Raw genomic sequence first — 72,089 nt, forward strand, 5'->3', positions numbered from 1 at the left:
TTGTATCTCTCATTTATCGTGTCACCTTCTACCTTGCAATGTATACCCTCATATGTATAGGTGCTTATTTGAGCTAATATGAGTATGTACTGTGGATATATAATGTTTCCCTTTGTGACCTCCAAGTTTCTTGAGACCAGGGGTCTTGCTGATTTGTAACTTTATATCTCCAGTACACTGCCTTGTATGTAATGGATATTACATAACTATTGGATGAATCGAATATTGAAACACTATTTTCCCCTTACAGTTTTCATTTCAGTTGTTCCATGTTTCAGGTAAATTGTGGGTTAAGTGAGTTTATGTGGGCTAGCCTGGGAACCTAAGCATAATTTATAACATTGTTTCCATGGGAAAATGTGTTCTGCACTCTGAACAACCAACTTACAAAAGAACTTTTGGAACATGGCCCTCTTGTAAGTTGGGGACTTCCTGTATTAATGTTTCTTGGCCCTTGTGTCGCCCCGTGGCCAAACATGCATAATCCTGACATGTGGTTTAAGGTTCATATAACAGCCGGTTCATTTAAATAATGTTAACTGGAGCTCGGTTTTCAGGTTCTCAGATTTCTGGCTAATTTGAAATAGTGAAGACAACAGACTAGAAGCAGTGATTCAGTCAATAACAGGGACAGAGCACCCAATATTCTGTCAAGTTACGTCCAGAAAAAAAAGGGGGGGGGGAAAGACCCAATTCTTGCCTTCAGAGAATTTATAACCCAGGTTTTTTGGAAGTTAGCACCTCTGAGGGCCATACCTTTTAGTCCTGTTGAACAATTCATTTTAGAAAAGAAAAAAACCCTTTTAGAACCAACTTTAGTTTCTAGTCTCAGGCTTCAGTTTAGGTTATTTTTATTTACTGAGAATAAGGATTCTCTCTACAATAGGAGAAATCAAATCTAAATTCTTAGTGAGATCCTTGTGTTCTCATGTCTTTCTTCCTTATTCCTTCCGCCAACAGCGGCCTAAATTTTATATCAAGTTGTCCAGACATCTTGAACAAGCCCTGGCACTCCCAAATCCCAGTGCTGTTCCTGAATCAACAAATTTGTCCCATTTTGAGATTTTTGATCACTTGAAGTTGGTCCTTAGGCATATGAGGAGACCCCGTAGGTCAATTGAGGATACTGTTGGAAAACTGGGCTTGGAGATCATACGTTAGATTAAGACAGTTAAGTGGTATAATGGATCAAGAATTCAACTGGGAGACAGGAAAACCTGAGTTCACATCCTGCTTCCGTCCCTCATTAGCATGGATACCATAGGCAAATCATTCAAGTTCTCTTAGGATCAGTTTCTTCCTCTATAAAAAAGGATAATAATATTTGCACAGATATCTCATAGAGGTGTCATGAGGAGCAAAAGAGATTTTGTTGTTGCTGATCAGTCATTTTCTCCAAGGGCTTGATACATTGTTAGTTACAGAAGTGTGGAAACAGAACTTGGTAGGATGGTCAAATCATTGTGCCCCTCTTGGCTTTATTTAATAGGGAGAACTCTGGAGACAGACTCAGAATCCCAGAATTCCAGAATCTCAGAGGTGGAAGGGACCTTAGTATCTTTTGAGTCCACCCCACAACTTCTTGAAAATACCTTTGCTGATAGCCATCTAATTTCTGCTGGAAGATCTCTAGAGAGGGAGACCTATGACATCCCCAGGAAGCTCTTTTCAATTTCAGACAGCTGTAATTGTTGAGTTATTACTTGGGACGGCATGGTAGAGTGATGATTGTGGAGTGAGAAAAACCTGAGTTTAAATCTAGCCTTACTAACTGTGTGACCTTGGGCAAGTCACTTAACCCTGTTTGCCTCAGTTTCCTCATCTGTAAAATGAGCTCGAGAAGAAGCTGGCAAATAATTACATAGCTTTGCCAAGAAAACCCCAGATGAGCTGATGAAGAGCTGGAGATGACTGAGCAATAACAACAACAATTATTGGATGGCTTACATTTTTTATTCTTTGCCACTTCTCCAAAACTCTCTAAATTTGCTCTTTGGGGCCAAGAAGAACAATACCATTTCTTTCTCCATGCAAGAATCCTGGCCTTGAGGCAGTTAGATGATACCATGTTATTGATAAAGCACCAAACCTGGAGGCGGGTCTTGATTTCAAATCCTGACTCAGATATGTACTGACTGGCAAGTTACCCAACCTTTGTATATCTCACTTATTTCATCAATAAAATGATGATGATGATGATGATGATGATAGCACCTATCCCTCAAGTTTATTATGACAAATATTTGTATTTTCCAAACCCTACAATGCTATTTAGATGCTAGCTATATTATTACTATTACTATTGCTATTATATTATTACTATTATAGTTGCTTAGTTCTTTAGAGATGGCTATTACATCCCCCTCAAAATCTTTTCTTTCTTAGCTTAAATATCTTTGGCTCTTTCAATCTAACCTCATATAATATGGTTTCAAGGCTCCCCAGTTTTACCATCTTGGGTGCTCTCCTCTGGACACCTTTCAACTTGCTAATATCTCTTCTAAACTGTCCAGAATTGAAAATAACATTCTGTATATAGTATGACCGAAGCAGAAGAAAGTGACTCTGTAGCCTCCCTAGTTTGGCATACTGCTTTTAAAGCAGACCTTTTGATCCGTAGATCACATATTTTAAAAAGAATCTTGTCTTAACTTGAAATGATCAGTCCCTAGGGGATCCATCAAATCACACAGTGACCAGAAGATATAATCTTCACACTCTGCAGAAAGACAGTGAAAAGGCTTATGCTGAATATGGAGTATTATAATGGGATTATTGTGATATTCTAGGGATCTATCTGGGTTTCTTTCTACCTGTGAGACAAGTCACTTTATCTCCCCAGGCCACAGTTTTAATGAGGGAGGTTAGACTAGATAATCTCTAAGTTTGTTTCTGGGGTCTGCGGGGTGCTCAGGAGGGCTAATATTAATGGTGTAAGGGCTACTCATCCACCTTTGGTATCCACTTGACACTCATCTTTCATTGTGGCTCCAAGAAACTTAGGCGTGCATGATGGCCATGCCCTCGGCAGATGGACTAAACCAGGATTCCAATAACCGATAGACCTCAAACCTCGGGGTGAGTTGGGGGCATGTATACCCTAAGCATATGAAAACTTTCCCTGGCAGAATGAGTAGATGAGAACAATTTGTTCCACTGGGCCATAAAGGCGGCTGAAGTAGGTTCCATGGAACACTGAGTTTAGTCAGACACGGAAGATGCCAAAGTCATCCACTGAATCCTGAGCCATAGCCAGTTGTCTTGACTATTGTCCTCCCCCTGGTCTTGGATGACTCAGGAAGAGAGAGAGAGATTCTGACAACTTCATGTAACTAATTTTGCCTCTCTTAAATCCAATTCTTCAGCAAATCAAGACATCTGTTATGATATCCACCCTCCTTGAAAATGAAGGACAAACAACAAGAAGGCCCCTTTTAACTTCAAAGCCCACAATTTTGTGATCTCAAACATAGAAGTTATGCCCTTTTGCTTTCAACTCAGAGAACTATGGAAACTATTTACCTGGCCCTTGTTTGCAAAAAAGACAGAATTTGCATTTATCGAATCAAATTCAGACCTGAATAAATATGATCTTAGGGACATTGAATTGTGTGTAATGAGACCCATAGTAACAGATGAGAACAGGTGTGTGTGTGTGTGTGTGAAGTATCTACCTTATAGATATAATAAAGCTAGATTACTGACGAGTAAAAGAATAGATTCTGAGTGGAATTCAGTTCTGTGGAAGTCTAGCACAAACCTTTATCAAAACAGTGGGAAAATCTGCCTTTAGCCACATAACATTCAAATGAAAAAAATGCACGACAAATGAGTATTGGAGATACAACTGCCTTTCCAGTTTATTCTATTAATGCAACAATCCTAGCACGTCACATAATAGCTTAGAATAGGGCACACATGTTGTTCGTTTTTGTAATAAAACACATGCTTGCAGTATTTTGGAATACATGAGAAATGGAATACTGACTTCTTGGTTGTTTGTTGCTTATTTCACCTCTTCACTGGGAGGGATTTAAATTATTCCAAGCAACTCAATAGTTATAAATGGAAATTTTGTGCAGGGCGTGTTGTTCAATTAGGATTGTTCTTTAAATTTAATATCTCGGTATAAAATTACTTATGCATGCTTAATTTTTACAGTAAACAAAGTCTTGCTGTGTCTATGGAAGAGGAAAATTTTCATTGGCATTGTTAATGGGGTGGGGGCCTGGCTTCCTAACTTAGTATCAAAAGGCCTAGAAAAATAAACTGGATATTGAATGATTGGATTAGTCTTTTAGTTGAAAAAGCTGACCTGAAGATCTTACAGGAATTCCTTCAAGGTGCCATGTCTTTTGGAAATGACTTTACAGCACAATGAAGTTTTCTTTGAAGTTATCTATTTGTACATTTCTTTTCAATTGGACAATCACTTATTAAACTCCTAGTGTACACAGCACTGTGTTACTCCTTGAAAAGGAGAAAAATATTAGACACAGCCTCTCTTAGAATAACCCAAACAAAGATAAGTAGGAGATAGTTTGGTGGAGTGGAAAAGGACATTGGAGTAAAATGACCTACCCTTAAATCTTGCTTCTGCCCATTACTAGTTGGGGGCAAGCCACTTAAATCCCTTGAATCTCAATGTCTAAATCTTTAAATGAAAGATTTGGATTTAATAACCTCTACGATTCCTTTGTGTTCCAAAGCTGTAATAAAAATTATTTAAGGCACTATAATTCATATTATTGAATAAAAAGTTGACACCAAATGCTATGTAAGACCCGGGGAAGGGGGGAATCTATTATTTGTAGAGGAATCAGAAAAGATTTGTTTCATGGAGTAGGTGGCAGAGGAATGGAAGTTCACCCAGAAAAGAAGATTAGGGAGAACATTCCAATACATGGAATTCTCTAAGCAAAGGCTTGGAGATGGGAAAACTTAGAGTATGTTGAAAGGAAAAAGAAAAGTTGTGATCTAGTTGGAACTTAGAATTGGTTAAAGGGAACTGTTATATTAAATGATAAGGAATGATGGAGCCAGACTGCAGAAAGCTTTGAATGCCAGGTAAAGGAGTCTAAACATTGTTTTGTTGATAATAAAAGGTCACTGAAGACTTTTGAGCAGAAGTGCCATCACCAGGTCCATGGTGATAGATTTTATGGATCCATAATGCATATGAAGTCTTGGATAGCTATTTCTCCCATTCTTTCTCAACTAACCAATAAGTTTCCCTTCAATTTATCCAACAAATAATCCACTCAAAAATCAAGTTCTATTTGGAATCTTGCCATCTATCCTGACACTTCAATACTCTACAGAAAACAGTAACCATAGACTTGACCCTTAGAGTCCACGTTGTTGAGTTGCTTCATTTGTGTCCAACTCTGTCAGGACTGCAGCAGATACTGTGGAGCACTTAAGAGCTTGGTCAGACATCAAAGGTATCAATGGCATCCACTACATCTGGACCATCACCAATCATCTTGACTTCTACGTTATCAAAACAGTGGGAATAGACTTCAATAACTCTGGAAGAGAGTAATGCTGATGATTTTGTGCAATTCTATCTCACTTCAATTCAATTTAGGAATGAGTCAAGATGTCATCCCATGATGTCTTTGGTCTTCTTCCAGCACAAAGGACAAACATTTGAAATGAGTCTTAAAGTTGGAGGTTGGAAGGATGGGCATTCTAGATAGAGGGAAAGGCACAAAGGAGATTGAGATTTGTGTTCAAGGAACTTTAAGCAGGACTTTTTGGCAGGACCTGAAGGAGGGTCAAATGTAGGAAGACTAGAAAGGTAGGGAGGGAACAGGTTGTAAAGATCTTTAAACATCATGAAAAGGACTTTATATTTCATATTGGAGCATATAGGGGACCAGTGCTATTTATTGAGGGCAGTGTGATGGTGGTAGTTTTGTAGTATGTTTTAGAAATATATTTTGGCAGCAGAATGGAGGATGGATTAAACTAAGTCCCTTAGCCTTTTTGGGTCTCAGCCTCCTCATCTGTGTACGGAGGGGAATGTACTAGATGATCCCTGATGTCCATTTTAACCCTAAATTTTGAATTTTTAAGACCATATTTTTGTTGTCCTGGACACATCAGAGAAGGCTATAGAACCTTTCTCAGAAAAACACTTAAATGTACTAAATACAATGCATAGGATTGCAAAGGCAATCAATTTTATTGGAACACAGGTAATCAAAATATAAAAAAATTGCAGATCCTAGATTTGTTAAGGTTATTCTAAATCTATGGTTCTACAGATTGCATTAAGGCACCTATAGACTCATGACTATTTGCTATTCCTTCTAGCCTTCTATCTGAGGATAGGCACCTTAAGGACAATCCCACCCTAAAATGTGCAAAGTATGTGACCTAACATATCGACAGTGGAACAATAAGAGAGACAGATATTTTTAAACAACTGACAGGTTGGATAGTTAAACTCTACTCTGCTCTCTCTCTCCAGTCCCTCCTAATAAAAGACATATCAGGACAAAGAAGAAGACAATCACTGGATAAAACATGGTATAAAGTTTATATACAAGAATATAGTGTTTATCTGAAATATTTACAGTATTGGTTAAAGCAATATTTTACAACTCTTTTAGGTAAACCACTACGTATATTACAGGCAGGCTACAAATGGTTTAATTATAAAATTAAGTAAAATTATTTTTTAAAAAAGTTTAACATTGTATTCAGATCAGTTATAATATTGTTAATCTGTTTTGCCTTTTATTGGAAAGAAACATGCTAAGAACATGGGTTAATGTGCTTTTTATCAATCCAAGTCCTGTACCTGGAAACGAAATGCCACATATAAGAGCCATAATTTCTCAACTATGATGGAATAATAACAGATGAATGTTGAAAAGCTCAGACCTTGCAAGTGCCAGGCCAGAGCAAAGAAGAGTAAGGGTTGAGATAACAGCCAGCTCTATCTCAACCTATTTTGTTATACACAATAGAGACTGGTTATATAGAACTGTGAAGCATCAGGCAAATTACTGCATGGTAAGTGACAAATAAAAACTCGATGTTCCAAGTAAGGAAGGGAAAAAATGAGACCCAAGTCACATTATTTTTCAACCCAGAGACCGGGTTTCTCTATCTTGCCCAGGTTGAAAGTACAGTGGACACTTACTGGGCTGATCCCATTACTGATCAACACAAAAACTCTGAGCTGCTGTGTTTCCATCCTGGGCTGGTTCACTTTCTCAGACCTCTTGGTGGTTCCTTGATAGACTTTGTTTGGGACACTGGATACAGCTTTGGTCCTATTCTGTCTCAGAACTCCTGAGCTCAAGTGACCCACCAGCCTCAGACTCCCTGGTAGCAGAGATTATAAAACGTGCGCCATCTTGCCTGATCCACATATCCCCCTATCCAAGACAAGCCTAAAGCAAGCTATTTTAACATTTCATAAAAATATTCATGATTTTATTACAATTTTAATATATATACACATAAGATTTGGGTGATTTTTCTATCTTTCTTTTTCTTATAAGTGAAAAATAGCTCTCTATTCCCCAGGCTTCCTAAGAATTAAAAAAACTCAGGAAATTCTGAGATGAGAAGGTGCAAAAGGCAGTGGGAAGTATAGGGCTGGGTGTGGAGACTGCTTAGGTGAGAAGAAGGAGTCCTGGCTGGACATGCTCAGCCTGGCCGGGGAGCAGAGCCACCAGGATGCACCAGGCAGACAGGAAGGGATTAGCACTGCAGCTTGCGGATACTACGGGAGATTCGTTTAAACTCTCGCTGCCCTTTCTGCCACCGCTTCACGGAGGTGATCACCAGCTCCCCACCCTGCTTCTGTCCCATAACCAGATAGGGAGCATTGATATCATTCATCTCCTCGCAGGTACACTGCAGGCTGTCTTTGAGCCACAACACGGATTTCTTCAGATCCCGTTCGGACACTCCGTTCAGCTTGTAAATCGTTTTGCTTTTCGTTTCCAAGATGATCTTGGTGTCTCGATTGATGTAAGTTATCTCTTTCACTTTTATCTTCAGGGCTAAGGGGGAAAGAGTGGCAGATTTGAGTAAGATAGAGTGTGTGAGAGAAAGAGAGATCCTCTCCCCCTTCCATTAGTACGCAGAAACACAATCTGAGCAAGGAGGGCCCACAGGCTTCCATGGAAGCTAATGAAACTGTCAGAGAACAACAGGACGGGGGGCAGGCAGCAAGTGGCTTCTTTCTATAAACTCAAAGAGCTTGCCAAGCTCAAATAAACCATCCCTTCCTCTCCACTCCCCCACTTATTTTTTTCTTTCTCTCTGGGACTTAATTAACCTCTCTCTCAGTTTTCTAGCACCTCCAAAAGAAAGCCCCCAGAGTGCATGTGTTTGTATGTAGATTGTATGTGGTATATGCCCAACAATTGACTTCCCCTATTGGAAACTTAAGTATGAAAAGAAATGTCTGATTCTTAGGTGTAATGTGATCCTTACTGTGGCTGTAAAGTTTAAACTCAATTTATTACGTTGGAGAGGTTTTTGGACAAACCTGTAAGGAAATTGTATTACACAATCATTGTTTTCTAAAGGACAGATTACAGGGAAGGGGAATTGATCTCACAGCTGCATTTGATTTGGTAAAGTAACTAGGAGGGGGAAAAACCCATGCAAGGCTCTTTTTAAGAGTACAACATGTTTAACTGTAAAAGGGTTTCTCTGAATACCTCATCGTCATATGCTATCACTGGCTTAGCCAAGGCACTTACAGATCATATATGTACCATTTCCAAAAATGGATAAGTAAACTCATTAGACTGCTAAGACAAAAAGTAAGTGGTTTGCTATAAAAGACACATTTTACAGTCATGAGCAGGATTCCTAGGGACCAAAAAAATCTCCAACTACAAACGCATCTGCTGTAATTATAGTTCAAGACCCCATGAAAGCAGGGAAAGTAAGGAATGTTAGAGCTGAAAGAGGTCTTAGAGATACTCTAGCCTGGCTCAGCCATTTTCTTCTTTACAGATGTGGAAACTGAGGATTATATGGGTTCAGTCTTGGTACTAGTTAACAGCAGAGCCAGTATTAGACTACAGGTTTTCTGATGTCCAGTCCGGGTCTCAGTCCATGATGCTATATTGCCTCTTGAGAAAGAGTTAAATTTCTCAATTTTACTCTCTGTATTAAGTAGCTCAAACTATTTATTGTGCATTTGTTACTACTCTTAGAACCGATGGAGGTGAATCTGTGTGTCAGGGTATAGGAAGATTCTCAGACAACCAGAAATTTCATTTTGGAGTATCGAACTATATGGTTTGCCATGAACAACAATAGAGGTTTTTATCTTTTTAATTACTGCAGGATTTTTTTTAACTTCAAAAAAATTTGTATAAACTCTGAATATTGAAAGAGTTTAATGGAGAAGTATTGAATTTAGGGGCAAGGACTCCAATCCTAGTTCCTGCCTGTGAAAAATTACTTTTTTTTTTCTCTCTGAGCTTCTATGATCACTTAGCTTCTCTCTATCACTAAGACATGGAAAGTATTCCACTGACTAGCACTGGGACTGTGTAGCTTCTGCCTGGGGTTTTTGCCTGTACTCAGACTACGAAGACTGGGTCTTCATCACTTATGAGGCTTAAGTCGTGGAAAAAGCTAAACAATCTAAACAAAGTGGAGATGTTATACTATTTAAAGGGAATGGAAGAAGCATTGGTCAACTCTTCCTACTGTTTCCTGTATCTCCCTGTTCTTTGCTTTGGGGTTGGTAATAGAGGGAAGATGTGCACTTGTCGAAAGCTTGAACTAATTCAGGAATGGGGAAGAAAAAAAATAAGAATTGACATTGAAAGAGGTGACATTGCTAGAAGAACAATCACTCCACAGATTTGGGTCTTAGATATTACCTCTTAACTCTTAGATATTAAAATTTGCCCAGATTTCCAGGCAACTCTTTGACCTTGGAATTAAGAACAATCTAGAAAATTTTAAATAAGAAAGGATGTTATTTTCTTCCCTTGAAATATTCCAATATGGATGAAGGATGTGATAAGAAGACAGAATCATTCCCTGTTGTACATATCCAAAAATGGAGTTGAGGGGATGAAATACATAGGAGGGAAAGCCTCAAGTTAATCTCTGGTTCCAAAGTGGGAGGCCTTTAAAATATTTATGTCTTACAACTATATTAGAGAAGGAGCCCATGCTTTCTAGGGTAAATTAAAAGGAAGCAAATTTACCATTTCCATTTCTTTCTCTTTTAGGCCCATTATTATTGTTCTCCCCCCCTCAAATCTGTGTTATAAATCATAGCTAGAGGAAAATCTCCCCTGGCTCAAATGGGAAAAAAGGAACATTCTGATGCTGCTGAGTCCATCCTCCTCATCTACTTGAATGGGTGCACCAGAAAGATGACTGTGGAGGAGTAAAATAATCAAAAAGCTATTTATAAATATAAAGAACCATGTAAAATGCAAAATAAAATGGGCAACACAGATATATTTCATCTTAATGTTATGCTTTCTACTGAGAAAAGAGCAAATAGGTCTACATTCCTATTATAGGTAGATGAATATGGAAACTTATTCCTGCCACACTATACTATACTATCATTATTTCTTGCATTTATGTAGTATTTTAAGTAAATTATCTCCCTCCAAAGTCCCAACAATCCTGTAAATTTGGCTGGCAAGTATCACAATCTCCATTTTGCAGATGAGGAAAATTTTGATTCAGAGTGTTTAGTTGATTTGTTTGTATTCATACATGATTAATTGTCAAAGCACTAACTAAAAAATATTTTTATTTCAAATCAGAATTTATCCAGGATTATGACAAATATAATGGTATAAGGAGATGGGTGGATGTGTTTTTTTTTCTCCTTCTACATTCAGGCATCTATATTATTTGTATCTTTTTGAATGTAAAGGGAAAGAATAGGATACAACATCTTATATTTTCTTTTAAAAAATTTCTTCTGTAATACCACTTAAAGAGGGGGAGGGGAATCTCTTCTCTAGATCATTAACTTGCTCACGACAGCTATTTTATGTTTATTATATATTTAACTGTCAATCTGCTTTGTGGCTTAGCCATAGCGACTTGAAAGCTCTTCCCTTTTAGCTCTATCCCACCGTTCTGGAACAAAAAGGGGGTAAGAATATATGGTACTGTGTGGCTGCATTCCAAAATGAAATATATTGGAGACTACCTATAGAAGGCAACCTCCTATAGGGTAAAATTCCATGCTCAAAGTATGCTTTGGATGTTGTCCAAAGGGAGATTAGTTCCTGGAAGAAACTCATTATAGTGCCCTAATCCCTTATAATGAGGTATCAGGGCATGTAACCTGAGATAGCATTTTAATGAACTTCCAGTAAGTTTTGGATCATCCATTTTTCAGTATTAATCATGACTGTTTAGGAGTTTAGATGACTGGGAATTTATTGTTTTCACCAAATCACATCTTTTAGAGTAGAAGGTCCCCTAAGACCCAAATAGCGGTATTTTCTAAAACTGCCTCCCAAAATGTGATGCAGGCTTTAGTTGAAAGTTTCCAATGATGGAAAGACAGCTCATTCTGCTTTTAGAAGCTTGACTGTTAAGTTTTTACACACCTCAACACAAGGGAGTGAGGACTATGATTAGATTTTTAAGCATAGAAAATCAACTATCTGATATATTAACATGCAGTAACACAATAATTTCAGGAGCATAACTCAGGTAAGACATGACTGCCTCTTCCTCTTGTTATCCTTCCCTATCAACTGGGATACCAATGCAGACCCAAATCTGTGGAGTGATTGTTCTTCTAGCAAGTAGAATAGTTGATCATCTACCTTTTCACCTAGATTGGTACTACTGAGATTAAAGGTGATGGTAGTGATGTCAGGTGAATGTCTGTGTTTCTTGCCAGCCCACTTTAATTTAGGGACTTAGTCTTGGAGAAGATTCACTCAGCATGAGGCTTTGGAAAGAACATTTGGCTTAGAAGCTCACATTTCTATACAGCTTTTTACTGGAATTTTCCTGGATGGGAAATCAGATTTCTGGGGTGGCTGGTGACCATTGGTCCCAAAGTGGGAAGTGAAGACAGAGGGGGAAGAGTGAGAAGCAAGGTTTTCTTCAATCAATATAGGATACTTTTTAAGTAGTAGGAATTATAAATCTTGGATGTGTCCAACATGGTTTATTTATTTCAAGGAGCCTCAGGAACAGGAAGGGAGTACTGTTAGATGGCAAAGAGCAGAAACCATTTCTGTTTAACTTGCTTTATTCCCAATATTGTATTAATGCTTGATAAACTTTTTAAAAAATTATGTTGGAGAAATCTTGGATGATCTGAAGCCATATGGTTAACTGGCCTTGGAATGGAACAGTAGAAAGCTGAACTCATAGGAAGCAAAATTAAGTTTTCAATCCATTCAGAGGTCCATCCATGCATCTATCCATAAGTAATGATTGAATATACTATCCAATCTCTTCCAGTTATACCTTCTCACCTAGAGGGCAATGTTAAATGAGTGGATATATCCTACCAGTAGGAGTTGGAGCACCACATTGAATCTTCTTAGGTCTCACTTTTTTTCATCTGTAAAATGAGGAAAGCTGGACCAGATGGTTTTTAATTCTAGATCCTGTTTGCTTCTAGTTCTGGGTGCTATGATCTTATGTGAATTTAAGAGCAACTTTGCAAATCTCTTTCTCTTATAGTAACACTAACCAAAACACAAGAGGGAAGCTATTGCTTGTTTCCCAAGACCTTGATATAGCGGTACCTCTATTGAATGTTCCTAGACTAAACTTTTAAACTTTATATTTAAAAAAAACATTTATTACTTCAGATTGCACTAATATAATCTATATAAGAGAGTTTCTCATAGATAAATTATATGGATTTTAAGGTATGTTTGTGTTCCTCTACAAGAATTTATAATAACCCTTGTGATATGACTCATTCTGACAATTAAACACAGAATTTAGTTATTTTAAAAAGAGATTTACCATCCATATAATTCTTACTTCTCTCAACATGGTAGGAGATGGGAGAAGGTGGGGGCCCTAGTAGAGAATCCAAAATAAATTATTTGGCTTTGGAGTGAATGATAGTTCTTTTTTGGGTAGCAGATTTACTGAGGGTCATAGTGTTTTAGAACTGGAAGGGATCTTAGTGACAATCTAGCTCCCCCTCCCAACTCTTCATTTTACAGATGAGGAAACTGAGGCTGGGAAAGATGAAAAAACTTGCCTAAAGTTGCAAAGGTAATAGTAGTGAGTGGCAGAACTTTGATTTAAACTTCAAATCACTTTCCAATCCATTATCAGATCCGGTTTTATCTGGGCTAATAATGATATTAATTTGCATTACCTTGATATTAATTGGCATTACAAGCCAGAGAAGAATATATCCCTGGTAAGTGCTTGCGAACAAAAAAAAATACTAGTTAATTAGTGTGGGAATCAAAACCAAAAAGCAAAATGGATAATCTATACAGAGGTAATAAAAGATCTGACTATTTTCATGGAAAATGTACCACACTTGCACAGATAAAATATAATACAATATTCTTTAAATGATAGGAATGAAATAGGGGGTAATTGTTAAATGACTGATGAAAACTTATTTTTGACTATATCTTTCATAGCTAGTTCTAGTAACTTCAAAACTAAAGTACTATTCTTTGATAAAACTTTCAAAGTGTGAAATAATGGGTGGGAACTCCCGGTTCCACTTACCAAAGTCATTTTTGCAAAGGGTTTCCATAATGTCATTGTCATCATCATTTCTGTTTTTGCAGGCTTCACACACCTTTGGAGCTACAAAAGAGAAAAATAGAGTTTAGTAGGTTTGGTTAAAAGGGAACAGCAGGTGGCGTTGGGTAACTTTAAAAGGAGTAACTTCTCCAGCCAATGATTTGTAGCAAAGTATGATTCCTTCAGTACCTCAGCTCACACCTTCCTTAAAGGTTGCCAAGGTTCACTGGGTAAATATTGTCTTTTTATAGGGGGAGGGGAACCATTTGTTTCTAGGGGACTAAAAAACCCCTTTCTAGTCCATTACATTCCTACAGCAGTAATAGGTTGTTCCAATGAATGCTTAATGAATAGGAAGTAAAAGTTGTCTCTCTAGAGGGCAAGATTTAGGCATCTGTGCACAGGCACCCATAGTTCTAACTATAACATAGACCAGAGGAGATTCTGGTTCTTTTAATATGAAAAGTCCCTGAGACCATCTCTTGATGAATCCCTACTTTTAAAACCTTTATCTTGAAAGTCCATAACCCAAAGAACCAGGGTTTTCTCCTCCACAGCTCAGTGGAAGCAACAATGAAACAAAGAATCTTTGGGCTTTATTTCCTGACCACAAATTTGTCAAAAGCCAAGACTCCCTCTGCAATCATCTCTTCCCTTCTGCTGGAGAGAGAGAGGAAAGACACTAGTGGAGCTAGATTTTTCCTCCTAGATCAGCAGAGTTCTGAGTTTCAAGTGAAAAATTCCAATATATTTTGAAGACTGAAATATAGGGTCAATATTTGAACAATTTCTGCATGGAAGTACTATTTCCGTTATGGAGATTATACTTGATTCATGAATACCTAGGATTTTGTGGAAGGATTGTACTTAATTACATTAGCATACTGGAACCCATTCTGTATTACTTTGCAAATGTAGTCAGCCGGGTTCCCATCTTTAGCTTGGATTTATTTCCTATGTATCTAAGAGTGATCTGGAATAGACTTCTTTTTTCTTCCCATTAACTTTAACTCAAAAAGCTACTAATTAGACTCCATCCAAAGATAAGCCAGGTGTGCTTTGTAGTCAATCTCTTGTGTATAGGACACTTTTGTGGGGGTGTCAAGATCATATCCACTGTCTTATCTGTTCTAGGAGAGGAACTGGAACTTTCTATCCTAAGAATAGCATTTAGGGCAACTAAGCTACTGATTTCTTTCTTTCTTTCTTTTTTTTTTTTAAACAAAGGCTCCAGCCACTACCATTTAAAATTGTATTTATTTAGTGACTCTAAAATGTAAATTGAATTGGATGACTGTCATACTGGAACTTTCTTTAGGAAGCTTTTTGTGGGTCCTAGGAGGCAGAAATTGCTTATGATTCTTTATTATGTTAGCTATATACATGGCAAAAAGAAAATATCTAAGCATGTAAACTTCATTTTTGGAAAGCAAAAAATGAGCAGTGGAGTTCTGTGGAGCAATGGACAGCTAGAACACGGAGGGGAGAGAGTGCAAGTAATACGAACCAAAAGCAACAGAAGGAACCACAACATTTCCATTAAAGCTTTAGGAATGTATATAAAATGTTACTAACCTGCATTGGTTGGTCTATGGTATATGTTGGACAAATGCTTGAAAAATGCCAAACATTTGCAGTAAATTAGAAATCTAACCAATAAGATGATTGCAAACTCCCAATGCATGCCAGGAAAGACTGCTAAGCAACTTTGCATTTTCTTTAACTAATGATGGCTGGAGAAAGCAATTAGAGATTGAAAAGGAGATCCTGCTGAATGCCCTGAAAAGGATTAGGGAGTCCCCTTGCCATCCCAAGAGGAACCCAAATCAGTTTAGGCACATTGTATAGTTTTTCCTTTTGGGAAAAATATCAAGAGCCCATGAGGTTTTCATTGCTTTGATGGTTTCTGTACAGGAACTTTCCTCTCCCCCCCCCCCCCCCCCCCCTGTTTTTAAAAACTTGGGAAACTCTCTTTTGCATGATTTTCCCCAGTTAATTAAAACCAGCCCTCAGATAAAAGCAGATAGTGGGAGAAAGATTATTCCCTGGAGACTCCTTTGTACCCTCTTCACATATTTCTTCTTTAACCACCCTGTACCCAGGCATTTTCTTCTCCTTCTTCCAACTGCTCTTTTGTACAAAAATTAACTTGGATGCAATGGCCGTCTAATATGCCCTTTTTTTTGAGCTTCCTCCAGAGAGTAATTTCTGACTTGATTTCCATGATATAAATTTGAAATGGACAAAAAACAAAAACCAAAGCAAAACCAAAATAACCTCCCGTTAAGGTTAAATCTAGTTGAATACTTCTACAGATTTTGAAATGGGGACTGGCATTATAAGCAATAGCAATATTGCACTGACAGCAAACACCTGTGGATTCCTTCCTTCTTTCCTCTCCTTCCTCCCTGTCCTTCCTTCCTCACTTTCCTCCCTGTCCTCCCTGTCCTTCCTTCCTCACTTTCCTCCCTGTCCTTCCTTCCTTCCTTCCTTCCTTCCTTCCTTCCTTCCTTCCTTCCTTCCTTCCTTCCTTCCTTCCTTCCTTCCTTCCTTCCTTCCTTCCTTCCTTCCTTCCCTCCCTCCCTCCTTCCTCTTTTCCATTCTTAAAAGTGGGGGTAAGGGAATAACACCATAGATCCCTTACTTTACGCTGCACGGCTAGGGAAAAACCACAGGGTCATCTCTAATCAGAGATGGGAGAACCAGAGCGTCTCAGCCTGATCTGGTACCCAACTGGGTTACGTGGTGGTGGGAAGCGTTGGCCCGGGTCCAGCAGAGCAGCCTGACTCCTCTTCCGAGCCGACTCCGCAGGAGGAGAAGGTGAGGAAGGCGCCGAGGTCTAGGAGCTTGCGGCGTGACTTGTGCCGCCTTCGCAACCGAAGGGGGACAATTGCGGGGGGCGGGGCTCTTACCTTCCTCAGTGGCCAGCAAGAGGTGGTCGCTGCTGGCCAGGGGAATGCAGAGGTCGTTGTCCTGGGGGAAGCGGTCGCATTCCAGCATGTCGGGCCAGGGAAAGCCGAAGGCGGACATGACCGGGGCGCAGCGGTCTTTCACCTGCACGCACAGCGAATGGCACGGTTGAATGGTCTCGTCCAGGTCGTCGAGGCAGACCGGGGCGAAGAGCGAGCAAAGGAACTTTTTGGTGTCCGGATGACACTGCTTCATGACGAGCGGAATCCAGGCTCCCGCCTGTTCCAGCACCTCCTTCATGGTCTCGTGGCCCAGGAGGTTGGGCAGCCGCATGTTCTGGTACTCGATGCCGTGGCACAGCTGCAGGTTGGCGGGGATGGGCTTGCAATTGCTCCTCTTGTAGGAGAAATCGGGCTGCCCGAAGAGGAAAAGCCCACGCGCGGAGCCCAGGCAGCAGTGGGAGGCGAGGAAGAGCAGGAGTAGAGAGCCGGGCCCCTGAGGCATCTTGGGCAACTCGACCTCAGAAAGGGATCTAGCAAGGGGGGATAAAGCAACCGCGACCTCCAAGGCAAGCCCACTCTTCCCCCGCCCCCTCGACCGGAGCTCTCCGCGCCGCTGGTCAGAGTCAAGAAACTAAGCAGTGGCGGGGGGGAGGAGGAGCACGAGGATGGGAAGGGGCGCCGAGGAAGAGACAGCGAGGGGCGCTCTGGGGGCCTCCCTAGACCTCATTCAGCGAGGGGATCCACTCGGGGCTCGAAACCGGGGGCGGCAGCCGGATCGGGTGCTAGGGGCAAAACAAGCTTTCCTGGCTTTTTTATGCAAATCGAGGTGGGGAGGGGAGAAAGGGAGGAGCCTTTCGATGGTAATCCGAGGAGGATTGGTCACTACTTCTCGGGCTGCTTTTCTTGGGAGTGGGGAGGGTGATGATGGGGGCTTTCTTTACCCCCTCTTCCCCTGGCTGGAAATTTTTAACGCCCCTCACCCCACCCCACCCACCTCTTCGCCCCAATCTTACAAAGTACTTCCCAGCGCTAGTTCCATAATTGTTTCAAACAAACCCCACTTTGAGAGCAAGCCCCCCGAACAAAGAGCCGGGAGATTGAGAGCGCGCGCTGCGGACCTCGGTGTTCCCAGGCGGCGGATAGAGGGCGCGGAGGCCGCCGGCCTCCCCGGGAGCTTTTTACTAGGTTAGTGGCCCCGCCACCGCTGGGGTCACCGAGGCTCAATCAGTTTCTGCCCTCCCCCCTCCCTTCTAGCAAAGGGCGAACGTCTGTCTCCCGTCAAACTTGAGTGACAAGAAGGGATTTTTTTTTCAGGGAATCGCGCATTGGTTTGGGAGGATCTAAGCAGCTCCCATCACCCTCAGACGGAGAGGGGCTGGAGGCGAGGAGAGGTGCCGCTTTGTCCAGTTTTGCTCAGACTCCTGACTCCCGGGCACGGCTTAGTCTAGCGCGACCCAGCCAACCCGGGAGGATGCTGCAGTTCTTTGTATGGTTCTCTAAAGTCTAGAGCTCTGCAGGCAGATCCAGGCAAAGTGTTAATCTGCCCTTTACCCTCCCATCTCCTAACTGGAGGAAGCGTAAGAAAAACCTTTGCCGTTATCTTGATTAGGATATATGGTCACAGATTGAGTTCGGAAAGATATCTGGGACATCATCTGGTCCAACTCCTAAATTTTAGAGATTTGACTTGCCGGCAGTCACACAGGAAGTGGCAAAGCAAGGATTTGAACGCAGATCCTTTGAGATGAAGTTCAGAAGCTGACTATCTGGGCGAACGGAATGCCCATTGTTATCATCATTATGATTTTGTGCCAAGAACATTAGATTGATTCCACCTACTCCACAAGATAACTCTACAGGTCTGGACAAAATCTCCACAGACCAACCGAAAGGGAGATCATTTTCTGGATAGCCTAGGTATTCCTTTCCACTCCCAACGACACAATTGCACTACCTCTTTAAAAGTGATTTCTTGCTCAAGATTTCCCCTCCTCTAATTAACTGGATAACCAAAGAAAGAGGTCACTGAGCGTCAGATGTATACTCATTCTTAAAATTGAGATGCCCTCGGAAGTTGGGAGAGCCAGTGAGATCAGGTGTGACACTGAGTATCAGTCTAAAATTGGAGTGTCCTTGAAAACATTTGGTTAATTTAATCGAGCAACACTTTTTGGACTGTGGGGGTGCTCCACTGAGCAAATAGAAGATAAGCTCCAGGTGGAAAAAGACCTCCTATAATCATCATTGCTTTGATGATTTTTTCTGTGACTTCATTGCAGTGGGCTCTCCTGGTGTGAAAACTCCCTACATCAGCGGAGATTGTCAGTGCTTCTGAAATTTAGAGCCTTATGGAGTTGTCTGGGAGGTTTGAGCAGCAAATTAACTTGTCCATGGTCCCACAACTAATCTATGTTAGAGGAAGGATTTGAACCCTTGTATCTAAGGCCATCTTTTTTATATACTACTATGTGAGGCTGACTTCTGAACATATTATGTACTTAATTTAAAAAAAAACAGTTTAACTTGAAGTCACTTAAAACATAGTGATTAACTATGAAGCTAACTTTTAATTCTCTTTTAATGACAATAGTTTTCAACTGGCAGCAGTAGTACTGGGTTCTAGTTATAGTCCATATTACAATTCTGGGCAAGTCACTTCTGTTACTCAGTTTCTCCCTATGAAAAAAGGGTCAAAGTAAATGCTTATCTCATGTTCTTTTTGTGAAGATGAAGTGAGATGCATAGAAACATAGCATGGTTTTGTGCCAAGCTCACTGAACTTGGTTCAGAAGATCTTTGATTTTGTAACCTACTATCTGTACCACTTTGGGCAACTTATATTTAACTCACTTTTCTCATCTGTAAAGTAGACAATTCTTAAGATTCCTTCTGGACTGAAGTATTATTCTATGTTGTTTACAAAAGCCCTCTTTAAATTGTAAAGAGCTATAGATTAGGCTCTACACTTAAATGACCACCATTTTGATTGAGATCCCCATGGATTCTCACCTGGACTAATGCAGTAGCCCCAGTTGTTCTCTCTCCTCTTCAATCCACCTGCCACACCAAAGATCCCCAAAGAGATCTTCATAAAACACAGGCTTGACCATGCCCCCACTTTGCCTGAAATATTTCAGTATCTCCCTGTTGCTTCTAAGATACTATACAAAGACCTCTAACATTTGAAGCTCTTCACATTCAGATGCCAACCTTCTTTTCCAGACTTACAGGCACATTGCTTTCCTTCAAGGGTACAATCCATTAAGTCTACTTGTGGCTCCTCACACAGGATTTGTTTCTCCCATCTCTGTGCCATTGATGCTATCCATGTCTTCAATGCACTTCTTATCATTTCCAGACTTTAGAATCCCTAGCTTCTTTGAAAATCGATTTGGTTACTGCTCAGTGCTGAAAAAAAACTAACAGGACAAGATAAGCCCAAATGTGACTTCAGTTTTCCCCTTCTCCCCTTTTCTGGTTCCCCTTCCCCACCCTAGTTAAAAATGTCAGCTTCCCTCCAGTTAACTTGCATTTACTTTGTATACAGATTTAAAACTTTTCTTATACATTTGTTTTTCCCAAAAGAATGTACACTATTTGAAGGCAGGGGCTGTTTATATTTGTCTCTTCCTCTAGCTCCTAAAACAGTGCCTGAGTTTAATAAATGCTTGTTGATGATGATGATTATTGTTGTTACCTTTCTGACACCAGCCCAAATCTTCAAGAGGTTTGTGGGTAGTCATCTGCTTCCCTCCTAACTATAATCATTTCCAGGAATTGTCTTGAAAGGCTCCACGGTTTCCCAGGGAGCCTTTCCAAAGGCTCACGGGGTTTCTCCCAAGACTCTCCTATACTTATTACTGAATGTAAAATGAGGAGTTGGGGAGGGGGAAAGTGGGGGAAAAACGAGACAAAGCCTGATTTCTCTCCCAAATCTTCCTCAGACTATACAAAGCTTCATCCTTTTACTAAACTACTGGGCAGAAAGAAATGGGTCAGGTCAAGGACCTTGAGCTTTTTTTTAATCTTTAAAAATCGACCTGCACCTTTTGGCATAATAATAAGAGAACATTGGGAGGCAGAAGGCGATTTGCTTTCTCTTACGGAATCAGTACTTTGGCTTCTTGTGGCTTTGCATACATTTGGCTGAGAAGGGAAAACAAACGTCCCTTCCCTTAAAACAACACAAATTCCTCAGAAACAGGTCTGTCCAAGAAAATAGAAATCCACATCTCCAGACTGCATGCCTTGTCCGGGCTCCCAGGGGAGGATTTAAGGACTAGGGAGGGAGTGAGAAGAACTGGACGCGATGTGCCAGATTTCCACAGCCCCTCCGCCTCTCCTTAGTTGCACTTGACCGATCACACCTCAGCGAAGCCGGCTGTGGACTTGGAGTCCGAGCTAAAGGTCTGTGACCTGGGAACAAACTACCTGCAGACTAACTCAGACAAGCTCCTTTCCCAGTTCTCACATGGGGTCAATTCGAGACTCGTTTGTTTTAGGCTGTAGTTTCAACTCCAGACACCAGAAAACATCGGGACTGAAATGGAGATAACTTCCCTGTCTCCCTTTTTTCCACTACACCTCGCTTTTTCGAACTACCTCTTTCCGTCCTTGTTCCCAAAGTCACTGTCTTATGGCTCGGGCCCCCGGTGCGCAAAGTCTCATCTGCACCCACCGCTCCAGCTCCGAGTGGCCACCGGGAGGCGCGCGAACTCCTTTTTGTCTCCAAGGATTGAGGCACACGGGTGGATTTTCAGGGCTGCGCCCTGTCTTTTCCTTCTCCCACCCTCCCCCACATTGGGAGTCACGGGCGCTGGCACACACGATCTCCCAGTTCTAGTGGATCAGCGGGATCGGATAGAAAAAGGGAATATACAAAGCCATATTACAGGCGGTCCCTAGAGATGGGCTGGATGTCTTGAGAAGCTTGCAAAGGAGGGAGGCGGTTAGTTCTGGGCCTCTTTCTTCCGGTGCTGATAAAGCGGCTAACTCTTCTTTGGGATAAACGAGTTACAGTAATCGCACGTCCGGTCAGAGGCTTCTAAGTGACCCATCACACGAGCGGACAATTACCGTGGCTTGCTGTGGATTACATCAAAGCAAATTTTCAACTCCAGTCCTTTCTCAATGTCTCATTTAAAGGCGCCTTGTGAGAGCTATCTTTAAATAGATAAGAGAACCGAAAGATTTAATCTCTTTCCCTCTCTGTCTCTGTCTCTGTCTGTCTTTGTCTCTCTTCTCTTCTCTTTCTCTCATCTATCATATCCATCCATTCATCTCTCTCTCTCTCTCTCTCTCTCTCTCTCTCTCTCTCTCTCTCTCTGTCTCTCTCTGTCTCTCTCTGTCTCTCTCTTTCTCTCTCTCCTCTTTCTCTCTCAATATAATATTGGAGGACTGGGGTCTAGGAACTCCTCATTCTTTCTAACTTAGCTGGGTCCAGATTACTTAGGGGACACTTATTTTAAAGAGATCCAGTTCTCCAATCCCTGCCCCCTCCATTTTGGTGTTGTGAGGATTGTTTCTGGAAGTCAGTCAGGTACTGAGAGGTGTGTTAGTCCCCGTGTATGTGCAGAAGAAGCAGCTTGAAATATAGTTAGATAAAGCTACGTAGATAGATGGATTTTTCTTCTGGTAGTCAGGACCTAGGACAGTTTAAAAGAGAAAAATAAACCTATCCATATCCCACCCCTTCCTCCAAACAATTTACTTCTTTGGAGGAAGGTGCCAAGATTATGTCTAGAGATCTTGCTCAGTCTTGGTACTGGAAAGGGGTGGGGGTGGGGTGCATCTGAAACAAGGTTCCTGTTTTGGTTTTTGCTACCTCTACAGTTTTCAGTGTGTGAAGGAAGGGGGACTTGTGATTCCTCTCCTGAGAATGCATCTGCTCTGGTTGGATGAGCGGAGTTGAAGTGAGCTAAGAAGACCTGGCTAGCTTTAGCATCACAGCCTTCTCTGAAGACAAGACAGTCCTGATCTATTCTCAGTATGTTAGGCAGACTCATTCCTGATTGCATGGGGGGAGAAGAGAGGAAATCTCAGCTCTAGGCATAAGAGTGAATGATTCAGTTGCAATCATGTGACATGAACCCTATCATCCCCACTTCTACGTCCCTCTCCTAATTAAGTTTTTGCAAGAATGATATGTGCAAGAATGATAGAAACAGACAGAGGCAGGAGCACTCACTTATGAAATGATGCAGGAAGAGAAATGTTTGAAAGAGGAAAGGATTTAGGTCCTGGAGGTCTCTTCTCAGTAATGTGGAAGATGCCATGGGAAGAGGTTGAGCCATATGGGGTCATGTTGTTTTTGTTGTTTGTCCTTCGTTTTCAAAGAGGACGGTGATATCAGGGAGAGGATGCCATGACATGCAGCAGAATTGGATTTGAATGAGGGAGGGTTGGGCAAGGTCACCTGCCTCACTTTCTCCTCCTGAGCCATCTGGGTCCAGTGGCAAGATATACATCGAGATGACTGGAGATGGCACTGGATGGCCCTGGGAGACCTTGGCCTTTTGAAGGTAAGGTCTTCAACAGGTCTCAGTTTGACTGAGGCTGCACACATTCAGTGATTAAGGCTAGGTAATAATTGAGGCAAAGAATCTCCTCTTTCACTTAGTAAGAAAAACTAAATCAATGAATCTGAGAGGGGAAGATCCTTCTGGTCAAAGCAGAAATGATTGCTATTTACATTCAATCTGGACTCAAACAATGCTATAGACTAATGACTTGGATCTAGTTCTTTCTGATTCCAAGGCCAGATTTATCTCCTGTCTACTGATTGCCCCCATGCTTGCAATGCTCTTTTCTTTTTTTCCTCTTTTTTATTATTGAAGCTTTTTATTTTCAAAACATATGCATGGATAATTTTTCAATATTGATCCTTGCACAGCCTTGTGTTCCCAATTTTCCCCTCCTTCCCCCAACCTCCTTCCCTAGATAGCAAGTAATCCAATATATGTTATACATATTAAAATATATCTTAGTTTCCAGTATATGTAAACATATTTGTACAATTATCTTTGCAATGCTCTTTTCTCACTTTTATCTCTTCATTTTCCTTCAAGATTCAGCTCAAATCTTACCTTCATGCAGAAAGCCTTTTAGCCCCCTTCTTCCATTACCTTCCTTCTGAGATGGAAGGAAATGCAATGGACTATCTGATTTAGGTAAGGTTCAGGACAAAGAGTTTCCAAATGGCTTCCACTTAAACCATATATATCTTAAATGTACAATAGTTGTTTATGTGTTTCCTTCCTCAATGACTGTATTTTTGCCTTTGTTTGTTGGGAAGCTTAATGCAATACTTGCCACCTAATAAACCCTTAAATGTGTGTTGACTAAACCCACAGACTACCTTTCATGCCTTATACATAGTTGGTGCTTAATTCTTGTTGAATTGAAAAGACAGCCCTACAGAATACTGTCTTATCCCCCAAAAACAATCTCATGGCTTGTTTTTCTATAACAGCTAAATCCTTTGGTTCTAGGCATATGTAAGTATAGAGGTAGACTGGGATGCATTATGGAGGCCAGAAGTAGACATGGGCTTGTGTGCAGAAAGGCTTATGGGGAGTATTACAGGGCACCCCATACTGAGATGCCGTTGGCTCCTGTTCTAAGCACATAGGATTCAAGATCATCCATTTTCATGGACCATTTTCAGACTTGCCATTCCTGGTTCCAGTGAAACTATAGGTTCCCTGAAGCTTGGCTGTTTTTGCCTTCTTGTCTTTCCCTACCCTACCCAATGACCCTGGGAAGGAGACAGGAGCCATCATGATATCTTTCTGACCCTAAGTCTCTCAGGGAAATGCAAAAACTCTTGGAAGCTGTTAAATCTCATCAACTCACACTTTATCATCACTACTAACAGCTAGGTGAGAGCAGTTCCTGAGAAAGAAAGGTTTCTTGAAACCAAATGACAAGGATTTCCTTGAAAGTCATGTGAATAGATAAACAATAAATTTCTGCTTAACTTATCCACCTTTGTTTGAGAAGTGAGAACTAAGTCTAGCATTTGGAGGCCATGCATTTCTTTTCAGATTCCTGCAAGTAGCAGTTTCACAGCCTTTTCTGTGAACTGATATATACTGATGAGTTTTGCTCACTCTTTTTTGGGCTGAGTAGAGAACTGTGCAGATTTGCCAAGGCTGGTGATTTCCAGTACTACAGTAGCTGATATCATCTAGTGCCTTTTTACAGGGATGGGTGCAGCCACATAAATGAATTTGGGCTGAGTGTGGTGGGACATGTAACAAAGGAGACCCTCTGCCCTGCCTTGTTATATTTCCTAAATTTTGACTATTGTGGAATATGGAAAGGGCCAAACAATACTGTACTTCTGAATTTCAGACACCTGCTTGGTTATTTGATTGTTATTTGGAGCTTTCATGTGCAACTTGCTCTTTCTCTTTTGCTCCTTTCCTAATGTAAATGTTATTTCTTTTTGACCTAGGTTGTTTAAGAGGTGCAATGAACAAACCCCAGAGGACAACTTGGTGGATAGAATGCTGGGTTTGGAATCAGAAAGAGCTGAGCTCAAATTAAGCCTCAGGCACTAGTTGTGTAGCCATCCGTAATTCTGTTTGCCTCAGTTTCCTCATCTGAAAAATGAGCTGGAGAAAGAAATGGCTAATTACTCCAGAATCTTTGCCAAGAAAACTCACAAAAAGGGATCAAGAAGCATTGGATACAACTGAAAATGATTAACAATAACAAAATAAAATTTGGAAAGCAATGGAAAAGTTAGGATTGTTGGCAAAGTAAAAGTAAAAGACTCTCCAAGATTCTAAGTGCAGATTTCTGATCTTGAGATGGGGGGGCTGCCCTTTTCAGTTGAAAAGCAGGATTAGAACACAAGATTCATTTTTCAACTGCATTTCAAACCTCGGACTCCTGCATGTAGCTCTTTTACTCATATTTAAAAGGGCTTTGGGTTTTTTATTTGAAACATGAAAAAAAAAAGAGAAAGATAAATTTGAGTCAGCAATAGATAAAATGACTCTGGATCCTTTTTGAGGGCCTCTTCTCTTTGGGAAAGGCTTTATAACCATGTCCAGTCCAGAGTACTACTTGTACTGAGTAATTAGAATTTAGGCTGAAAACCGTGGCCAAAGTGATCTTCCTTCTTTCTGTGGGACCCAGATACTTTCCTCTAGGACACTGTCCAGAGAGAGGCAAACTGGCCATCTATCTAGTTTTTCAAACCTTATGTTTAGCAACTTTGCTTTTAGAAGATGACAGAAAAAGAAAAATCCCTTATTGTGGAAGAGTTAAAGCTAGGATGAGGGAAAACTACAGTTACAGGGAGGAGATTCTGAGAAAAGAAGGGGAAGAGAAGAGAAGAGAATTGGGGAGAGCAAGAAGAAAATGCAATGGAATATCTGGTTTAGGTAAATTTCAGGACAAAGAGTTCCCAAATGGCTGCCATTACTCATTGGGTTTCCCAGGAGGACAAATGCCAGGAGAAGATATTTTTTGTATGTGAAGGAAACAAGCTCCTTCTGCCCTTCCTGGATCACAAGGCAACTTAGCTATGGAAAACAAATTGTGGAAAAGAATGAGATACATGCCCCAGGACAATATTAGGCCTTTAGACAAAACTAGACAAGTCTTGTGACTTGTGTCAAAGATATAGTATATACTCTGTGAAGCTGGTTATCTGTCCTTCATGGTTCAACTCTTCCTGGACTATTCTGTCTTATTACCAGCTGTCTTGAACACCTCAGAATGACAGTTTTTGTTTTTTGTTTTTTGTGTTTTTTGCTTTCTTAAATGATGAGTTTTTGACTGGTATTGTCCTTCTTCAATTCCAGTTTAGTTCATTCTCTTCACTGCTCTATCTAGTCAAAGTTGCCCTGTCTCATCCTTCATTTTCCAGCTCCTTTTTGTTTTTGTTTTCCTCTATTAGAATTTAAATTCGTTGAGAATAGTCTTGTTTTCTTGTATTTGTATCCTTAGTGTTATAAATGTTGTTTGTATGTATTGATGTATGCATACCTATATGCATGGATTTGTCCATGATCTTTCTTCCCTTCCTTCCTTCCTTCCTTCCTTCCTTCCTTCCTTCCTTCCTTCCTTCCTTCCTTCCTTCCTTCCTTCCTTCCTTCCTTCCTTTCTTCCTTCCTTCTTTCTTTTCTCCTTCCTCCTTTTCTTCCTTCCCTCTTTCTTCTGTCTCTCTGCCTCTTTCTGTTTCTGTCTCTATCTGTCTCTGTATATCAATCTCTGTCTCTGTCTCCATCTCTCTTCCTCTCTCTCTCTCACTCTCCCTCCCAATATTTCAAAGCAATTCTGTTGTCTAGACAGAACTCAAAAGTAAGATGAAAGACAGAAGCAACAAATCCATACATTTGATGTGTGTATATATATATATATATACAATATATATTATATATATATATATAATAACATACCTAGCTGAAAGATGAGGCAGTGTATTTTGGTGAAAGGAGCATTGGACTTAGAATCAGGAGATCTGAAGTCAAGTGCTGGATTTATTGTTTACCAACTCTGGCCAAGTCACTTAACCTCTCTCTTCAGTTTCCTGGTCTGTAAAATGGGGCTCATAAGGCAGTGTGTGAGAGCACTTTACAAATAGAAGGTATTTAATTGTGGGCATGTGGAAATGCAAGGCTGGGTGGAGGAAAGCAGTTACACAATATTTTTCTTTTGTATCAAAGAAGAGCCCAAACTAAGGAAGCTGAAATTAGGAGACTTTTGTTTCTTGTTAGAACCAATTAGCGGCTAATATGAAAGCCCCAAATTTATAAGCAGGAAATTTAGATTTGAATCTAACTCTGTTGTGATTTTGGGAAAGTCCTTGTATTTTCTTGGGGTCTCATTTTCCTCAACTGTAACATGAAGGGTTGAACTAGAAAATCTTCCAAGATAACTTTTATCAAGATTAAGATGATTTAATGATGTATGTATGATTTAATGTATTAATGATTTTTCTATCTTCAAAGAGAATGACATTTTGGGGAATTGTTTACTTGGGCAATTCTAGGGGTGAACAGGGCTGGGGTGGGGGTTGAGGAATGGGGCAGACTTGGCAAATAAATGAACTATATTATTCCTACCTTCCTGGGCTTTTACTCATGCAAAAAGACATTTGTATCAATCTGTAGTTCTTGCTCATGATGTAAGATATTCTTTAAGAAGAAAGTATTTTTTTTAGTAGATTCCTCTACAAGAGAGCGCCTGAGGATGATTACATGCTGGTAGTACCTAGTGGGCTCATCACCCCCTCTTTAATATCTTGAATATACTGTAGGACTGAGTAATTCCTCAATTCTTGGGTTTAATCCAGACTTTAGACCTGCCTTGTGTTTCTCTCTAGCCCTTATCCCTTCTGGGATTTGGACAATTTATGATTTCATTGATCTTTTCAGCCCCTTCTGAATTTTCTTTAAGGTTTAAGCAAAGCCTCTTGTGCACACTCTAGTGAATCTTGAATGGAAATAGCAAGAAACAGAATTAATCAGACAGTGCAGCCCAGAAATCCATGGAGTGTCTTTAGACTGACCAAGTTCTATTGTCTGTTTTAAGCAGCAGGGGTCACTGGTGAAGTGGGTGTTCTCTTCTGGACAGGTTATTTATTGCCAACAGATAAGACAGCAGAGTCAATACAATAAAGTCCACAGTCTTGAAAGCAACAGATGGAATTTGAGTTGCCGAACGAGCCACACACAAACACGTAGTCCTTTTGGTGGGAATCCTAGAGTCACGAAAGGACCCCATCATTCTAGCTAGAGATATCTGGGCCAATATTTGAGCATCTGGCTCAGTTTGCTTTATTTGAGTTAGGAAAGGAGAAATGAGACCAGTCAGAATCTCAACATAGGGACTTATCTAAGAGTGCACATGTTCTTATATACCCACATTCATGCACTGGACTTGAGAACATGAATGGAGTCATTCAGTCATTTATTTTCAGAACTAAACAGGGCTCCATTAAAATGAAAAGACACATAGTCTCACATGCATTCGTGATGATGACCATGTTCATTAATTGGATTTGAAAAATGAGCACTGTTTTGGGGACAATTTTGACTTATATTTTATTGTGTAATTACAAACCGCAAGTCCAAAAGTGGCAGCTTGGAACAGTAGATTGAAAGCTGGTTGTGGAGCTAGGAAGCTTTGGTTCCAGCCCTGTCTTTGATAACTACTAGCTATAACTATGGGCAAGTCAATTAACCTGTGAGCAGTGTCCAACTCAAATAGAATGGATCCATGCAGACTATATATTGAGTTAGAAAATCACTAATTAATATTATCTAGCTTGAATTGCATTTTATATATTCTGTTAAATATTTCCCAATTACATTTTAATCTGGTTCTTCTCTAAAGAGTGTTGTAAGTCTTATGTCACTGGTGGGCAGAATATTTGACACTTTGCCCTAGACAGTTCTTAAGATCATAAATTGGAGAAAGGGCACAGATTTGCACTGGTAAAGGGAATTTCCTCATACTATTCCACATACTATTAAGATCATAGGTCACAGCTCTATCCTTATGTACAAAGACTACAGCTGATTCCCTAGATCTGATTTTACTGGCATTAACTGTGAACACTTTTAATATTTTTTTCCCTAATGTTTTCTAGTAGTTTACGTATCTCTAACTGGACATTGTTGTTCAGACTTCTTTTTTTATTCATATCTGATTCTTGTGACCCCATTTGGAGTTTTCTTGGCAAAGATACTGGAGTGGTCTTCCATTTCCTTCGCCAGCTCGTTTTATAGATGAGGAAACTGAAGCAAACAGGGCTAGTGACTTGACAAAGGTCCATAATTTATAAGTAGGCCAGATTTGAACTCAGGAAGATGAGTCCATTCTGACTGCAGTCCTGGCACTCTATATACTGTACCACCTAGCTGCCAAATGGTACATTAGGAAGAAATCTATTACACTGCAGTAACTTTTCCAAATCTCACATTGGGTTTATGATATGGATGAACAATTCATAAAATGTCTAAAAGCCCTTCTGTCTATGTTGTCTAGAGTCTTATTGTTTTCCACAGTCCAGTTCACCCCATTCTAATTTTTTTATTACTCAATGAAAAGGATCCATCATGGGAAGGAGATAAATAAAATAATATATTTGAAAATTCTTATGTTATCTTACATTTAGCACTCTATTATGGGACTCAGTGTGATACTATGCAAAGACTTTGGAGTTAAAACAATTTGATTCAAATCCTATTTTTTTTTATAAACGAGTTCAGTGCTTTAATTTCGTTTTCTATAGAGTGAGGGGGTTGGATTTAGATAGTCTTTGAGGGCCCCTATAGCTCTTACAGGGGTCCTCAAACTTTTTAAATAGGGGGCCAGTTCACTGTCCCTCAGACTGTTGGAGGGCCATACTATAGTAAAAACAAAAACTTTGTTTTGGGGGCCTTTAAATAAAGAAACTTCATAGTCCTGGGTGAGGGGGATAATTGTCCTCAGCTGCCACATCTGGCCTGTGGGCCGTATTTTGAGGACCCCTGCATCCTGGAGATTAGCAGTGGTGATAATTCATAATAATACCCATAGCATTTATATAGTGCTTTAAAGTTTGTAAAATCCTTTATAAATAGCTTCTTATTTTATCTTCAAAACAACCTTAGGAGGTGGGTACTGTTTTCATCTCCTATTTTATGGGATAATAAGACAAGAAATAGTTGAAATAATTTTCCTGAGGTCACACAGCTAAGAAGGCAGATTTTGAATTTGGGTCTTCCCAAATACAGGTCCACACCTACATAGTATTCTCTACTTCACTGATGTTGCTAATCGAGAATGATTTCTTTCTTCCTTCTCTTTTGAAGTTGAAGTTTTGTAATTTGCCCCATGTGTCACAAGCCACACTCTATTTTCCCTTCATTTTAGAATCCAGAAATTATTTATCTTTGACAAGTGGCCAAGGATCTGCCTCCATCCAACTTATAGTTTGGGTTACTTTGTAAAGAAAGAGAGATGAGACCAGAGAGAGCATTCCAAAAATGTTTCTAGGCTGTGGGAATTCCTAAGCAAAGTTCTGAGAAGGAGGTCCTTGACTGTTATTTAGTCCCTAAATTTATTACCTTTCAACATGGCAGGATTTTTCTCTTTGACCTTTCCTTTTTTTGGTCAACCCCTTTTCCTTCATTAAAGCTTCATCTTTGTTGAATCTGGGCCCAGAGTTTCCCTGTCTGGCAGCTGCATCACATTAAGGTCCCAATAACCTCAAATCCCAGTCTCCTTTTCTGGACTCCTGTGTGAAGGAAGGCTAAAGATGTCACCCTGTGAGAGGATGGTCACAATCAGATAAACTACAATTAGTGAGATTTGGTTTGCATTGAATGAAGGATTGGTTTAGTTACAGAGATGAAACTCTTTGCTCATCAAATAGAACTCTAGACAAGGGACTAAAATCTTTTCTGAATATATTCACTAGTAGGGGCATCTTTTGTACATCCCATAGCTAATCCAATTCATTTCTCTATGTCCTTTCTGTTTCGATTGGACTTATGATTTCATTGATGATGGTGGGTAACTCCTGTGAGGACTATTCTCTCCCAAGGCAACTCAGCACCTTATATAGCCTGTGGTCATTAAGACATAATAATTCGCTCAGGGAAATACATCTTAATGTTTCAAAGTCAGTATTTAAACTTGAGTCTTCTTAATTTTGAGATCAGTCCTCTATCTATTGTTCTCTATTGCCACTCCAGTTTGAGAATGATATATCTGTTAATTATAGAAGTATGTGTAGAAGAATTGCATATGTTTGACATATATTGTATTATTTGCCATCTAGGGGAGGGGATTGGGGGAAGAGAGGGAGAAAAAATTGGAACACAAGGTTTTACAAGGGTGAATATTGAAAATTATGTATATGTTTTGAAAATATAAAGCTTTAATTAAAAAAAAGAAAATCATATCTATAAAAGGGAATTCTCAGGATTGTAGTTTTGTAAGAGGAAGTATCTTAGAAGTCATTCCATCCACTCCCCCAAGTTATATATATATATATATATATATATTTTATAATTAATTGACTTGTTTAAGACCATATTGATAGTAATTAAAACAGGCAAGATTTGAACTCAGTACCTTTGCTTCCAAATTCAGTATTTGTTATGTTCTCATACCACCATCTTACATGAGCTATATTGAATATAAAAGCTCTAGAGATCTTTGTCCAAATTCCTATTCTCTTGGATGAGTCAAGACTCCAAGCAAGATGATCACATTTCCTTCCCCCACCTTCAGAGTTCTAGAGATACTTCTGAGGGTTTTAAAAAATAACTTTTTATTGGCAACATATGCCTGGGTAATTTTTTTTTACAACATTATCCCTTGCATTCTCTTCTGTTCCAACTTTTCCCCTTTCTCCCTCCACCCCTTCCCCCAGATGGGAAGCAATCTTATACATGTTAAATATGTTATAGTATATCCTAGATACAATATATGTGTGCAGAACCAAACAGTTCTCTTGTTGCCTAATTGGATTCAGAAGGTAAAAATAGCCTGGGAAGAAAAACAAAAATGCAAGCAGTCTATATTCATTTCCCAGTGTTCCTTCTCTGGGTGTAGCTGCTTCTGTCATCATTGATCAATTGGAACTGAATTAGATCTTCTCTTTGTCGAAGAAATCCACTTTCATCAGAATACATCCTCATACAGTATTGTTGTTGCAGTGTATAATGATCTCCTGGTTCTGCTCATTTCTCTCAGCATAAGTTCATATAAGTCTCTCCAGGCTTCTCTAAAATCATCCTGCTGGTCATTTCTTACAGAACAATAATATTCCATAACATTCATCTACCACAATTTACCCAACCATTCTCCAATTGATGGGCATCCATTCAATTTCCAGTTTCTAGCCACTACAAACAGGGCTGCCACAAACATTTTGGCACATGCAGGTCTCTTTCCCTTCTTTAGTATTTCTTTGGGATATAAGCCCAATAGTAGCACTGTTGGATCAAAGGGTATGCACAGTTTGATAACTTTTTGGGCATAATTCCAGATTGCTCTCCAGAATGGTTGGATTCGTTCACAACTCTACCAACAATGCATCAGTGTCCCAGTTTTCTGGCATCCCCTCCAACATTCATCATTATTTTTTCCTGTCATCTTATCCAATCTGACAGGTGTGTGAATCTCAGAGTTGCCTTAATTTGCATTTCTCCGATTAATAGTGATTTGGAACACCCTTTCATATAAGTAGACATAGTTTCAAGTTTATCATGAAAATTGTCTGTTTATATCCTTTGACTATTTATCAATTGGAGAATGGCTTGATTTCTTATAAATTAGAATCAATTCTCTATATATTTTGGAAATGAGCCTTTCTCAGAACCTTTTAACTATAAAAATGTTTTCCCAGTTTGTTGCTTCCCTTCTAATCTTGTTTGCATTAGTTTTGTTTGTACAAAGGCTTTTTAATTTGATATAATTTTCTATTTTGTGATCAATAATGATCTCTAGTTCTTCTTGGTCACAAATTCCTCCCTCTTCCACAAGTCTGAGAGGTAAACTATCTTGTTTGAGAGTTTTTTTTTTTTTTAAATGCTATCCGCTTGAACCCTTATTCTACTGTAATCTCCTCCAAAGCAATCATTAGTTAGGCTTTTTAAAAAATCTTTGATAACTTCCAATGGCAATTTCTCCAGTATCCCTTAAAAATAATGTTAATTAACTTTCACAACGGTTTCTATTGAGAAGATATAATAAGAGGAGCTAGTATGGCAGATTAGAGAGAAGCTCTCAGCTAAGCTCTCTCAACATTCCCTTCCAAACAACTTTAACACCTCAAATAAAATTCTGTAGTGGTGGAGCTGACAAAAGGTCAGGGTGAGGCATTATTACAGACCAACACAACTTAGGATGCCAGAAAGGGAGATATGTGATACAGGGGCAGAGGCAATGCGAAAAGCCTAAAAGTTGAAATAGAATTATCCCCCAAACCAGAAATAGATTCCAATTTTAGCATAAAATTCCAAATGAAGAAAAAAAATGAAAAAATTAGCAAACAGCAACAACAATAAAAGAATCTGACTATAAAAAAGTATTATGATTTAAGGGGATATCAATTCACAAACTTAGAAGATAAGTCAAAATAGCTCAAGCAAAGTTCTAAAGAAAAATGTGAATTGGACACAAGCCTTATAAGAATTCCCAGAAGACCTAAAGTTAATTAAAAACTCAAATAAAGAAATGAAAGCAAAGGAAGAAAATTATGAAAAAAGTTAACAGCTTGACAAAAGAAGCACAAAAAGTACTGAAGAAAGTAATTCCTTCAAAACAGAATTGATCACATGAAAATGGGTACAAAAATTCACTGATGAAAAATAACACTGATGAATATAATTTTGATATTTGTATAATGTTCTTCTGGTTCTGCTCACTTCAAGTTCATGTAAGTTTTCTCAGGTTTTTCTAAAACCATGCTCCTCATTATTTTTTCCTTTTTAAAAAATTTATTCTTACTTATTTTGTTAAATTTTCCTAATTACATGTAAAACTACTGTTAGGATGATCAGTAAAAGAGTTAGTTACTCTGATCAAGACAATCGCTGGAGACAATTTCAAAGAACTCATGATAAAAATGTTATTCACTTCTATAGAAAGAAGTGATGGACTCTGATTGCAGACTGAATCTTACTTTTTTAAATTTTGAGGCAATTGCGGTTAAGTGACTTACCTAAGATCACACAGCTAGGAAGTGTTAAGAGTCTGAGGCAAGATTTGAACCCAGGTCTTCAGGGCTGGTGCTCTATGCACTGTGCCACCCCTATGAATTTTACTTTTAAAACTCTATTTTTCTTAAAAATTTTTTGTTTGTGTTTCCTTTTGCAAAATGGCCAATATGGAAATATGTTTTGAATTAATTCACAGGCATAATTGATAACAAATTGTTTGAATTCTTTAGGGGGAGGAAAGGGACAGGAGAGAAGAAGAGAATTTAGAATTAAAGAATTAAGTTTTTTTTAACATATCATTGGGAATTATTTAAATAAATACAATAAAAATACATTATAAAAATAACATGTAATAAGAATAGAAATAGAAAGTATTCGTATTAATAAAGGACATATCTGCTACACCACCTTGGTTCTTGGGAAGAATGGGTTCAAACGTAAACATTTGCTACTTAAGTATTCACTCCATAAAGGTCATTTCCAAATGGAAATGGAGTTGATGAATTAAGTTGAGCATCTTGGCTACTGGATCTGATTCATTGCTAGGCTGGGCCCCAAATTGCTCTCAGGACTTCAGTGACTGCAAACAGGACTTTTGTCCCTGGACTTCAGGCAGTTTTCTTATCATATAAATCTCATGGGGTTACAACCTGATCCATTATATCTCCAGTTCTCTTTCATACAAGGCAGGAAAAACAGATGTAATAGGGATAGAAGCAATAACAGGGTCTTGGGGTGAAGGCATTTGATGCCTGACAAAGTTTTTACTTTCCAACAACCCCATGAGTTATATATAATACAAATATTTAATATCATCCCAGAGAGATGAGGGAACTGAGGATCAGGGAAGGAAAGTATCTTGTCCATGGTCACACAGCTACTAAGTGTCAGAGCTTTGCATAGAACTCTTGGGTAGAGTAAACCTTGTAAGGTCCTTTTACCCAATTGGATTTAGTCCTGAGTTTAAGATGGCTCACTTTAAGCACTTCATTGTGTGAATTCTCCAAATTCCTTCCAATAGGACTGGAAATTTTTTTTTGCCTTTGGGCTACCTGGAAATATTCCAGGAATTGCTTTTCCTTCGGCCCTTTTTAAACCTATAGTTTAGCATCAGTTTGGCTTATCCAGAAGGAATTTTATATCTTTCAGTGAAAATAAAAGAGAGAATTATATTTTTTTTCTAACCTCAAAAATGATGTGGTTAGATTTTGAGAAGGTTTAGGTCAGTTCTTGTTTTTCTGAGCCAGTTTTCCCATTATTCACTTGTTAAAAATCCTTTTAATGAAATAATTGGAATGATTTTATCCACAGAGAAATCTATGCTCTGGGAGCCAGGAATTTCCAGTTCCCAGGGAATATACTTAGTAAGCCCAGTTCTTCCTATCATAGTGAGGATGAAAAAGTAGTCACAAGACCTAGACTTGAATCTTAGCCTGCCTGCTTGTGAGCTGTATGATCTTGGAAAAGTCAATTAATTTTCTAAATTTCATTTGCATCATTTATTAAGTAAGGGTATTGTTTGAGGTAATTACTAAATTCCCTTCAAGTTCTGACATTCTATGGTTTCATGATTATGTAACTCCTGTTCTCCATTCATGGCTTTGTTCAAAGTGAGAGAATGTCCTTCCTACTTTATGCATTTCCCAAAAGGAGACATAGGTCTCCTAGGCACATACAAATGATTCTTCTTATACAGAATACAGGTCTATTCCATGTATTCTGCAACAAGCCTTTGTTACAGCACTTTATAATATATTGTCAGTGTCTTAATAGAATGTTTCTGACTCTCCACCAGTAAAACATGAGGCATGAATGGTAGTGATGAGCTTGGGTGATCCATGTTATAATGAGAGGCATCATAGCAAAATGGAAAGAATATTGGAATTGGAGTGAAGGGTACCAGAACTTGGTATCACTCTTTTGTAATGAGATTGGCTAATTGTTCTTTCAGGTCATACACTTCCCTGATGAGCTCCATCATAAAGCCTCATTTGGAATGTGTTTTAGCTTGCTCACAACAACCATGAGCCCCTTCATTATCCTTTGGATTATCTCCAACCTTAATTCTTTTGAGACTGTGATATGCCATGATTCACAACTGTATGAAACCCGAAGGAGAATTTTGGTGAGAAAAAGTAAAGATTTTTTGTTACAAGGAGAGGTTTGGAGTCCCTGGGGAATTGTGCAACTTCTCAACAGCAATACAGTCAACTCACCTCTTATATACTCAGTTCTGAGCCCAGTTCAATGTCTATTTGCCATGTCTCTTTAGCAAAGAGACATTGAGGTATAAGCTCTATGTATGACATAATTTGGCCAGAAGCATTTTTCATTCATTTTGTTTTTCCTCTGTGGACAGTCATTTGAGTGATTACAGATCTCATCGAGGAAGCTCTGCAATAATCCATGGCTTAACTGAGATCAGCACAATGTCACCCCACAGATGTGGGTTGTCCTTCTATATGTAATCCTTCTTCAGTCTGGGCTCCATTTAGGACATCCTCCATGATAATGGTGAGCAGACAGCTCACAGTGACAACAATTTGGGAGTAAGCAACAACAGTTTCTGTTACATCTTTCAAGGAATCATAGATAATTTTGACATGTGGTTGGAAGATAATTTGTGGGAGAAGAATTTTTAAAAATGGCATTTTTCCTTTCCCAAATAAAATGCTTCTAGCTTTAAAAAAAGTAAAGACATTGGGACCATCAGTTCTTCACAATTTAAGTCAATTGTGTGACTGTAATGGTGTGTTCTGCTATAGGATATTATTTGTAAAATCTTCTGTTCCTTTCTCATACTTTTATTAATGCCCTAGTGTATATATATATATATACACACACACACACACACACACACACACACATATATATATGTATGTGTGTGTGTGTGTGTGTGTGTGTGTGTGTGTATTATAGAGGTTTTTCATGATATTCTCCATCACTTTTTATGGAGAGAATATAAAATGATAATATCTGATATTTTTCCTGTGCTTTTGGTATCTTCCCTTTCCCCTCCCGCCACCCCAGCTACATTGAGAGTTTCCTTATAGCCCTTAAAATGGTGTTGCCAATGCCTTAGATCTCTACTTTGTGTCCTTAGTAGTCCAGATGCTTTTCCATCCTTTGTTTTCTTCTGTGTCATTTTCTTTCAGTTATTTCTTTTTATTATTGTGAACATAACAAGTATTAATAGATATCAATATTTTTAAATAAAAAAAGAACATTGTATTTGATAACTTGAACCTCTATTACAAACAACTTGTTCTATAAGTAACATTTTCACTTTCTCAAGCAGCTCATCTGGGCTGTGTTTCTGTTCAAGATAAGGAGCAGCTCCTCCCCACCTTTATTCAAGGTTTAGCTTAGGTAGCTTCCTACAATAAATCTTTAGTGATACCTGTAGTTTTTAGTCCCTTTTCGTGTGGTATTGTTTTCATTTAGCTGAGTATTTCATCTTCTCATATCCTCCTTTCCTCCAATATAATATAAGTACTTCCAAGTTATGGTCTGCCTCATCTATTTGTCTTTATATCAACTACCACAGAGTGTTATAGTAGGTACTTAATAAATATTGAATTGAACAAGTTTATATATTATTGGGGGAGTAAATTAAACAGAATGCTTTAAAACAACCAGTTATTTTTGCTATTTTTGTTGGAAATCAAAAGAGACATGAAGTTTACAAGAATGTGTCTTGACATGGCATAAAATACCTCTTTCCTCCATGAGTGAACCAGGGTGAGAGATAACAAATAGGCAATCCAAATGCTGCAATGTTATCCATGAAATATGGGGAAAAACAGAATGGTCCTGTTGTTGTTTGCTTGCATTTTATTTTCTTTCTCATTTTTTCTTTTTGATTTGATTTTTCTTGTGCAGCAAGGTAATTATATAAATATGTATACATATGTTGGATTTACATATATTTCTACCATTTTAAACATATATTGTATAACTTACCATCTAGAGGAGGATGTGGGAGGGAGGAGGGGAAATTGGAACACAAGGTTTTGCAAGGGTTAATGTTGAAAAATTATCCATGCATATGTTTTGAAAATTAAAAAAAGCTTTAATTAAAAAAATGTGTCTTGAGACACAACTAATAATTAAAGTATTCTCTGTATTAAATTGCTTTTTAAAAAATTCTGAATTTGTGGGATAGGTTGGGTTCACAGGACAAAATAGTCAATGACTATAGTAATCTAATGTTTGACAAAGACAAAGACACTAGTTTTTGGGATAAGAACTCACTATTTGACAAAAACTGTTAGAAAATTGAAAACGAGTATGGCAGAAATTAGGCATTGATCTACAACTAACACCATATACCAACATAAGGTTGAAATGGATTCATGATCTAGACATAAAGAATGAGATTATAAACAAATCAGAAGAACATAGGATAGTTTACCTCTCAGATCTGTGAAGAAGGAAGGGCTATAGATCATTATTGATCACAAATAGATAATTTTAATATATATTAAGTTAAAAAGTTTTTTGTATAAATAAAACTAATGCAGATAAGATTAGAAGGGATGCAATAAACTGGGAAAACTAACATTTTTACATTCAAAGCTTCTGATAAAGGCTTCATTTCCAAAATATATAGAGAATTGACTCAAATTTATAAGAATTCAAGCCGTTCTCCAATTGATAAATTGTCAAAGCATATGAACAGACAATTTTCAGATGAAGAAATTGAAACTATTTCTAGTCATATGAAAAGGCGCTCTAAATCACTATTGATCAGAGAAATGCAAATTAAGACAACTCTGAGATACCACTACATACTTCTCAGATTGGCTAAGATGACAGGAAAAAAAATAATGACGAATATTGGAGGGGATCTGAGAAAACTGGGACACTGATTCATTACTGGGGGAGTTGTGAATTGATCCAACCATTCTGCAGAGCAATTTGGAACTATTTCCAAAGAGTTATCAAACTGTGCTTAAACTTTGATCCAGCAGTGCTACTACTGGGCTTATATCCCAAAAAGATACTAAAGAAGGGAAAGGGACCTGCATGTGCCAAAATGTTTGTGGCAGCCCTTTTTGAAGTGGCAAGAAACAGGAAATGGATAGATGCCCATCAGTTAGAGAATGTCTGAATAAGTTATGGTATATTCTTTGGAATATTATTGTTCTGTAAGAATCAACCAGAAGGATGATTTCAGAGCATTCTGGAGAAACTTATATGAACTGATGCTAAGTGAAACGAGTAGAACCAGGAGATTGTTGTACATGGCAATACCAATATTATACAATGATCAATTCTGATGGATGTGGCTCTTTCCAACAATGAGATGATTGGGGCCAGTTCCAATGATCTTGAGATAGAAAGAGCCATCTACAGCCAAAGAGAAGACTGTGGGAACTGACATAGTATTTTTACTCATTTTATTGTCTGCTTATATTTTATTTTCTTTCTCATTTTTTTAGTTTGATTTGATTTTTCTTGTGCAGCAAGATAATTGTATATATATATGCATATATTGGATTTAACATATATTTCTACCACTTTAACATGTATTAGACTACTTGCCATCTAGGGGAGGGGAAGGGGAGGGGATTGGAACACAAGGTTTTACAAGGATTAATATTGAAGAATTATCTATGCATATGTTTTGAAAAATAAAAAAACTTTAATAAAAAAATTTGAACTTAAGAAATAAAACAAGCATTTGTATAACAAATAAAATTAAAAAGTTTGCATACAAAATTGCAAATCTATTATATGCAACTCTCTTTTCCTTTTAAATGTATAATAGAATTATCATATAACTTTCTTTTTCCTCTCTCCAATTAAATGCAAATATGGGTGTATGTGTCTGTATTATGTATATGTATACATATATATGTAGGTGTAAAACCATACTGTACATACTTCTATTTATCAATTCTTTCTCAGGATACAGTTAACATTTTCTTAGATATATTCTTAAAGAAAACAGATAATTTTTAGAGTCTGGGATTTGGGGAGCTTTGGTAAGTTGGAGGAGGAACTAGGGAAGTACTGGTGGATAGCAAATGAAGAAAACAAGATTAAATACTTTAGTTATTCATTTCAACAAACATTTGTTAAGCTCCTACTGTGTGGTAGATATTCTACTAGGGTCTAGGGATATAGACCTTCAGGGATAGTTCCTTCGGAACCTTCTATTATGCTAAGAAACACACAGTAGGATCATATATAGATAGAAATTCTTATGTGCATTTACAGAGTAATTTCAAGAGGTAGGGAGCTACAAAAAGATATTTTCTTGATTTATTGTTTGGGTCCTAATAAACTTAGATTGAATATAAATAACAATCATTTCTGTTTTGGCCAGAAACCCTGAAGGTCTTCCCCTCCTAGATTTATTTATTTATTTGTTTTATTTTTATTATTTTTTTGTTACTGCTTTTTTTTTTTTTTTTTTTGAGGGGAAGGGGAACTAGGTGAAAGAAGAGATTCTTTGCCTTAATTGCTATCTAGCCTTAATTGCTGAATGTGTACAGCTTCGGTTAAACTGAGACCTATTGAAGACCTTAGCTTAAAAAGACCTTGTGTAATCCCTTCTTTGCCTCTCTTTTTCCTCCTCCCTTTTTTTTTTATCCCAACTTCCCCTTCTCTGTACTTTCATTTTATCCTTTTTGTTTTCTTTCTTTTCTTTTCTCTTTTTCTTTCCCATCTATTCTCTTTTCATTCCTCCTCTTTTCTTCTTTCCTTCATTCCTCTCTTTTCCATTTCTCTTTTCTTCTTCTTTTTTCTCATCTTTCTTTTTCTACCAGTCTTCACTAGGTTTCAAAGAGGACCTATTCTGGCAATACTAGATAAGCCAGTTATGAATGTGTTTAAAATATCTACATTTCCAGGAAATTAGATAAATACCTAAAATGAGGTACGCATGATAAAAGAACAATCAAACTTACATCTATCCCTTTATTTTTCATGGCATAAAAGAAAGATATGACTTAAGACTTCTGAGGAAACTGAACTTTGTCAGAAATGGAAAAATGAGGATTGCAGATGTTTTCTTAAAATCTGTTCTTGTGCATAGTTGTATCCAAAGAAAGTAGATTTTGTGATTCAATTTCTGGGTGGTTCAAGGCATGCATTTGGCATTGGAAAGAATTTGGCATAGTATAAGATGGACTCATGATAAAAATAAATATCTCCAGACCTCCTACAACACTATATAGTTGTCAGTACTGGCAACTAAAGAGGTTCCCCTGGGAGCATATTACTTGGCTGTGAAAAAGGGTTAAAAGCCTTGCCCAAAACTCACAAAAAGCCACTGAATCATTAACCAGTTGGGAATGGATATTAGATGTGTTGATGACCAAAATAAATTTGATTTACATTTAAATGAAATTTAAAGAATAGAAATACAGGTAAAACTGGTAAGTAAACTCCTAAATGATAACATCCCTAATTTTAAAGTTAGCTTTTTCTGTGAGAAATAGTCCCTGAAAAGCCTTTCCTTTTAAGATATTTTATTTTTAGACATTTAAAATTATTTTTTTCAATTAACAAGATTCCATCATCCCTCTCTGTTATCCAAGCCCTCGACTGAGAAATAAAGAAAAATAAAATCTTGATTACAAACATATATAGTTAAGCAAAATAAATTCTTCTGTTGCTCATGTGAAAAAATGCCTTTTTTTTTTTTTACACTTTGAGTGCTTCATCTTCACCTAATCAGAAGGTGAGTAGCATATTTTATCATGAATCCTCTGAAATCATCATTGGTCCTTTTCATGGTCAGAGTTCCCAAGTTTTTCAAAATTGTTTTGTCTTTACAATATTACTATCATTGTATAGATTGTTGTTCTAGTTCTTCTCTTCATTCTACATCCATTCATAAGAGTCTTCCTAGGTTTCTCTGAAAGAATTCTCTCATTTTTTTACAACACAATAATATTTCATTCTATTTATATACCATAACTTGTTTATCTATTCCTCAGTTGATGAAGACATTTTCCACTCCCATTTCTAATTCTTTGCTTTTGTAAAAGAGCTGTATTTGTCTGTTTTACTTAGGACTAATTCCTCCCTTGATTGCTCTCTCCCTTTATTCTCTTCTTTTCTTTTTCCCTCATACATATTTCTGTACCTAACTTCTTGTTGTGTGTACTTGTAAATATGTATGTATATGTGTAAGTGCATATTTTCCATCTTTTGACCAGTTTGGATGAGAGTGAGATTCAAGTATTAGCTGCTCTTGTTTGTATAAACTTCTACTTGATTATGTGAGACAGTTTTCTCTCTCACTCTCTTTTCCTTAATTTAAAAATTAAAAAAAAATCATTAATGTGTAACACAATCACTCCAAGATCTTTGGTTTAATTAGACTTTCTCTATGACCTCTGATCACATCAGGGTTGATAGGAGCACTCGTGCATGCATGTATATGTGCATACACATACCCACACCCATGCACTGACACACACATATATAAATAGATGTATACACATAAATATATGTATATATGTATGTACGTATATATGTGTATATATGTATGTATGCTTTTCCATATTAGAATATAAAATCTACTCTTGTTTGTTCATTTGTGTTTATTATTTTTTATCTTTCTTGATTCCTGTGTTTGTATTTCAAAATTTCAACACAGCTCTGGTCTTTTCATCAGGGACGCTTGGAAGTCCTCTATTTCATAAAAGGTCCATTATCCCCTTTCATACTCAGTTTTGCTAGATAAGTCATTTTTTTGGTTGTACACTTATATGTTTATCCTTCTGAAATATTGTATTCCAAATTTTCCACTCTTTTATAGTAATACTAAATAGAATGTAATTTTGATGATGGCTTCTTAGTATTTGAATTATTTTTTTCCACCTGGGTTCTTGCATCATTTCCCCCCCTTTAATATAAAAGCTCTGAATTTTGGCTATAAGGTTAATGGGAATCTTATTTTTGAGGTTTCTTTTTAGGAGATAACAGGTAGATTTAAAATTTTTCACTTTGATTTCTGATTCTAAGAAATCTGTGTGGTTTTCTTTTATTATTTCTTGGAATATGATGTATAGATTTTTGTTTGTTTGTTTGTTTAAGGATTTTAGGTAGCACCATGATTTTTAAATTGTCTTTCCTTGATATATGTTCAGGTCAGTTGCTTTTGACATGAGGTATCTAATAGTTTCCTCTAATTTTTCAAACTTTTGTCTTTGTTTTAATATTTCTTGTTGTCTCATGGAGTTATTAATCTCTAATTGGTTCATTCTAATTTTCATGCAGTTTGTTGCTTGGGCAAAGTTTTGTACCCCAGGTGGCAAGTTGCTAATTCCTTTTCCATTTTTTTCTCTTCCACGGCTCTCATTTCTTTTTCCTTTTTTCCCCTTGTAGCATTGCCATTTCATTTGAATTTATGCCCAAGTTATGGTATTTTTTTGGTTTAGGCTTTGATCATAGATATTTTAGGGCTCTTCTCTTATACTGGGTTTGTGTCTTGAATAATACTGTCATCAGAAAGACTTTTTATGATGGGGATCCATTTATGTTAACTTATTCAGTTAATATATTTCCTGACCTCAGACTCTGTATTAGAGTCAGGCCCTATACTCTTTTAGAGGGAATATCTGATCTGATTTTGCCATTGTTTTCTTGGATTATTAAGTGTTACATAATATAGGCTCTCAGTGACAGTTAAGACTATGGATCAGTAATTTTTTGTACTTCCAAGTTAATCTAATTCAAGGTAAGTTTTGATTTCTGATCTCATAGTCAAAACTCTACAACTTTCTGACCTAAATTTGCATCTGAACCACAGGTCTATGGACTTTCACCATTGGAAGTTTCAACAAACTCTTGTTGGACTTAACCATTATTAGTCAGTGGAAAATGTTAGCTAGTTTACAGTTACAGCATTATAGATCTTTCTTCGTTTTGGGATTTCTGCTCTGGTTATTCTTCTGCAAGCATCAGACTGGATTAGGAGTTGGAACTGAGACCTAACTTCATTGTTGCGATTGGAGTTCCCTAGCTTTTATTTGCTTCTGAATTTGCTCCCTGGCAGTTAAATAGTCCAGGGTTCATCACCACCCCTTCCTATGGAATACAATCGCCTAGATACAAGTCTTCTTTCAGTCTGCCATGGATCTATGAGCTGAAACTGAAAAGTGAGTGTTACAGATCTATTTGGAGGAGTTATGGCAAAGAAGGAGTTTGCTTTTCTTCTTGTTACTCTTCCTCTAACAAAACGGTTTATTCTTGAATTTATTGTTCTTTTAAAAATTGAACATATTGGATCCTGTAAATTGTCAGAAACTGCCATGGCATCTGGGCGTCAGCTCCTGTAGCACTCTGTTTCTTTCCCTTTGGTGACATCCTATACACTTATCTAGCAATATTTTTCATTTATCTCATTGATTTACTGCCATCTTCAGAGTGACATTTTTCTTTGCCTTCATTGTGTTGCTTCACACATTCTCCTTTACCTAAGAACACAATTTAAATATACAGCTTAATTGGAAAATGCAGAGTGAAACAAGAAGTATTAAAAACATGGAAAATAGATTGCTTATGTATGTCTATCAATTCTTTTTTTTGAAGTAACTATTTGTGAAATAAAGGAATGAGACTTCTGTGTTAACTTCAAATTCATTCCCCCTCCCCAACCATATTTTCCTATCTATTTCTCTCTATTCTTACCTTCTCCTAACTTTTTATTGAAAGTCTCAAGTATCAGTTTATCTGGAGAGTCATATTAAGTTCTTTGAACTTCATCCTTTTAAAAATTAAAGCTTTAGAAAAACTCTAATGAGAAATCGATTTGCTCTCCTTCTTACCCTACTCTCATTGGGAAAAAAAGAAACAAATTCTTTGTGTGGAATATGCATAGTTAGCATGGTCAAGCAAAACCAAATTACCTTATTTTTTTGTTTTCAAAAAAAGTATGTCTCATTTTGGATCCTGACATCATTTCTTTTTTTTTTTTTCAGGAGATGAGTTACATGCTTTGTCACTGAATTTCTGGAGTTATTGATTTTGTCATTGCATTGATGATTGTGGTTATAGATTTCAAAGTTTTCTTCTTTGACCAAGTTATTGTTTTCGTATAAATTATTCTGGTTCTGCTAATTTCATTCTATATCGGCTTATAAAAGTCATCAGAACTTTTAATTTTGGTAATATTAATGTTAAGTACAAATTGTTTCTCATGGGTCTGTTAATTTTACTTTGCATCAGTTAATAAAATCTTTCCATATATTTTTGAAGTAATCTCTTTCCTTATTTCTTACAGCATAAAAGTATTACAGCATATTCATATACCACAATTTGTTCAGTTATTCCCCAACTGATAGGTTTCCTCTTAGTTTCCATGTTTTGTTTTATTGCCATCACAAAAAGAGTTGCTATAAACATTCTTTTCATCCTCAGTAACTAATACCGTTGCATAAACTGCAGTTATTTTCATGGCAGTTTTTTGGTGAAAACTAGTCAAATATCCCATGAAATAGAGTGAAAAATAGGTAAAATTTGCTCAAATACTGGTCCAGATGAGTTCTGAAAGCATGAATCCTACAAATGAAGCCTTCGGGTGGTTTGGCAAACTGCATTCTGTTGACTAGATGGAGTCTTGGGGACTGCACTAGCTTGGTTTTTTTCTTCCCAAATCAGAAACTTTAAGCCTGGGCTCTATCAAGAGGCTCTACATTGTCTTTTGACTTTTAAATGTAAATTGTAGACTCTAAGAGCACAGAACACTTTTAGTTACTTCTCCTGACCATAAATTATGGCATAGCACTTTGAAATCTGATGCATTCTGGCCTGTCTGCCTTCACCTTGGCCTTTTCTTTGAAAAACAGTAGAGAAAGTATGCTTAGTGTTAAATCGTCCAAATAGGAAAACATTGGAAGATAATTTGATTAGAGATTAGAAATAAATTTCTACTGTTCGTGGATCTTGGTATGTAGATGGTTAAATCTTATGGGTTCCTAAAGAGAGTGGGACACAGTGAAGAGAATACTGATTTTAAGTTAAGAAGACCAGAATTCAAATGTATCTCAGACACTTACTAGCAGTGTGACTTTGGGCAAGTTACTTATCTTATATCTGCCTCAGTTTCCTCAACTGTAAGATGGAATAACAGCACTTACTTCTTAGAGCTATTGTGAGGATTAAATTAGATAATATTTTTAAAACACTCAGCACAGTACTACATACTTAATAAATGCTTATTTATTCCTTTTCCTACTTCTCCCTTTCTCCCTCTTTCCATTCCTCTCATTTTTCTTTCCTCCTTCCCTCCCTCCCACCCACTTCCCTCTCACCCACTTCGTTTCTTCTCTCCCCTTCTCCCTCCCTCCCCTCTTTTCTTTCTCCCTCCCTCCATCTCCTACTCCTTCCCTCCCTCCCTTCCTTTGTTCCTTCATTCCTTCCTCCCTTCCTTCCTTCTTCCCTTCTTTCCTCCCTCCCTTCCTTCTTTCATCCTCTCATCCCCTCCCTTCTTTCCTCCTTCTCTCATTCCCTTCCTTTGTTTTTCCTCCCTCTTTCCCTCCTTCCCTCCTCTCCCTTTCTTTCTTACTCCCTTCTTTCCTCCCTCCCTTTCTTCTTTCATTCTCTCATTCCCTCCCTTCTTTCCTTCCTCCCTCTGTTCTTCCTCCCTCCCTTCTTTCCTCCTTCTCTCATTCCCTCCTTTTGTTTTTCCTCCCTCGTTCCCACCTTCCCTCCTTCCCTTCCTTCCTTCCTTGCTTTCTCATCCATTTGACAAATCAAATTGGAATTTAGGCCTTCCAAGTTAAGTAGGTCACCAAATTCAACTTTCTTAGGAGAAACAGAGAGGTGGGTGGATTTATTTGTGGTCTCTTTTGAAAGACAGAAAATGAAATGATGATTTTATTAAGTGGAAGACAAAATTGGATTGTTCTGGAATGGTTGGTCCATTTTAATGAATTAGTAAGAGATTAGGATTACAGAATTAAAAGCTGTTCATAACATTAAAGGTGTCTAATTGAATTCCCTCATTTAACAGATGAAGGATCTGAGCCCCAAAGAGGTAAAAGGAATATACTTGTCCCTTCACTTTTGTTTTTTTATATGCAAGGACTATCACCACATTTTGGGGAATATGCTGATCCACCAGAGGGTGACAGTGGACAAGAGAGCAGACAAAACCTAAATGTCAGACATGAATTTAGTGACTTGGTAGTAATTCTTAAAAAAACAAACCAAGTCAAACAAGATTTTGTTGGAGGTAGAATTGTGAAAATGTTGTCTAAAATTAAATTTTTGTTTGAGTAGTAGGATACAATTATTCTTGCTATTTTTCTTTTTCATTAGAATAAATACTGAAGATTTGGCTTTAATTGCTTGGATTTTGGTGCAGTCATTTCCAAAACAGGCAGAGCTGATTGGATGTAGAACTAGTGGGCATAGAACTAGAAAAGTGGGCATCTTTCTTCTTCCATTTTTTTTATCCTTTGCCCCCTTTCCATAGACATGCACAGAGGGGTCCATGCTCTGATGCACTCTGACAGAAACAGCAAGAGTCAAAGTTGGGGCAGATCTTGGCAACCCTTATGTTATAGATGAAGCAATGCAGACACAAGAAAGCAAAATGAATTACCCAAGATCATAGTGGAAGTTTCAGAGGTAGAATCAGCACCAAGAACATCTGACTATATATTCTTAAATTTGATGTTTCTGTTTTCAGATTGGAGTCTCTTAATCTGAGATATTCCCAAAGGGAGCAATAAATTCACTGGTGCAATGTGAGAAAAGAGCCTCAGGGTGCCACTTGGCCACATGGGCTCATTCCTGGTGCATCTCATAACATGGGAGGTGATGTGCCAGTTTCACTCCCCTCTGGGTTTGTTTTCAGTGCCTAAGAGCTCCTCTCTGGAATTTTACCTTGATCTTTCAGAATGCTAGTATTTAGAAAAAGGTATTGAGTATTCTGGGGCTGATCTTTGATTTCATATATATAGATTTAAAAAATATCAAAACCATCATTTGCATTCTGGATGTTCTGATGAGCATCCAAGTGTCACCATGAGTCTGCTACTTTTGGGAACATATTAGATTTTATTAGTGACTCATAGATAGGTGATTTTATTCTGTCACAGGCATTTAATGAAACTTACAGATTTTTAAAGGAGACAACTACTTTTTATTTATCATTTAGTGATACCTCTAAGTTCTTATGCGTGATTTTTAAAAATTGCAACAACTGACTTTGCAATAATTCATACATAATGCGATTTTATGTCAAACATGATAAAATATATGTAAATCGAATATAGGCATGCATATTTATACAATTATCTTGTGATACAAGAAAAATCTGATCAAAAAGGAAGAAAAATGAGAAAGAAAATGTCTGTATGACCCTAATCAACTCACTCTGATATTATTCCATTTTATAGTTGAGGAAATTGAGGCAAACAGAAGTTAAGTGAAGTGTCTGAGGCTGAATTTGAACTCAGATTTTCTTGGCTCCAGGCTCAGACTGTAAAATGAAGATAAGAATAACATTGACTTCATAGGACTTTTATGAGGATCAAAAGAAACAGAATATATTAAATGCTTTGGAAACCGAGCCTTATACATATACCATTATTATTGTTGTTATTTCTTTTGGACTACTGGGGAAACCATACAAAGACAATTTTAGAATCTGAGAGATTGAAGAAATAAGGTGATTGATTAAACAAATAACTTAAGATATCAGAAACAATAAAAATATAATTCTGCTTTAGATTGGTAGGAGACTCATTTCTGCGTCTTGATGGTGACCTCTTCATAGAAGAGCCTTTAATTGTTATATTGTTTCCTAGGCTTATTTTTTGGTAATATAATTAAAGACTTCCTTTTCCTTTAAAGTGAATCTTTCATGTCACTAGGTAACGCAGCTAGCATTGGTCAAGAAAGATCACTACAAATGGGTCCAGTCACAACACATGGAGTAGGTTATAAGATCTTATTTTGGAAAGGGTCTTAGAGATGATCTGGTTCAATCTTTTATACAGGGGTACTTGGGTAATATTTACTAGTTGATTCTGTTGGAAAAAATGTACTTTTAGTATAATCTGTTTTATTAAAATTTAGTCCTTCTCTTTCTTAAGTCTAGACAATCTATAAAGTAATAAATTAAGCCCTGATTTGAAGTGTTTGCTGATTTCCAAGATGTAAATGCACACACTGAAATTTTAACAATTGGCTCCCTCGAACTGGTCTACTTCTAGGAATATTTCTCAATCATCCCATTGATTGGCCTCAAATCTTCAGAGTAATATTTTCCTTTCCTTTCCCATAATCCTAAACAATAACAACCACAAACAACCTAGAACTTTGGCAATGTTCCCCCTCAGCATTTTTGCAATTCCTTCTTGAGAACTGTTCCTTCTAACAAAGAATTTGTTTAAAAAGAAAAAAAGTAGAAGAGAAAAATCAGCAAAAATTAATCAATATTTTGAAAAAGATTTGATTTATTTAATATTTTGCACTTCTATCTCTATCCCTTCACTCCACCCCTCTAACTTCTGCAAAAGAGTGGGTATGGATCTTCTTGTTTTGTCTTTCAATTTTATAACATTCATTTTTGATTGTTTTGTGATTATTGCTTTTTCTATTTAGATGTTATAATCATTTTTTGTGTTAGTTTTTTGGCTTTCATTTTGCATCATTTACATAAGTCTGGAAGCATGGAAACATGCTTCTATTCATGAATTTTGTATTTTCTTAGAGCATGGTAACATTCCATTTCATATGTATACTACAATTTATTTAATTATCATATGTACCATAACTTGTTTAGCCAATAGATGGACATCTACTGATTTCCAATTATTTGCTACCACAAGAAGTGTTACTAAAAATATTAATATATAAGGAGCTTTTCCTGTATCCCTACTCATACTTAAAAAAATTAAACGAAGTCTTTGGGTCCCCTGTATCTGCCTAGCTCAGGGCTTAACACATAGTACAGACTTAACCAACACTTGTTACATTGAATTGAATTATTCCCTTCCGGGATGCAGGTGAACGGGAATGTAGAGGAAATAGTTATCTTCCTTTGACCACTTGTGTTTTTATTGGGATACTATTTACCTTCATGAACCCTTAGGAGAATTTAACTTTAGATGTTATCTTAGAGAGAATAATGATTATGTTTGAGACCTCAGTTAATCACCCAATAGGGACTATACTTCTTCATGTGCTCTTATAAATCTTTTAGCTAAATCAGTGCCTCAAATGTAAAATCCAACATCCAAGGTCTACAATACTCCTAGGGGACTGGGTTCTATAAACTGATGTCTGATTTACACTTTTTGAAGGCTTTCACCATGATCTATTGTTTCAGTACTAGGTGTTATTTATCCCACATGTGCATAGAACACAAAAGAGTAGAGACAGATCTATAGAATATTGTAATTTATAAAGAACAAAATGAATACACAAGTTTTTGATACAACTTTAGCATAGAAACAAATACAATGTGATAAAATGAGAATATTAAGATACATTATATCATGTGCTTTCAATTAAACAAACATTTATTCAGTTTCTACTATGTTATAGCCATTGTCCTAAGTATTGGAGTAATAATTTTCTTCAATTCAACAAGTATTTGTTATTTCTTCATATTCAAGAAATTTAGTATGCAAAGGCAAAAAATGAGTCAGTCCCTGGCTTCAGATTGCTTCTAATTTGCAGGAAGGCATGACTGAGAGAAAAACGAGTATGAGATAGTAGTTTTGAGTTAGTAGAATTTGGATCCCAGGAGGGTTTAAACTTGATTTGGGGAGGGCAGGGAGAGTGAGAATGAGATCACTTTTCACAGGTTGACATTATCTCTTTCACTCACTGTAAACAACCCATAAAGACTGAGATTGAGAGTTGGCTTTCATTTTGGGGGACAGTAGTGAGAAATGTTATCTTCCAGATATTGGAATATATTATCTGGGAATGCTATCTTGACAGCATTCTCCATGGGGGAGAAAAAAAAGTTCAAGGATGGTACAAGTGAGTCTACAAGCTGGAGTGTGAATGAAATCACAGTATGTGTGTGATTTTATGATAATGTGTTCAAGTGTTTTGCTGTTCTGACCATCCTACAAAAAAGAGGTTTTTTTTTTTTTTTTTAAAAACAACTTTTGTTTATCAAACCAAAAATTCTGACATAATTTAGAACGGATTGATTTTTAAATGACAAACTATAAGTTCATTGCCTAAGGAAGATGCAGAAATTTGTAGCATGAATAATTGATTTGCCCTTTAGTATCAGGCTTGAAAATTTAGGTCAGATTCCAATCATCTTGTCATGGAAAGTGCCATTTACACCCAGAGTGAGGATTGTGGGAACTGAGTGTGGATCACAACATAGCATTTTCACTATTTTTGTTGTTTGTTTGCCTTTTTTCTCATTTTTTTCCTTTTTGATTAGATTTTTCTTGTGCAGTAAGATAACTGTATAAATATGTATGCATATAGTGGATTTAACATATATTTTTACCATGTTTAACATATATTGGATTACTTGCTATCTAGGGGAGGGGATGGGGAATAAGGGGGGAAAGTGGAAGAAAAGGTTTTGCAAGGGTTAATGTTGAAAAAATTATCCATGCATACCCTTTGAAAATTAAAAAACTTTAATAAAAAAAGAAAAGAAAAGAAAAAGAAAATTTAAGGTCAGCCAGCTTCTTAGTCTTTGAACCCCTGAATTGAACAACAATATATATGATTTGTGTACTTAACAGAAAGTGTCAGAGAAAACTGTGGTGTTCAAAAATAAGTCCTGAGCAATTTGGATTTTTAAAATAGAAATGAAACATTAGGAAAACTAGCATGTTATGGTGGAGAGATCTCAGCAGTAAGAGGAACTGAGTTACTACTCTGTGACTTTGAGCAAATTAATTTTCCTTCTTTAGAACTCAGTTTCCTCACCTACAAAATGAAAGGGTTGGGTTAGATGACTTCCAAAGTCCAATCTTCATATCTCTGATCCTGAGTTCCTGGACAGCATATGATCTGCAGGGAAATAATTCTTTTTCTGGAATGATGGTTGTTAGTTTGAATGGCCCATTAACTTTCAGCACAAAAGATCATTTTATTTTACAACCAAGAGATAATCACCATTTTTCTGTGCCCCAGTCCTTCTTTCCCTTTGTTCCACCCAGGACCCCAAATGAAAATCCAAAGAATAATGCTCAAGTAAGTAAAAAAAAATGTTGAAAAAATCCAAGGTTCTTTATAAGGAAGTTACCATGCAAAGTCTGGCACTTGTGATTTTTATATATCACCCACTAGTCTCTTAATAGTCACAAGACTCACATTCTGGACCAGTTGGCAAGGATGTAGTGCCTAGTCTGTGGCAGGCATGATAATACTCAGCCCTGGTGTGTAGAGGCATGATAATACTCAGCCCTGGTCCTCTACACACCTAGACCAGGAATGAATCTGACCCTGAATACATCAGCTGGGAATCATACGCACCAAAGGAGATCATCAGTCCTTCCATTACAGACATTTTCTGCTTTCATATTGCCCTCATCTCAGCCAAAGAACTCCCGGTGTTAGATCTTCCATTATTGATGAATTAAACGAACCTTGACAATGTTTGCAGAACAGAGGTGATGAGAGATGTACAGGGAAAAGACAAACAAGGCCTTTCATAAACTCTTTCCTTTCTAATGAACTTTTAAGTGTTATGTCTTCTGTTTTATCTTTTTGCGCTTTTCACATGTCAGACAAGTTTATATAAGTATTAGGGAGTAGAGGAATTACTTTGGAAAGCTGCTGACTGACCATGTGAGCAAAGCTATATATACACACACTTATAGGAAGATGCCTAATCTCACTTTGAGTTTTTCTACTGACCAATCAAATGCACTCCTTAAATATAAACCTGTGGAGACTTTTTTGGCAATGGGTTATGTGCTGCTTGCTTTCTGAAGAGAAAAAAGGGAGTGGAATTTTCTAATATTCTTTATCCCAGAGTACTCTGGAATTTTTCATTTTGTGGGGGAGGAAGTTGTGGGATGGGATGTGGAAGAGCAGGGACCTTCTGGGCATTTGTGAAATCCCAGAAAACACTTATCTACTATGAGTTCATTCTTGATAACCAATAAAGTCTGCAACTCACTTATCTCATAAAAAGGAGGAAAGAAAAAGGAAAAAATGTTTATGAAGCATCTATTATGTGCTAGGCATTTTACAAATATCATCTTGTAGGGTGAGATGTAGATGGTATTATATCTGTTTTTTTTAGTTGAGGAAACAGAGACAGATAGATATTAAATGACTTGCTCAAGATCATAAAGCTGATAAATGTCTGAGGTCAAATTTGAACTAAGGACTGTATGTTCACAAGAATAGCATCTCGTAGAGAGCACACATTTGGCTGAAGAGCATCCAGTAGAATAGCCATTAGCCAGTTAGTGTCCAGTGGAAACTCTGAAGTTAGTGAGAAGCAGGCCTGGCAAAAGCAGAGTGATGAAATCTTTCAAAGACATCCCAGAACTCATTATCTTTTCCCTAGAACTGGTCCCTCTTCTCGTCTTTCTTATTTCTATTGAAATAATTTCTATTCTTTTAGTCAGCCAGCTAAGTAACTTTAGTGTTACACTTGCCTTTTTTTCTCTACATCATCCTCTAGGTCCAATTAGTTTACAAATATTACCAGTTCTATCTCTAGAACATCTGCATCCTTCTCTTTATTTCTATTCACACAGACCCCTAATCATTTCTCATTTGAATGAACCTCATAATGGCTTTACTCTCTCCTTTACTCTTTTTAAAGCCCAGATCTGATCATGTCCCTCCTCTACTTAATAAACCCCAATTTTTCTCATTGCCTTTAGGATCAAATATAAATTCCTTTTATTGGCTCTTAAAGTCTTTCATAACTTGACCTAATTTACTTTCCCAGCCTCATTATATCTTCATTACTGCTTTTCTTAAAATTTCTGTGCTAACAAAACTGATAATCTTGCTGTTCTTCCCACAAGGCACTTCCTATCTCATCACTGTGCCTTTGGACTGGTCATCCCTTGATCCTGCATTGAACTTATGACTCATTTCTGCCTTTTAAAATATCTCTTTTAATTCTAGACATAGCTCTTTCTAACCACATCTTCTACAAGAAACCTATCCTGATTTCCCCTAACTGCTAAGATACCTTCCTTTTGTTGTTCAGTTGTTTTAGTCATGTCTGACTCTTCGTAACCTTGTTTGGGTTTTCTTGGCAAAGATACTGAAGTGGTTTGCCATTTTCTTTTCCAAGAATTCTTTCCTAACTTTTATTTAAGCACTATTAGTGTCTTGAGGTCAGATTTGAACTCAGGTCCTCTTGACTTCAGGGCTGGTGCTCTATCTACCAGTTGCATAGGTTCAATTAAAAAAATATTCTTATTTTACAGATGAAGAGAATAAAGCTAAAAGATATTAAATAATTTGGCCAATGTCATATTTATAAAGTATCTGATCCAAGAATTGAAACTAGGAATTCCAGACATCTTATTCAGCACAATATCCATATTGCCTCTCTCCTTATCATCCTAAATGTAAGTACATCCCTGTAGGGTAGGGATTGTGCTCCATTTCATCTGTGCCTCTCTAATAATTAGCATGGAGCCTTGCAGTAGTAGGCACTCAACAAACAATTGTGGGAAAGAATAAAATTCATGAAGAAATATAAGGCCCAAGATATGCATCAATATCCATTCAGATAAATTATGATTTTTTTTCCTACAAAGCCATTTTTCCCCCTTTCTATTTTTGGTGACTTGATCTCTCCCTGATTAATCAAGTATAGTTTTTCCAGATCTAAATAACAAAGCTGGGAAGGGAATGGTATGAAAAAAATCTGCACTTGATGAGGCTTATTATTTATTAACATTAGTGTTGGCTCATGGCTTTGTATACAATTAGCCTCCAAGCTGAAGTTTATCTTACTGCCATGGTTTTGATAAGGCAAAATCACTTTTAATGGAGAATACCTCCAGGCTGCCTCTTTCTATTTTTAGATTTTGGAAGAAATATCATCTTGTTCTGAAGGCCATATTGCCAGTGTCTCACATCCTGTAGCTCTGAGATAGAAACAAAAGACATCATCCAATTTATTCCCTTCTCTTCAAGTTAGTAAAGTGTTGTTATCTCCATTTCATAATTGAATTAATCTAAGCCTAAAATTATTGGATAATTCTCCAGGATTTATGCACAGCTATGAGTGGTGGTAGTGGGAACTGTTGCCTCCTACAGAAACTAATCGTTGACCTCCAGTATTTCTTTCAGTATCACATGTAAGGACTTTGAGTGTCTGTGGCCTCTCTTGTTGGAGCTAAATTCTTGCTGGGACCTTTAAGCAGGTCCAGAAAAGACCACATTGGGGCAAAATTGTAGATAATTCAGCTTGTATTCCTTCCAACATCTCAATCAATCAATATGCATTTATAGCACCTACTGTCTCCCTTCCCATTTTTCTTTTTTGTTGGTCATACTGAACATTCCATTTCTCCCCCTAAATTAGGTCTTCCTGCTGTCAACCCCTTGCCCAAGAACCCTCTTCCCTCCAATAATAGTGATATTTATCATTTCTGCATTGTATTATATTCAGGTGAGGTAAAATAATAAGATGGTATTATAACAGGTTGATATAGGAACAGTTTTGGGGAGACAAGATCTTGTAAGCTCCTTTTGAATCAATTGATTATTTTTTCTATAAATCAGGGATACTCCAGGTTCTGATGGATTGACATCACCCTGATCTGGAGCTACCATGGAAAGTTCCATTTTGCTTGGCATTCTTTCCAGTTCAGCGGGTCCCAATAGTCTTATTAGGGTTTATGTCCGTTCTCTCTCTCTCTCTCTCTCTCTCTCTCTCTCTCTCTCTCTCTCTCTCTCTCTCTCTTTCTCTTTCTCTCTGTCTCTTTCTCTCTCTGTCTCTCTCTCTGTCTCTGTCTCTGTCTCTCTGTCTCTCTCTCTCTCTTTCTCTCTGTCTCTTTCTCTCTCTGTCTCTCTGTCTCTGTCTCTGTCTCTGTCTCTCTGTCTCTCTCTCTGTCTCTTTCTCTCTCTGTCTCTCTTTCTCTCTCTGTCTCTGTCTCTCTCTGTCTCTGTCTCTCTCTGTCTCTGTCTCTGTCTCTCTGTCTCTCTCTCTGTCTGTCTCTGTCTGTCTGTCTGTCTCTGTCTTTCTCTATCTCTGTCTTTTTCTCTCTCTGTCTCTGTGTCTCTGTCTCTCTGTCTCTGTCTCTGTCTTTCCTTACACACTCTCTCTCTGTCTGTCTCTCCTTACACTCTGTGTGTGTGTGTCCGTGTGTGTGTGTGTGTCCGTGTGTGTGTGTGTGTGTGTGTGTGCATACTATATATAGTAATCCAACATTACCTACTTTCCTAAGTTTATGACATTATGACATTAAATTCACCTACTGAATATTGAATGTTCCTTGTTATAGGGTTCAGGCATCCTTTGGAACATGGCAGCATGTTATGATTTGAAAGGGAAAAAAGCACTTCTAAAGAATCAAAAGACCTGGATCAAGGTCCTAGTCCTTCCCACAGTAGCCATATGACTAAGGTGGTTAGAGAACTCTGCTGAAATGACTCCCTAGTTATCTTCTTATCACTAATACCTTGCCCTGCATCCAACCCTCTGATCTTCCTTTACCTCTCGGACACTAAGGATCACATATTTCTTTTTTATATTCTATGCTCCCTTAGCTTACAAGGGTTTTGAGGTAGGTGAAAAGGTATTACTTTTGGTATTAGGAAGACTGAATTCAAATGCTACCTCATATACTAGCTGTATGATCCTGGGTAAGAAAAAACATTTCTAGGTCTTTGTTTATTCATTTTAAATATTGGAGTTGAAATGGATAGTTCCTTCCAGGCCTAAATCTATGATATATATCTCTTATTATTCCTTTTCTATCTTCTTTGCTAGATCTTCACCCTCTTCCTGTTCCTTAAACATCACAAGGTTCTTCATAGTTTTTCCTCCCTCTAAGTACACTTTTTCCTTTGACAATCTCATCTACTCCCAAAACTTCAATGACCATATTCATAAAAATGCTCTCTAAATGTGTAGTTCCAAACACAATCTCTCTTTAGAATTAGTCTTTTATTTCTAATTGCCTGTTGACTATTTCTGCTTGTATATCCTGTTGGAACCTCAAATTCAAGATATCTAAAGCTGCGCTCAAAATCTTCCTTCTTAGCACCATTCAAATTGAGGACCATCTCCAATCGTTCTGATCTAGATCTAACCACTGGACCCAGGTGGTTCTGGAAGGAAAGTGAGGCAAGTGACCTTGCCCAGCCCTCCCTCATTAAATCCAGTTCACTTGCATGTCATGATATCATCTCCCTGATGTCATGGTCCTTTTCATGGACCTCTTAACTTGGCCTTCTCTTTTTTATTGTCAGCACCACCTTTCTCATCCCACAAGCCTGTGAATTTGAGTTATCTTTGGTTCTCTGACTCTTCCTTCTCTCTCACTGGACAAATACAATCAGCTGAGTAGGCTGGTTATTTTAATCTACACTCCAATATTTGTTGTATATTCTCCTTTCTCACATCTCCCACTTTACAAACTCTAGTTCAGCTCATCACATTTCTGGTAGATTATTATTATTATTATTCTCTAACTAGTTTTCTTGCCTGTAGGATACACTTTCCAGTCCATCTGACACATGGTATGGTCCAAGTAAACTTCCTAATGCAACACCCAATTACAACTTTCTATTACACTATTAACTCAAGAAACTAACTAAAAACAACCTTCAAAGCCTCATGTTCTTTATTGCTTCTGAATAATGTGTAAGCATTCAAGGGCCTAAGCAATCTGATGCCAAATTACCTACCTATACTTTTTTCTTATTACTCCCTCATATATATTGTTCAGACCAACTGAATTGTTCTTTGTCCCTTGTTCTTATTCTATCCTCTTCATTTCTTGTATTAACTTTTGCTAACTCACATGTTTAGAACAGATCTCTCAGCCCTATTTGTCAAAGCATCTCTCCACCCCTTCTTTCAAACTCCAACTCACATGCAATCTCTTCCATTAGATCCTCTCTTGGTCCTCTCTTAGTTTAAAATGATCTCTCCTTCTTTAAAGTTTTTTTATGGCTTTTTGCTTCTTTTTTTTGCCCCATCTGGTCCTATCTTGCATTATAGTTACTTGTTTTTATCACAAATAGGTAAAATGTCCATAATGTCTGTACTCATTAGGCTATTGGCTCCCCAAAGAAAGTCAACCTTTTTTCAGACAAAAGAAAAAGCTCCACAGGATATATAGACATTTGATATACCATAAATACTACAATGGTATTCATTAATAATATTAATATGTTTTATATAATTAGAGCAGGAAGAGATCCTAAGACCTTAGAGATCATCTCATTGAAACCCATTTGACAGAGGAGGAAAATGAATCTCAGTTCCTCATCTGACTTTAAGTAGGCACTCAGTGACAGAACCAGAATTTGAATCCACATTTATAGACACTTAATTTATGCTCTTTCTATTGTATAGTGATTTTTCTCTTTATAATTTGTAAACCACTTTGACATATTTATTGAATTTGGTCTTCAATTGTATGAAGTGCATATGGTAAGTACTTTACTTCCCATTTTTCTGATAAAGAAACTGAGGCAGACAAAAGTTAAATGGCTAGCACAAATGTGTCTAATAGATAGTAAAGGTGAGCCTAGTCTGTTTGAAATAATATTCAGTGTTCTTTTCTGTTATTTTTTGGGCAAATTAAAAAACTTTAAACTTGTATACAAAATGAGAAAAGAAAAAAAGGCATTGCCATATACACAGCAGATCACAAGAAAGGATTCAATATAAAAAATAAATTTCCATTTCAAGAAAACCTATATCATAAATACTGTATTTCGTTTTTAAAGTTGTCCAACTTTTCTTTGTTTCCTTGTTGGTTTACTTTGTTCTCTACTGTGCACTTTTTACTTCCCTTTTCCCTTCTCCCTAAAGGAGGCTATGATTAAGTATGGATACATACACACATACCTACCTATATACATACATATACTTTCACATGTGTATATACACACATACATATATATTTATAGATATTTATAAACATATATGTAAATACTTATACATATGTCTGTAACACCATTGTATGCTTATTTCCATCTATCATCTGTTTATCTGAAGGTAGATAGCATCTTCCTTCAAAGTCCAAATCTTTCCATGTTTTTCTAAATCAACCAGCTTATTACTTGCTACATCTCGGCAATAATTCCAACCCAATCACATCTTATCTGAGAGATTGTCCATGAATGTTTTCTCCCTGCCCTTTGTTTTTATGTATCTCTCCTTTTTTTATAATGTTTCCTGAAAGCAATATACTGTTGAATTCAAATTTTTAGTCTGCTCTCCATTTTCATTTTTAGAACCACCCTATCATATTTACTTTGGCCCATGCCTTTCATTCAAAACTACCTAAATAATGATAACAATCAGAAGTGTACCGCTAATATTTTCACATATATGAAGTAAACAATTTGACCTTATTGAGTCCTTTAGAATTGGTCTTCAGTATTTACCTCATATTTCTCCTGATATTATGTGTCAGATTTTCTCTTAAATTCTGAGATTTTTGTCACAAAATTTGAAAGTCTTCCAGTTTGTTAAATGATTTTTAAAAATTCAGGGTTATACTTAACTCTGCTAGGTAAATATATACTTGACCACCTCCCTGATGCCATGATCCTCTTTGATAATGAAGGAGAAACAACAAAAACAACAACAGCAAACAATATATTTGGTTGAAACCCCAGCTCTTTGACTCAACTGAATATAGCATTTCAGGACCTAGGGTACTTCAACATAGTAGCTTCTAGTTCTTTTGTAATTCTGTTTATGATTATGGTATTTAATTTTTTTTCTTACTTTCAATATTTTCTTTTTAACTTGGGAACTCTAAAACTTGACTATGATATTCCTGTAAGTTTTCCTCCTGGGATCTCTTTCAGGTGGTATTTAGTTGATTTTTTTTTTCTTTCTATTTCTGCTTTCTTTTCTTGTTCTAGAACTTCAGGACAATTTTCCTCACTAATATTATTGCAAGATTCTTTTTTAAAATAGTAATTTTCAGGTAGCCTCATCATTCTTATATTATTTCTCCTCAATATGGTCTCCAGATCAGTTCTTTTTCCGATGAAATGCTTCACTTTTTCTTCTATTTTTTCATTCTTTTGATTTTGTTTTGTAATTTCTTGGTGTCTTATAATGTAATTAACTTCCCTAGCCTAGTTTTAGTTTTCAAGGAATTCTTTTCTCTCAAGTTTTTGACTCCCTATTTCAAGTTGATTGACTTTGTTTTCATAATTTTCTTGGTTTTCTTGGATTGGTCTTATTTTTTTCCTCTTAATTTTTCCTCAATCTTTCTTATTTGATTTATAAAGTTCTTTTAAAATTCTTCCAAGAACTCATTTTGTGCTTGAGATTATTTAACATTTCTCATTGAAAAGGTAATGCTTTTTTTTAACTCTATTATCTTCCTCTGAACATGAACCCAGATCTTTCTATTCCCATAGTAACTATCTATGATTGGTTTCTTTCTCTTTTGCTTGGCCGTTTTTATTTTTAATTTATTGTTTTTGTTTTATTTTAATTTTTTTTTAGCTATTAGTGTAATCAAATTGTAGTCCCAAGGTATGGGGAATAATGTCTGACTGTTATTTATTTATTTATTTTTTGAATTCTCTTTCAGGGCCCAACTTTGGACACCCATCTCTACTCTGAAGTTATGATTATCCAGCCATACTGTAGCCCCTCCACTTACTGCAAATTTCAGTTGTCCCCTCTGCCCTGAAACTGAAACCAGAGACTGCTCTCCTGCAAATGCCCACAACCTGTAACAGCCCTTTATTACTACTTTTACCAAATGTGTGCTAGCTCTCTCTCTCTCCTCAGTCACAGATATAAATGTGTCTGTCAGCACAGTTGTGCTTGACATCCCTCGACAATGGAAGGCCCTTCAGTCTTTTCTTACTGGGCCATCAGACCTCCACACTGTCTGCAAATGAAAGTTTCTAAGACTAAGGTTGCCTCTCAACTCTCATTCTTGTGCATCTCATGGGACTTTTGTCCATATTCTTCATTTATATTGGGGACTTTCTCCTAGATCACTTGACATTGAAGAGAGGTTCACTATAAGTAGGCTGGTCACTTGGTGATGAATTCTTTGGACTTACTCAAGAAACACCACAAATACACTAGAATAAATAATCTTCTTTTAAGATCCAAATTGTGCCTTTTGAAATGACATATGATGAAGTGTTTTTAAAAACACTATATATAGATATAAAATAATATTTATGAATTATTTTGAGGGGGAGGGATTGGAAAAAATACAATAGTTATTGAATTCATAAAACTCCAAAGAGACTCCTTGAGAATGGTAATGCTTGGCTCATATGATGATGCCTTACTCTCTTTGACAGAAGAGTAGTCTTAATATTAACATGATCAATGAAAGTTACCACACCATAGATCCCTATACTACTGAATGAAGGTCTAGGAGGTATAAGTTATCTCCTTGGAGAAGTTTAAACCTCATTGTATTCAAAATAGAGAATACATGGCTGCTACTGAGATAAAGGGACTTAATTTGAATGCCTTTATTGAGAGTCTCAATACTTAAGAGTTATTACCAATTCTTGGTTCAAGTAGGTAGTGGAAATTCATCAGTCTTCATTGTCAGCCAGGAAAGAAATTCAATTCATTCTTCCTACCCTCTGGATCCATTTCCCTAATAATTCAAAAACTACTTGAAGAAGAGCAATGATAAATGTCCCAACACAGAAAAGAACATGAATTGCTGCCCATTTAATTTGGGCGACCCTCTTATTAAGGGAATTAATGCTGGGGTGCTGGGAAGATTTAATTCCTGTAGAATTTGCAAGATCTAGAAGCGTAATCACATGTACATAATTTTTTTTAGGAGTAAAGCAAATTTGCTGCTTGCAAAATGGACCGCATGGTGAGAACCAGACACGTGAGAACCAGCCACATGAGAAGGGGCCTAGTTCCACTGTTCTCAGCATCACCGATAGAGCTGTTTATTCTTGGAGTCTGGATGAGATCCAGCAGGATTTAGTTTTATGGGGTTTAATGTAAAGGTGTTGTATTTCATGAGATGAAATCATAACAGAGTGGGTTTGCAAGAATTTTGAAAGATTATTTTTTCAGAGTGTTGGCAAGCACCTTGCTCAGGAGAATTAAGTGTCTAAAAGGAGAAATATAGATCCTTTTTCATTGGATTGAAATGATAACTAATCCTTAATCCCTTCCTAGATGGTCTGGGTTACAGGCTTGTTGGACTGATTTAGAGAATATATAGCAGGTAATGATCCTGACTTCTCTTATGAAGTGCAATGTTCAGCTGCTTGTAGGTGTGTGTCTTCAAATCCTCCTTGAAACTTGGAGTGACTTGGGTGAAATATTATTTTCATATATTTATAGGTCTTGCTATAGGACTCACCCACACATGTATTTTCTAGGAATTTTGATAATTGAAATGAATTTTGGACAAGAAAACAGAGCTCTGTCCCATTCTTCCTTGAGTTTTATAGCCCTTTGGCTCTTCTGATATTTTAAGCAGATAACTCTTTCTTTCCCTAAGTCATTTATAAAGTTGAGACACTTTCTCTTCTAAGTTTAACTTGCTTATTACCCTTCCTCTTCTTTCTACTCTTGCTCTGGGGATTGTATAATTGTCATCAGGAGAAAACCTCTCTGACTATGAACCCACATCTTCTTTTACACTAAAAGCTATTTATGATCAGGTTCTTTTTCCTTTGCTTACTTGCTTTTATTTTGTTTTATTTTTAGCAGCTTAGTATTATTATGATCAAGTTTTAATCCCTACTTATGTATCTACACTATTTGTATCTGATGTAACCATCTCTAGGGCAGGGTGGGAAGGGAAGAAAAAAAAAAGAAATTTATATGATAACTTTATTATAAGTTTAAAAGGAATAAGAAGTTGTACATAATAGCTTTGCAGGTTCATGTGCAATCATTTTTTTTTGTAAATTATATTCTGTTATGGAAAATTTTGTTTTATTCCATAAATTAAAAATTAAATAAAAAAGCTTTCTGTCTAGAACACTGCTTACTTTATAGTTTCCCAATAATGCACCATCTTGTAGCCAGTTTTTCATGACCTTTAGGCATCAAAAGTGGGCACTATTCAGAGTATCAGATTTTATTCTGCATCATAAAATGTACCCGGATGGTACATCATATGGGTTCTGGAGAGCTGAAATGTACTTTCTGAAGTGTCCTGAAATTCTTTTTTTCCTCAGTATTATTTTATTTTTTCAAAGACACATAAAATAGTTTTCAATATTTATTTCTATAAGATTTTTATTCCATTTTTTCTCCCTCTCTCCCTATTTCTCCCTTCCCAAGACAACAAAGCAATCTAATATAAGCTAAATATATACAATCTTTCTAAACATATTTACAGATTTGTCATATTGTGTTAGAAAAATCAGAGTAAACAAGAAAAAGAAAAAACAAACAGATAAAACAACAAAAAATGAAAATACTTTGCTTTGATTCACATTTAATCTCTCTAATTCTCTCTCTGGATGTAGATGACATTTTCCAACCCAATGGATCTGAAATTCTTTCACTGCTCATTGATTCACGATGGGAGAAAAGCAACTATAATAAATCACTTTTTTTTAATGGTTCACCTTCTAGAGAGCGTTGTCTTTTTCTCTTTCCCCTTGTTTCAGCAATAGTAGACTGAAACCTGAAATCCTAGCAAAAAACTCTGTAGTAGTCAGGCACATCAACTGTGATGATAAAAAGATGTGTACATCAGCACAGATGTGTTTGTATCAAATAGTGCAGTTCATCTATCTCATGTGGAGGCCCCAACAAATCTCATGGTCACGCAGATAAAATTTGTATTACAGAGGAAGGGAGGGGGGAATTGTGAATCATTACCACAAAGTAAGAAATTTCTTATCTTTCTTGAATATATTTCTATAAAGGCATGTCAGAGAATGTTGTCCTTCAGTGGATAATTGTCCAGGGTTTTGGATTCTGGGACAAGTTGAACTGATGAAGATTAAATAGTTAGGGTATAATTAGTAAGAAAAGTGGGTTAATTTGCAGCTGGACCCGGTCATCTCCCACAATCAAGATGGTCATGGCAAAAAACAATTTGGGGATGGGAAGAGATGAGAAATAGATGCAAAGAACAACTAGAATCCAGAAGAGACAGTCAATTATTATTTAATTCTTGTTGATAGAAAGGGTAGAAGGGAAGATACAGTATAATGAACAGTGTATCATTTGGCTGTGGAAAATAGTAAGAGACAGTCATATATATATGGTCACTTTGTTTTCTATCTCAATACTCTTTTTGAGCAGGAAGAGGCAAGGAGGCTCAGGTCATAAGACCTCAGGATCATAGATCTTGACCTAGAAGAGACCTCTGAGACCACCTAGTCCAACTCCTTAATTCATGGATGACTTGAAAATGTATATATAATGTGGACTCAACCCTATTGTCTAGAAACTCTCTGATGATACAATGAATCCAGGTACACGTTGAGAAGATTTTCTGACCCTCTTGGCTTATAGCCCTATCTAAGAAGCTAGGAAACCTATATTCATAGAACCTCATGGCATTTGAGCTTCTTACTTGTAAGCATGAAGTTCGCAATAGTATAGAGAAAACTTTGATTAACAGAAGAGAAATAAATAGAAATTATATAATGACCAGAAATTATTTCCAAATAGGTACATAACTACCCATTCACTCACCAATGGGAATTAACAAATCTCACTAATTTTCTCTCTTTTTTCTTTTATGCTACCTTCTCTAAAACCATCAGTAAATTTACATTCATATTCCTTAGACTATGGACAAGTGGCTCCTTTCCCAAGGAGCAAGTTTCCATAGCTCCAACTATTCAATTGTCCTTTTCTTTCTCCAATACATAGCATTCTTTTACTCTCCATTATGCTAATTTAGGTCCAATATTCTCCTCTGCCCCTTGAGATCTTTTTCACTTTTTTCCTAAGAGAGAAACCAACCTCCAGATGGAACATAGGCGGCAGTCACTTGATTGGGGCAGAAATTACAAATATCACAACTTTATACACATCATTAGGAAATCATTTCTTCTCTCTGTACTTGACTGGACTTGACTGGAAGTTTACAGCCCATATCCAGTTATCTTTAGGAAATTCATTTGAATGTCTCACTGGCACTTCAAACTCAGCATTTCTAGAAATCTTTCCTTAAACCTGTTTCTCCTTATTTTATTATTTCCCTCTATTGCAAACCATTTATTTAGTCTTCTGTTTGAAATCTTGTAGTTGTCTTTGACTCTGTCACTTCCCTTTAATATTTAATTATTTTCCATGTGCTGTAGATTCCATCCTTGCAGTACTCCAATCTCTTTAGTTATATTTTTACTACTCCTACCATTAGTACTTGATCCATTGAAAGTCTTCTAATAGGATTTTCCTTCAAATCTTTCCTCTAAATCTGCCCTTCACATACAAATTGAAGGATAAAGCATGTTTTTTAAGTCATTGTTGTTCTTAGGTCTGGTCATTTTATTCTTTTAAAAGAATGTTCAGTGGTTCCCTATTACCCACAGAATAAATTTCAGACATCTTTGCCTAGTATGCAAGATTTTCCACAAATTGATGACACCCTTGTCTTTTCAGCCATATATCATATGGTTTGTAGAATAAATAACTTGGGATCCTAGAGATTAAGGAGAACTCATCATTCTTTAGAGGGCAGAATTGAGATTTCATGGATTTTTTTTCTTTTCTTTTTTAAAAATTGTAATTTTTTTATTAACAGAACATATGCCTGGGTAATTTTTTTTTTACAACATTATGCCTTGCACTTACTTCTGTTCCAACTTTTCTCTTCCCTCCCTCCATCCCCTCTCCTAGAGGATAAGCAGTCTTATACGTGTTAAATATGTTATAGTACATCCTAGATACAATATATGTGTGCAGAACTGAACAGTTCTCTTGTTGCACAGGGAGAATTGGATTCAGAAGGTAAAAATAACCTGGGAAGAAAAGCAAAAATGCAAACAGTTTACACCCATTTCCCAGTGTTCTTTCTTTGGGTGTAGCTGTAAACTGAATTAGCTCTCTTTATCAAAGAGATCCACTTCCATCAGAATACATCTTCATACAGTATCGTTGTTGAAGTATATAATGATCTCCTGGTCCTGCTCATTTCACTTAGCATCAGTTCATGTAAGTCTCTCCAAGCCTCTCTGTATTCATCCTGCTGGTCATTTCTTACCGAACAATACTATTCCATAACATTCATATACCACATTTTACCCAGCTATTCTCCAATTGATGGGCATCCATTCATTTTCCAGCTTCTAGCCACTACAAACAGGGCTGCCACAAACATTTTGGCACATACAGGTCCCTTTCCCTTCTTTAGTATCTCTTTGGGATATAAGCCCAATAGAAACACTGCTAGATCAAAGGGTATGCACAGTTTGATAACTTTTTGGGCATAATTCCAGATTGCTCTCCAGAATGGTTGGATTCATTCACAACTCTATTAACAATGCATCAATGTCCCAGTTTTCCCACATCCCCTCTGACTTCATCATTATTTTTTCCTGTCATCTTAGTCAGAGATTTCATGGATTAAGAGAGCTTTTATTTCTACATAGAAATGTAGAGTCCAAGCTGGACATCACCTTAAACTTATTCTAATCTACAAACTTACTATTTCATAAATGAAAAAACTGAGTTTCAGAGGAAGTGACACACTCAAGATAGAGATCCAAAGCTAGAATAAGCCTCAGAAGTTATTTAATCTAACTTCTTCTGAGACTAAATAGCTTCTGGGACTTATTCTAGATTTTGTAATCATATGGTTTTAAAATCTTTTCTTTGGGAATTTTCAGTTTTTGGTATGGAAAGGAAAATGATTCTTTCTGATTTCTGGTCTTTTATATTATTCACATTTGCCAACTCTGGGAAGGAATTTGAAGATTAATGATTGGCTGAAGATAGAAAGGGGAGATGCATATGCTTTTGAGTATTGACCTTTGCCTTCTGGGATCTCACCTTGGGTTTTGCCTACATAACTCTTTGATATATTTAGTCATATTCTTGTTTGTTTGTTTTTTTGTTTCCTTCATCTATTGTTTGCTCTTTTCTAAACTATATTTTGTGTCTTCCCAGACACCTAGCATAAAATAGACACTTAACAAATATTAAGCCCCTCTTTGGAAAAATAGAAATAATGGAATTAGGACTTGGTGAATCCATCTACCTTGGTTGTTGTCCTTTCTATACCCTAGGATTTCACACTGTAATTGAAGCTTAAAACTACACTAAACCTTTGGAGACACCTTGTCTATGATTCCATTCCCTGTAGTAGGAATAAAAGATACATGGCTATGAAGATTCCAGGAGATACTTCTATTAGAACTCTGTGGAGGGAATGACTAGTGTGGTCATGGCCTACAGCTGTATGGGGTCATTCCTGTGGCTGGGAACTTTAAAAAAGGGTGAGTTTGGAAAGAATGTGACTATGAAGTAATAGCTAATTAATCCCACAAAACCTACTCCCTCAAACCAATGTGCTTTATCTCACACCTTCTTACAATCCTGCCAAAAGTTGAGGAATTTTTAGGCCCCACTCTGGCTCCTATAACTCCTTTCTTCTTTCCTTTCTTCCTTGTACAATAGAGATAGGATGGAGAACTCCTTTCTTTATTCTCATTTTTTCATGTTTTTTTTTTTTTTTTTTTTTGGTGGGATGGCTGTTCTGGAGGAGAGTCTGGTCTATATATAAAGGAATACCAACTTCTATTTCATGACTACTTAAGCTGCAATTCAGCCCAATATTGCTATGTACACATACTAGATTCATGGGGCTAACCTGCCAGGCTGTTGCCTTGAGTGGAGAATATGCAAAAGCCCTTTTCTCTGAATCTGTTTTCAGGCACCCAAAGAATTATCATCAATGACCTAAAATTATCTTACATTTGGCATTTGCTTTTGAGTGTATAGTATATGTAACAGATTAAGTCTTTTTTTTTCCTAAAAAGAATATTTGATAGGATTCTTAAAAATATTGTTGTACTTCTTGATTTGACTCAGCACATCTGCATGTCCCTTGGTCATTTTAAACTCAACATTTCCTAAACAGAACTCATTATGTTTACCCTGAAACCCACTCCCTCCCAAACTTCCCTGATTGCTGGGAGGACCACCATCCTTCCTTTGATGTGGCTAATGTATGTACCAAATGTTTTTATTTAGGCACCAGATGATGGCAGACATCAAATGCTGGGATTTGGTCATATGAAAAATTCACAATCTCTTTGGCAAAGGATAGGTTAATTTAGAAGAGGTTATAGACAAAATGAAGGAATACAATAGACACTAGGAATGGTAAGTATGAAATTAGAATGGGAAAGCACAGAGCAAGGAAAGAGATTTTAATAATTAGTGATGTAAAAGACAGGTTCTTTAGTGGAACTCACAATTACACAAGAGAAAGGGAATATCTCCTTGTGGTTGGCAAATGCCCTTAACTGTCAGACTAAATCTTTTTTTTTTTTAATTTTTATTTAATAATTACTTTATATTGACACTCGTTTCTGTTCCGATTTTTTTTCCCTCCCTCCCTCCACCCCCTCCCCTAGATGGCAAGCAGTCCTTTATATGTTGGATATGTTGCAGTATATCCTAGATACAATATATGTTTGCAGAACCGAACAGTTCTCTTGTTGCATAGGGAGAATTGGATTCAGAAGGTATAAATAACCCGGGAAGAAAAACAAAAATGCAGATAGTTCACATTCGTTTCCCAGTGTTCTTTCTTTGGGTGTAGCTGCTTTTGTCCGTCATTTATCAATTGAAACTCAGGTCTCTTTGTCAAAGAAATCCACTTCCATCAAAATATGTCCTCATACAATATCGTTGTCGAAGTGTATAATGATCTCCTGGTTCTGCTCATTTCACTTAGCATCAGTTCATGTAGATCTCGCCAGTCCTCTCTGTATTCATCCTGCTGGTCATTTCTTACAGAACAATACTATTCCATAACATTCATATACCACAATTTACCCAGCCATTCTCCAATTGATGGGCATCCATTCAATTTCCAGTTTCTAGCCACTACAAACAGGGCTGCTACAAACATTTTGGCACATACAGGTCCCTTTCCCTTCTTTAGTATTTCTTTGGGATATAAGCCCAATAGAAACACTGCTGGATCAAAGGGTATGCACAATTTGATAATTTTTTGGGCATAATTCCAGATTGCTCTCCAGAATGGTTGGATTCGTTCACAACTCCACCAACAATGCAATAGTGTCCCAGTTTTCCCGCATCCCCTCCAACACTCATCATTATTTTTTCCTGTCATCTTAGCCAATCTGTCAGACTAAATCTTAACAGGGATTTAGCCCCCTAAAAGAGGAGTGGAGTCTGAGAGGAGAGACAGTATAAAGTATAGTGGGTTTAGGAGGGATACATGGAGGAGGGATAGGGAAAAGACACCAAGAGACAAGAGTATCTGGGGATTCAGCAGACGTAGCATGAGCCACAAGTAGATTTACCGAGATTTAACCTTGAAAATTGAACTTGGATTTCTGACTGTATTACCTCCACCCAAAGTGGGAGCACAGACTAAACTGATCTCTTTCAGAGCTTTCTTCCAGCCTGCCCCAGGGAACAATTTTATCAATGCTTCAGTTTTTCTCTGCCAACAACATCCACCATTAGGACCTCATCATTTCCCAAACTCTCATCCTTACTTCCTATTCTCACTCATCTCCTACATTTGATCAGTTGCCAAATCTTATAATTTTAATTTCTACAGTTTGCCTCTTACCAACCTCTTTCTCTCTACCCACTTAACTAATACCTTAGTTAAGTTACCACTTTTGGCTTTTATTGTCACAATAACCTTCCATATCCAGTCTCAATCCTACTCAAAACAGATATCAGGATGATTTTTTTTTAAACAGTGATCATGGGATGGCCCTCAACTCATTAAACTCTAGTGACTCCCTGTTACCTCTGAGAACAAATACAAATCCTACCTTAACAGCTAGGCTCCAACTCATCCTCCAGTCTTATTAAGCATTACTCCCCTCCATGAATTCTATGGTTCAGTTAATCTGGCTTTCATATAACAGCCATTCATTTTCCATTTCTGGGCCTTTGCATTGACCATTCTCCATTCATAGAATGTATCCCCCTTCCCTTTAGAATCTTTAGTTTCCTCAAGCTCTGTCTTTCTTTAAGCTCTAACCTCTCCTAAAAGTCTTTTCTTATCCCCTAGCAGATAGTACCCTTTCTGCCAATCACTGTGTATTTGTATCTTTTGTATTTCTGTATTTTGCTTTTCTTTTGTACAGTGCATATTGTTTTTCTTAGTAAAATATAACTTTCCTGAGGATAGAGACAGCTTCATTTTTGTCTTTATATCCCCATCATCTAACTAATCAAGTCATGTTAATTAATTGATATATAGAAACAATCCCTTATTTGGGTTTTCTCTGTGATTAATGAGGCAAAACTCAGGATAGAAGAGAATTAAAATGAGTTTATTAAACATATATCAAGGTAGCACTATGTTGAGGGACTGAGGTTTCAGATAAGGGGTTTGAATTGATTTCTTTCTTAAGGACCTCGACTTAAATCCCAGTCTTTCTGGCTTTCATAGACTAGCCAACCGTAGGTCCCAGCCCAAGCCCCACCTGGTCATCACTTATGCCCTGATATCCCAGAGTGGATGTAAATAGCAACTGTTTCTGGTTTTGTCCAGAAACCCTGAGAGTCTTCCCCTTTCAAATTTGACTATGTAAAAGAGGACATTTTTTGCCTCATATTTTACCTGCCCTTAATCACTGGATTGGGTATTGCCTCAATCAAACTAAGACTTATTAAATACCTTAACTTAAAAAGGCTAAGGTGTCCCACTGAAATCTGGGAACATCTCCAGTCATCCTGATCTCTGTCTTGACACTGGCAGCAGATGGGGAGGAGAAAGTGAGGCAGGTAACTTTGTACAACCCTCCCTCATTTAAATCTAATCCATTTGCAAGTCATAGTGTAACCTCCCTGACGTCATGGTCCTCTTGGAGAACAAAGGACAAACATACTTTGGATTAGACATTCTCCAAAGTTCCTTCTAACTTGGAGATTCTTTAGTCACTGAATTCTGTTTTCTCAAACTGAATTTATTATCAGTTGGGATGGGAAAGGGGGAGTCTCTATGTTTTCTTTGTATAAAAAGAATCAAATCTTTACTTGCTAAAATCATTAGAGGAATTAGAAGTAATAAGGACTTTAGTAGTCTCTGATGTTATCATTCTGCTGAAGTGAGGTCCTGTTTGACCATGAGCTAATTAATTTCTATTTCCTCAGATGATTCCTTCCAGTGTGCATCAGTCCCAGTTCCCAAATCTTGATTTGCACAACAGGTATGGGTTCCTCTTCTCTTCAACTTTGAGAGGGATTTCATAGACTTCACCAGACTGATGAAGGAGTCTCAAATGATAAGAATCTCTTTTTTAGACTAAGGGTTTCTTTTTAAACTACCACAGCTGGAGAGTGGGATAGAGAAGGGGAGGGGAGGGACTGGTCTTTATTTTTTCTAATTCCTAACTGGTGCTGGGAAGGTTTGATCATTTCCTCAAAACAAGAAGGGAACCATTATAGTCTTTACTCTATAACCATGGCAGAGGAGGAAGAACATGAGAACAGAGGTCATGAGACATGAGCCCTAATCTTGACCTTGCCACTAATTAACCATGC

The 72,089-nt window shown here is 37.3% G+C and overlaps 1 protein-coding gene across 1 annotated transcript; it reads right to left on the bottom strand.

Annotated features, from left to right (window-relative positions):
- Positions 1-6,524: 6,524 nt before the first annotated feature.
- SFRP2 (secreted frizzled related protein 2) lies at positions 6,525-17,692 on the bottom strand. The gene is made up of 3 exons (XM_051965128.1): positions 16,635-17,692; positions 13,705-13,785; positions 6,525-8,027 (listed from the first exon to the last, which is right to left on the bottom strand). The coding sequence occupies exons 1-3, from the start codon at positions 17,134-17,136 to the stop codon at positions 7,723-7,725; spliced, it is 888 nt and encodes a 295-aa protein (XP_051821088.1). The 5' UTR covers positions 17,137-17,692; the 3' UTR covers positions 6,525-7,722.
- Positions 17,693-72,089: the final 54,397 nt, after the last annotated feature.

Source organism: Antechinus flavipes, chromosome 6 (assembly GCF_016432865.1).
Source record: "Antechinus flavipes isolate AdamAnt ecotype Samford, QLD, Australia chromosome 6, AdamAnt_v2, whole genome shotgun sequence".
Classification (NCBI taxonomy): Eukaryota; Metazoa; Chordata; class Mammalia; order Dasyuromorphia; family Dasyuridae; genus Antechinus; species Antechinus flavipes.

What these genes read in the sequence shown, in the direction of transcription:
- SFRP2 (XM_051965128.1), bottom strand. Translation starts at nt 17,136, where the DNA reads ATGCCTCAGGGGCCCGGCTCTCTACTCCTGCTCTTCCTCGCCTCCCAC. An exon ending in CTTGCTGGCCACTGAGGAAG is followed by an intron (nt 13,786 to 16,634) that starts GTAAGAGCCCCG and finishes TCTCTTTTGTAG; the next exon opens with CTCCAAAGGTGTGTGAAGCC. An exon ending in CCTTTGCAAAAATGACTTTG is followed by an intron (nt 8,028 to 13,704) that starts GTAAGTGGAACC and finishes TTTCCCCCTTAG; the next exon opens with CCCTGAAGATAAAAGTGAAA.